At 43.4% G+C, this 72,089-nt stretch overlaps 2 protein-coding genes and 3 long non-coding RNA genes across 5 annotated transcripts; all 5 read left to right on the forward strand.

The window, feature by feature from the left end:
• The first annotated feature begins 25,751 nt into the window (after positions 1 to 25,751).
• On the forward strand, positions 25,752 to 27,092 carry LOC111257699 (ATP-dependent DNA helicase PIF1-like). Its single transcript, XM_022827739.1, has one exon. It carries the CDS (start codon positions 25,752 to 25,754, stop codon positions 27,090 to 27,092), a length of 1,341 nt encoding a protein of 446 aa, XP_022683474.1.
• Positions 27,093 to 27,726: 634 nt separating this feature from the next.
• LOC111257675 lies at positions 27,727 to 28,040 on the forward strand. The gene is made up of 2 exons (XR_002678290.1): positions 27,727 to 27,781; positions 27,909 to 28,040. It is a non-coding gene; the product is annotated as an uncharacterized LOC111257675 (long non-coding RNA).
• Positions 28,041 to 28,325: 285 nt separating this feature from the next.
• On the forward strand, positions 28,326 to 28,926 carry LOC101780188. Its single transcript, XR_215396.3, has 4 exons — positions 28,326 to 28,388; positions 28,528 to 28,605; positions 28,768 to 28,827; positions 28,905 to 28,926. It is a non-coding gene; the product is annotated as an uncharacterized LOC101780188 (long non-coding RNA).
• Positions 28,927 to 30,167: 1,241 nt separating this feature from the next.
• On the forward strand, positions 30,168 to 31,462 carry LOC101780444. The gene is made up of 3 exons (XR_215397.2): positions 30,168 to 30,240; positions 31,279 to 31,338; positions 31,423 to 31,462. It is a non-coding gene; the product is annotated as an uncharacterized LOC101780444 (long non-coding RNA).
• A 1,817-nt stretch (positions 31,463 to 33,279) lies between these two features.
• On the forward strand, positions 33,280 to 39,507 carry LOC101780728 (protein ENHANCED DOWNY MILDEW 2). The gene is made up of 10 exons (XM_012846971.2): positions 33,280 to 33,340; positions 34,541 to 34,978; positions 35,060 to 35,156; positions 35,406 to 35,450; positions 36,223 to 36,392; positions 37,371 to 37,467; positions 37,552 to 37,647; positions 38,316 to 38,563; positions 38,653 to 38,733; positions 38,855 to 39,507. Exons 2-10 carry the CDS (start codon positions 34,563 to 34,565, stop codon positions 39,006 to 39,008), a joined length of 1,404 nt encoding a protein of 467 aa, XP_012702425.1. The 5' UTR covers positions 33,280 to 33,340; positions 34,541 to 34,562; the 3' UTR covers positions 39,009 to 39,507.
• Positions 39,508 to 72,089: the final 32,582 nt, after the last annotated feature.

The following is a 72,089-nucleotide window of genomic DNA, read 5'->3' on the forward strand; positions in this document are numbered from 1 at the left end:
TTTGCGTGGTCAGCAAAGTAAACCTAAATTGGCAGCTGACCGAGGCCAAACTGCCGTGCTGCAACCGATGGATTATAAAACTCATAAGTTGGAGAATCCTTCCCGTGCTGCAACCATCGTCGTACTATTGGGTTTTCCTGTGACTCAATATTGGGAAATGTTTTGGTCTCTATTTGCTGCCGGAAAACCTTACTCATGTATAAGTTGAGCCAGAGAGTAATGAACCAACAGGGGCCACCAGGATTACCAATCAGCTCTCCGGTTGACAGTTTGACGGCGATCTGATGCATCATATGGTAAGCCAATCCTAGCAGGTGTTTTCCTAGAGGGACAGTGGATCCTCTTGCCAGGGCTTCGGCCAAAGCTTGTGTGTTAGAAGAGGGACTGACTGCTTTGCTGCAAAAGAAGTGCTTCTCTAACCACATTGTTAAGAAGGTTGTATATTCTCTGTCTCCAATCGGCCCAATCTTCATGTTTTTATTGATATATCCTTTCCACCCGCCGATTCCTTTTGTCTCTAGCCGATGGGTCGGCTTGATCAGAAAATTAAAAGGTGTATCGGGGGAGGAGATGTCGAGGCCAGTCAGCATCAGAATGTTTGCCAGAGTCGGGGTCATGGGTCCGTGTCCAAAAAGAAACGCATTGAGCGCGTCGGACCAAAAATAAGAAGTCGCCATCACCAGAGGCTCATTCTTCTCCATCTGGGACAAGGACACGTTTATGCATTGGCCGATTTTCAGTTCGTCCCAGAGAACTCTTTTGGAGTTGGACATTCTTTGAAACCATTCTTTCCAGCCGATAGTTTCGTTCGGCCAAGATCTAAATGTGCCTGTCCACTGGTTCAAATCCATGGGCGACTGCTTAAAGGGAATCCTATGGGTTTCTAGATTGATCAGATCAGTGGGGTTTGGATTTCCCATAGGACCTAGGCCGATGAGGCTGGGTGCATCAGAAATGCAAATGGTGATTTGCTGTCTGACCGCCTAAGGAAGATAAAAAGGGAGAACTAAGAATAGATCTAAAAGATGCATGAACAGTAAAAAGTAAAGGGGAAGGCTTCGGGTGTTTACCTCTAGAATGAAACTCATGGTCGCCGATGGAGCCGCCATTGAATAAAATGAAGCGGGGTGAAGAAGAGAGAAAGATCGCCGGAGAGATGCGACCAGGAGGCAAAGGGGCGTTGGGATGTGATGGAAGATGATTCACCAGGGAAAGGAGAGTTACTGAGCTCGTGGAGAAGAAGCGGCAGAGAATGCTGGTATTTAAAGACAGTTCGAGAGAAGGGGTAAATGCGGAATTTTTTACCGCGCTGTCTACACGAATTTCGGAGGAGCGGTTGTCTCAGGCGCCCAGTTCAAAAAGATTGCAATCATCAGGTAGAAGACTGCAAAAACTGAAAGGAGTTTTTGCCGCGCTTGTCTCGGAGAGAAAGTTAAAAAGAATTTCGAAGTAAAAGTTATGTTTTACTCCAAAACTGGGGGGCATGTGTTGATGCCGGATTTTGACACGTGTTTTGAATCGGCGTCAAGGGAGGAAAAGATTGGCCGACGCGGCAGGCTAAAAGCTACAATAGGGAATCGGCCGATTGGCGCTACAGTGTTTTGGTCGATTGGCGAACGGAGTTGATGAAGGTCGGCCGATTGGAAGTTAGAGTAGCTTGGCCAGTATCGGCCTAAAGTGGGCTGGAGAAAAGATTAAGCTAGAGAAGAAGGTTGGCCCGTGGGATATGCTAACCAACTCCGATATGAGTTGTGTTTGTAAATGTTTATTGTTATTTTAAATTAGAGATAGATCCTAGTCGGTTAGGAGATTAGTTGTAACAGGCTATAAATAGCCACCTCTTGAGGTTTGTAAAATATAAATCAATCAATACAACAAATCTATTTATTCCTCGTACTTTACTTTCAAGTCGGCAACTTCGCCAAAAACCCTTTCTTTTCACGAGTTCATACGGGTTGGCAGGGCTACATCGACACGATCTCCGGCCGATTTGTAAGTTCCGTTTATCGAGTAATATCTAAGCTTTACCTTCGGGCGCATCGCTGTTGTTTTGTTTAGATTTATTCAACAGTTATCGATATTTACTAGAATTATAGGTTTTATCTATTGTTCTAGTTTTATCACCAGTTATCCAGCTTGAGATTCGAACTATCGGCTTCATCATTGTTACTCATATTTATCGCCATAAAGCCAATTAGATCTGTTTCAAGTATTGCATTTGTAGCGTTATTTAGTTTGCTCCAGTAACTTCCTTGCAATCGCTACGTGATCATCGTCTGCTCTATAGCCGGTCATCTTTATAGTAAATCGGCCGATTTGTTGATACGCTTTTCGAGACAAATCGGAACTTTAGCCGATTGAAACCCCTGGAATTTAATACGTTCTTTCCTTTTCAATCAACAGGTCAGATTGACTGGCACGCCGCACGAACTGCACCAGGGCGATATCCCGAACAGGAGTTAAGCAGATTCTCCCGGGTCGTGTGTCCGACGCTGAAGATCATCGACCGATTTTTAGTGCCAACACTTCCCAAAATATCTGGAGAACGTATTTGAGTTGTTCACCTTTTGGAGAAATCAAGAGTACTCCTGCGTCGGCGCCTTCAAGCTTTAGGGAACTGTCGAAGTACATAACCCAATATTCTGGCCTGTCAACTGGTGTTGGTACTTGGTTTTCCCTCCACTTCGCCATGAAGTTGACCAGAGCTTGGGATTTGATGGCTGTTCTGGGTTTGAAGTCTAGAGATAGAGCTCTGAGTTCTACCGCCCACTTGGAGATTCTGCCTGTTGCATCCCTATTATGAAGTATTTCACCGAGCGGGAAGTCGGTGATGACGAATATGCTGTGTTCTTGAAAGTAGTGTAGCAGCTTCCGTGAGGTAAACAGGATTGCGTAGAGTAGCTTCTGCACTGGTGGGTACCGAGTTTTGGAGTCCGAGAGTACTTCACTAACGAAGTAGACAGGTTTCTGGACTTTGAAGACGTGGCCTGGTTCAGATCTTTTGACTACTATTGCTGTGCTGACAACATGAGTAGTAGCAGCTATGTATAGGAGCAAGTCCTTATTTGGAGATGGAGCCATGAGGATTGGTGGTTTTGACAGGAAGTCCTTGAGCTGTGTCAAGTCTTTGTCTGCCTCCTCCGTCCATTGAAACTTGTCTTGTCGTTTGAGTAGCTTGAAGAAGGGTAATCTGCATTCTCCAAATCTTTAGATGAATCTATTAAGGGCTACCATGCAGCCTGTGAGCTTCTGCACATCCTTGATGCTAACTGGAGCTTGAATATTTGTGATGGCAGAGATTTTCTCCGGGTTGGCCTTAATGCCACGGTGGCTAATGATGAATCCGAGTAATTTTCCCAAAGGTACACCAAAAACACATTTTGTAGGATTGAGTTTCCACTGGGACGCTCGTAGACTTGCAAAAGGTTTCTTCTAAGTCTGCGACTAAATCATCTGGATTTCTTGTTTTGACGACTACGTCGTCTACATAAGCTTCTATGTTGCGGTGTAGTTGCTTCTCAAAACACATCTGGATGGCGCGTTGATAGGTCGCACCTGCATTTTTTAGCCCAAAGGACATTGTTTTGTAGCAAAATGCTCCAAACGGGGTGATGAAAGCTGTTTTGGCTTGATCTTCTTCTTTGAGGGCTATTTTTATGATACCCTGAGTAGCAGTTGAGAAAGTAGAGCAAAGCACACGCAGCTGTGGAGTTGACTACTTGGTCAATCCTGGGTAGTCCAAAGGGGTCCTTTGGGACATGCTTGTTGAGGTCTGCGTAGTCGACGCACATCCTCCACTCATTGTTCTTCTTGCGAATGAGTAGTTTGGCTAGCTCTTTTTTGGTTGAATCTTTTCTGTCTTGGATGAACCTTCGTAGTCGTTGTCTTTTTGGGGTAGCTTTTGGGTCGACGTTTAATGAATGCTCAATCAGCTCCTTGGGCACACCGGGCATGTCAGCTGGCTTCCAAGCAAAGATGCCATGGTTAGCCCGAAGAAAATTGACGAGCGCGCTTTCCTATTTAGGATCTAGCTCTGTTCCAATCAGGGTTGTCTTGGATGAGTCACCAGTCTGGAGATCAACGATTTTGAAGTCCTTCTCGCTTGCTGGTTTCACTTTAGTCGATCCCGACTTGTTTTCTGGGATCTTGAGTTCAGTGGGGCTGAGTTTCTTTGAAGCTGTGAAGACTTGTTGCATGGGATTGGGTGCTTAAGAAGTTGCTGCGATTTCGACAACTTTCGTGTCGCACTCGTATGATCATCTCAAGTCTCCACGTAGTGTCTTAGGTCCCGGCATCTTGAGTACTAGGTAGATGTAGTGTGGTATAGCCATGAATTTGGCCAGGGCTGGTCTTCCGAGTATGGCGTGGTAAGAAGTTTCGAAGTCGGCAACCTCAAACCTGATGTACTCAGTTCGGTAATGTTCCTTGGTGCTGAAAGTGACTGGTAGGACAACTTGTCCTAAAGGTATGGCAGCATTTCCTGGGACAATTCCGTAAAATGGTGAGTTCATTGGAGTAAGTATGTATGTGATGTCAAGGTACATTTTTCCTTAATGTCTTGGCGAAAATGACATTGAGTCGGCTTCAGCCATCGATGAGTACTTTGGTAAGTCTTGAGCCTGCGACGACAGGTTCGAGTACTAGAGGGAATCGGCCTGGTTCTGAGAAACTTGTCCATTGGTCCTTTTTCTGAAAGTTATGGGTACTTCAAACCATTTGAGCTGTGTAGGAACTGCTGGCTCGATAGCCATAATCTCTCTAAGTACTAGCTTATTGGACCGCTTGGATGCAGTACCTGGAATTCCACCAAAAATGACATTGACTGTCTTAGAGGTAGTTTGGAACTCACCTTCCTCCTTCGTCAGCTTCATTGACCTTGCCTTTACCCTTGTCCTTCTTCTGACCAATGTCTTCGGAAGGAGGTCGGGTAATTCTTGCATTACTCGGCGCATGCTGTAGCAATCAATCGCCGAGTGTTTGCTATTTGGATGCCATGGGCATTGTTTCTTGAGTAACTCGGTGAAGCTGGGCCTGTCATTGCATTTGTGTGACCCTTTCTTACCTGAGTTGGACGTAGCCGCGACAGTGTTGTCAGTTTGCACTTGCGGTTCTGATTACCCGAGTAGTTGTTTCAAGTATCATTGTTGCGGTTTGTCTTGTTCATGATTATTGTTATTGTTGTCGCGACTGCGGTTGTGATGAGAGCCGAATCTCTCACGCTCTTTGTGTTCTTCATCTGTCCATTGTTGCACCATGATTTTGAGATCTTTGATGGTGGCTGGACGATGTCTGCCAAAGTCTTGGATCTTCGACGATCATAGAGGCCATTTTGAAAACACTCGATGACGTCTGCTTCTGAAATGTCAACTATTGTAGCCTTCTTTTCAAAGAAACGGCGTAGGTAGTCGCGAAGTGTCTCGCTTTCCTTCTGTTTGACTTGGCTCAGGTCAATTTTGTTGCCTGGGCGAGACATGGAGCCCGCGTAATTATTAGTGAAAGCCTTCGTCAAGTCTTCCCAGGAATCAACCGACTTGGGCTTCAGTGACTCGAGCCATGTTAACGGTGCGAGTTCCATGCATATGGGGAAGTGAATGACCTTTGTGTCATCATTACCCCCAGCTGCTTGAATTGCTAGTGAGTAGCATTGTAGCCATTGGACTGGATCTTGCTTGCCATCGTACTTGGTGATCCCCGTCAGCTTGAACTTCTCGGGTAGTTTAGTCTTCATTACCCATGTAGTGAAGGGGGGAAGTGGTCATAGTCATTGGCTTCGCGTTTGTGTTTGCGGTGATAGTTGTTATTGATTACCTCTCTTAGATCGCTGAAGATTGAGGCTTCGTGATCAGCTCTGTGGTGGCGAGGGCTCTTTGCTGAATTAGTGCAGCAAGCCTCTTCTGCATCTCCGTTTCACCTTGGGGCCTCGTGTTCATCTCTACTTTGCCTTTGGCTATGTTGTCTTGGCTTGTTGACTACTTCGTTACTGTTTCTTGGAGCCTCACGATTGCCACGGTGGACTGCAACGTCTCTGCTGCCATCCTGGTGGGCCGAGTTGTGAGGGATAGATGGTATTGGTGATTTCTTGTTGAGTAGTTTGTAAGCTTGTTCTGCGAGTTGTGCTATTAACTCGTTGCCCCTTTCTGCGAGTTGTGCTGTTAACTTGTTATCTCTATCATGAGGTATGAGAGTTGATATGAGATTGATCGAGGCAATTGCTGTGAGTAGAGTGTTGTGGTCTCGAGCTTGCACTACGTCGAATGCTCTTTCGAGGTTCACGATAGGAATGTTTGCAGCTAGTAGTCGGTGACGATCTGCTCGAGCAGCATTGTGTGCCCTTATTTGATGTCTCTGTTCAGAGGTTTCATCTTGTGGGGCGTTATCTGACAACTCATCTTGTGAGACATCGTCGAGCTGTCCAACCCGTCGAGGAGTTCTTTGGTGGCTGGCACCTGCGTCATTGTTTCGTGACATGATGACGGAGATTTCTCTGTCTGGGTAGTAGCTTCCAAAGCTTGATGTTGCAATCTCCGCAATGCTTCCTTCTTTGCAAGTTGAAGTAAGCGGGATACCCTCTTGATACGGAAGGTTGTTTATGTGAGCGACAAGGCGCAACTCATAATCTTGGACCAGGAATGATGGCTTCATCCCAGCCAATAAACGAGATGCCTTGCGGAGTAGAAGTAATTACCAAGCCTTAAGCTAGGCCTGATAAAGGGATCTCTTGGACGGAGTCCGAATCGTAGTCGCAGTCCTTAGCTGTGTCTAGTCCGGATTGGACTCGAGTAAGGAATTCTTGGTGGACCGCGGCTGCGTTGCGGAGTCCGTGCGGGAATCGACTTCTAGTTGAAGTCGACTTGCAGGATGACTTGGATGTCAGCTTGTGCGGGCTATTTCGAATTGAGGTCGAGTCCGAGCCGTAGTCGAACTCAATGTTGTTGACATTGAAATTTTGGATTTTCTCGACGAGATTCTCTGCTTCTTGATGAAGAAAGTTTTCGTCGAGATGCTTCTTTTCGTGGTTGCCGATGATGTAGCGTTGAAAGGATCCAGTGTCATCAGCGATGAAGAGCCAGGAGCCGAAGATGAAGGTTGTGCCCGCCTCAAAGGCAAATGTAGGCTTGATGATGACTGGTGCCATCGATCTCACGCAGAGAAACTTGGCGACTTCCCCTACCTAGCACACCAGCTGTCGGTGTTTTAGACCGGCAACCCGCCTATGGAGTACCCAAGGTGGTCTTTTGTGCGATGGGTGTCGTCGAGAATGAAGGAGTCGATGGTGACGCAAGGAACACGATTTAGACAGGTTCGGGCCACTAGATCGCGTAATACCTTACGTCCTATGTGTAGATTGTATTGATCTTGTTTTTTGGTCTTTGGAGGGAGTCCCTTCCCACCCTTATACAGTTGGGGGAGTAGGGTTATAGGGCGGTTTGTATATAGGAGTCCTACTCGAGTATGTTACAGAGTTCTATTCTAACTCGGTAGAGTAGTTTCCTTTTGACCCGACTAGTCTTCGGGAAGTCCATGAAGCCTATGCGCCTTGCAGAGTAGTCTTCATATCCGAGTAGGTTTTGGGTACGTTCCCTTGAGTGGGTCCGTACAAGTCTTCTGGTGGGCCCAGGGGTGCCTAGCCGACAACAGGAGAAGGTTCGTTCGGTTCAGTCTCTCCAAACAGTGCTCAAGTCCCTCTATCTTGCCCTCCAGCATGGCGTTGGTACCAATGCAGTTGTCCCAACCCTTGCAAAGTACCTCCACCTCTTTGTCATTCCAGAGCAGTGCCAAGTTCTGAGCATGAATGCAGTGGGAGGCCATTCTGAACTTCTCATCACGTTCTGCATAGGCATCCTTGTAGTACTCATGGGTCAAACTCTCGAAGTCCCTCGGTCCGCGGCACGCCCTAGGTAGGTAGTGGTAGTGAGTCTGAGCCAACCTGTCACATTGCTGCGTGTGCACCTCTCGCATGGCCCTCCTGGTGGCAGGCTAGTGAGCCTCTAACACTGAAAGCTCAAACGCAAACACCACAACCTCCTCGAACTCGAGCACCTTGGGGTTTGCGCGTACCGTCAGCTTCACCTTGGTGGGTACGAAGTCCACTCTGCCCCTCATGCGGCCCTCGTAGAGCACGCCCTCAATGCAAACTCTAGGTCTCTCCAAGCACTCGTTGAGGAGAGTGCAAAAGCCTCCGTAGCACACTCCATCTCCAGCAAACATGCGCCACTCCTCGGTCATCTGTAACATGTTGTTAAGTTTGTTAGTAAGTCATATAAGTCAGAGAAAACAAGGTAGTAATAGAAATGATTCAAGGAGTTGTATAACAGTCAAGGCGGTATATACTCAATTCAAGGATAATTTAAGCTTCATAAACTAACATCCATTGATTGGGATCGTTCTACAGTCAAGTATGGCTCTGATACTAGCTGAAACGGACCCGAATTCCCATTTCTGAGAATTCAAGCCTTCGCACTTCGGTGATAATTCTAGAAAGGCTATGACATGCGTATCCTTGTCTCATGCAGTACAAATCCATACCAACACAAAAATATAAAGCAACAACAGTGTACGATATCATAAATAACATGACTAACGAGTATATCTCTATGGCACATGCTGGTACAAGTCCATCTGGACTGAATCAAGAAAGGTAAAACATTATGCAGCATGAATGGAAGCTATGGAGAACTCCATCTCCAGAGGTGACTCGAGCGTAGAACAGTCCATAGTCTTCCCAACTGTCATTGTTCAAATTGTAGTCGGGCTCTGACCCTGAAAAGCCACCATCTATCTGACAAGCGGGTAAGCCATGTCAACTCCTAAAACAGCAAGCCAGAGAAATGAGGGAATTATACTATATGCATGAGTAAAACCTATATATGGCTATAGGGGTTTATACAACAGTAGCAGCAGCAGCAACAATCAAGGAAGCAGCAAAGCAACATCATCTCCAAGGAATGTGGGCCACGGTAGCAGCATGATGCAGCGTGAGCGCGCGATGATCGCGCCCTCAACGTTGCGGTGCGGTGCGCGGCAGTGGCAATTGCGAGTGGGAGGGAGAGCGTGCGGGGCGTGGTGCGTGGGCGCGTGCGGCGGGGCAATGCTCGACGCAGGCGTAACCCTACAAGGCACATGCACGCACACGCGGCAGCCGGCCGGGCACTTGACCGCTGCCCTTAACATCTACGGCATGCACGGCTAGAAAACAAGGGGGCGAGGGAGAGAAAGAGGGTGGTGAGCTCACAGTGAGAGCTTGGCGAAGACAACGGTGGTGCTCGGGCGGCTTCAGACTTCCCCGCGGGTAGCTTTCTTCGCTTCCCCTCCTTCCCTTCCCCTTCCCTCCTTCCTTCTTTCTCCACCTCCTTCCCTCTCTCTCTTCCTCTTTTTCCCCCTCCGGCGGCAGCGTTGGGGAGGACCTCAATGGTTGGATGGCGAGGGAGGTGCCCAGGGTCCCTATTTATAGTGCAGAGTGGCTAGGGTTAGCGGCAGAAGGCTCTGGAATGGGGCGGTGGCGCCCTAGGGTTGGTGGCGTGGCGGCTCGAAAGTGGCGGTGTGGCACCCATCTGGGGCCTCCAACGCAAAAGCGAGGGCGCGGAGCGGGTCACGGACATGCGCAAAGGGCGGTAGTACGCTCTAGCTCAGGCTCGGGCGCGGCGTGTGTACCTACTGGAGGTTGAAGATGAACAGGAGGAGTGCTGACAAGTAGGGCCAGGTGGAAGCGAGAGAAAGAGGGAGGCAAGCGTGTGCGAGCGAGTGAGCGAGCGAGCGCGCTGCTGGGCCGATCAGCGGCCTGCTGGCCAGGAGCGGGGCGGCAGCGGTGCGAGTTGGGCTGGCCTGTGGCCAAGCGGCCGGTTGGGCTAGGCGCGAGTGGAGGTGAGGTGGTGGTTGGCGGCCTGCTGGGCTGGGGTGAGCTGGGCCGGCTTGTTGGCCAGGCAGAAGGCGAGGCAGGTCGGGCCAGATGTTAGCGGGCCAATTGGGTTAGGAGGTGTTAAGTTAGTTTGTTTATTATTTGATATAGGTTCAGATTTCCTTTCGAATTCACACAAAACGCAAACCTAAAATCCAAATAAAATCCAAAAAGTCCAACTCAATCCACACAAACTTTAAAATGGGATTTTCAGGATGAGGAAAGAATTGGCTACATTTTTAAATGAGCACACGATGCAAACAAAAAGTTTTAAAATTTTGCAAATTTCACTGAAATAAATATCACAAATTTTGGATTATTACACCGGCGGTCCCCTCTCTCCTTTCTGGGCGGCGCGGCGCTCTTCAACCTCGACTTGGCCCTGCCCATGCCCCCCGCCGCCACCGACCCCTCCCTCTCTCCTCGCGCTGCCCGCCGCTCCTCCTTTGCACCGGCCTTGGCCTGGCCCTGCCCTCCATGCCACTGGCCTCTCCCTCTCTCCCCGTGACGCTTAGCTCCTCGCCGGTCGCCATCACCCAAGCTCGGGCCGATTCACGCCACAGGCTCACTCGCACACGGCGAAGGTCTTGTCTGTCCGGACGAAGAAGAAGGGGCTGACGAGCGGGGTCCGCTCGTTAGTGGGAGAGGGAGAGGGTTGAGTGGGGTGGACTATGAATGACATGTGGGGTTTGCTCGTAAGTGTTTCCCAAAAGTCACAGCTGTTCTACCAAACGCCTTTTCCAAACCTCACAGCTCACAGCTACTTTTTTTACATGTCACAGCTACTCTTTCAAAAGCTAAGTCATGTTTAATATGAATGTGATACATCACACATGCATCTGCAATCCATCTTGGCATTAGGAAAGATACCAGAAGTCGATGTTGGTGTTATTAACGCCATGCTTGGGTCTGGGGACCTTTTCCACGGTAGATGCACCACTGCAGAGGTTGCTGGCACGAGGAAGTGTAGGGAATAGCTCTAGTTTGGTTTTCTAATTTTGATTACTGAATGAAAACATGATCATAGTATTATGTGAAGATCACACAGTCTTTAATTCGAGAAAGTAATAGCATCTGCGATCTCCCAATGAATTTATGCAAAGACATGAGTTGCAAGGAATAGTGGCCGTGTCTTGATCGATGTGCATTGTGTGAAGGTGCTTCGTCTTGCACTTTGCTAGAAGAAATGTTTTCTTTTGTGTTTAGTACAAGGTGTATGTCAAAAAAGCATCAAATAGAACATGAACAAGAAACGTATTATGCTTTTATTAACCGTCTGATGTTTATGTTCGGAGCTGGCAAATAACTCAAAGTTGCTCAATGGTTTAAAGGTGTTTGGATCTTTAGTCTGGACTGAAGTTCATGTCACATCGAATATTCGAAGACTAATTAGGAGGACTAAACATGAGCTAATTATAAAACTAATTACACAGATGGAGGTTAATTCGCGAGACGAATCTATTAAACCTAATTAATCCATCATTAGCACATGTTTACTGTAGCATCACATTGTCAAATCATGGACTAATTAGGCTTAATAGATTCGTTTCGCAAATTAGCCTCCAGTGTAATTGGTTTTGTAATTAGTCTATACTTAATACTTATAAGAGTATTAATTAATATCTAAATATTCGATGTGACCGGAATTTTAGGAGGACTAAATAACCAAACGGACCTTATTTTTTATTTATTTTGGAATCCAAGGAGTACATGTATTAGAGCTAATTTATGCCACCTGTCAAGTCAGGCTTCTATTAATATGTGCCACGGGCCCACGTAGGCTTCTATGAACCAAAAGCACCATCCAATCAAAATGACCGGAAATAAAAGCAGCCGGGACAATAAGGAGCACGAATTTTATTTTTTATTTATATCTGAGAATTGCTACAAATAAAGTCGGCAATGGCAAAAAAAAAACACCAAGTGATAATCTTTACCTATTATTAAAGCAAGTAACGCCTCTGCCCAGATTTTCGTACGTCGTGGTAATTTTGTAGAAAAACCCCTGATGTTTTGTGTAATCAACCCGCAGTCCATTGTTATGAATATCTGGGTGTCGGATTGAAAAAGGAGGAAAGAGAGGGGGTTTCAATGGAAAGTTCTTCTAAAAATTACGCCGCCGCCCCCCCCACCCCCCCCACCCACACACACACACACACGGGGCCTGCGCCACCCACGGATCTGCGCCGTCGCCGATCTGAGGGCCCCATCACTCCTCCCTCCTCCCCCCTACCCCTCACCCCCCGGTGAGTTGCGCACGTGGTGGGAGATGTATGGCGGCATGGGGCAGCTGGCACAGCTGGAGGAGCGTCTCCTCCTCCTCCACTTGCAGGAGGAGGCTCCCTCCCGTGGAGGATGGCCACTGCCATGACGGCGCCGCCGTCGCCTCCATGCGGTACTCTGCCTCCATCTCCGGCAAGCCTGCGCGGCTTCCGAATCGGATCGGATTCGAGGGTGACTCGGGGCCATACTTCCAGTAGAGTTCGTTGCCGAACCGGATCGAAATCGAGGCGTACCTGGATTGGAATCGAGGTTGGTTTCTTGCCTCTATATATAGCTGCGTGTTTGGGTATCTTTGACGTTTTTGTGCCATACTGCTAGGAGACCAGGTCCTGCTCGCCGTCGAGAATCTGCTCAGCAACACACGCTTAGATCCCCTCCATCGACGCCAACAACTCGTGTGGTCTAGCGTGTTCAGCTTCTTACTCTCCTTCGACAAAAGGTACATAAGCATTTACTTATTACGAAGCTATTTGTCCTCTAAATTGTGTCAATCTATTTGACCATAGAAGCTGGCTTGGCCGCTGTGGTGGACCATATACTCCCTTCCTTCTAAATTACTATAAGTCCATCCATCCATGTAAATATTGTGTACTGCCTGTTGTAATTCCATCAGTTGTTCTTAACAAAAAGATTATTTATGGGGATCCCTTATTTATGTTCCAGTAGAGCATGGGCAAATCTGGATGATGTTGTTTGATTGTACAGCGATAGAGTAATATTTGTTAAAATCTCTCCTATGTGTATAAATTGTCCTGTTGAGAAACAATATCCATCCAACTCATATAGCCAGTATACAAAATGTGAATTCTTGCAGTTCTGAGCCTTGTGTAAGGTGTTCATGTAGTTGGAGGTATATAGAAAAGTTTCAAATTTTCTTGCTCCAGTAGCATTCTACTTGTACTATTCATTTTCAGATATACACTACAAGTTTCAAATTTTGGCATAAATCATCAACTGCTACATAATAGATGAAGTTTCTAGGATCATCCCATATTGTTACTGAATAGATATTTTTCAATTTTGCCGCTTTTGCAGAAAATGGATTCTTATAACATTGAATCAAGCAATGCTGATTGTTTAGATTCTCGACCTTTAAAGAAACCAAAATGTGAACAGTTGAATGATTGTGATCTCTCACCATCGCCTCGATCATCCACCTCCCTGGCATCATCATGTAATAACATTGAATCAAGCCATGTTTATGATTTAGATGCTCGGCCCTTGAAGGAAGTAAAATGTGAACAGATGAATGATCTTGACATATCACTGTCGCCTCCCTCAGCAACCACCCTGCCATCATCATCTCCGGTTAGTGTTTTTCTTGTTCATTTAATTTAGTGGTTTGGTTAATGATTTGACATTTTTATGTTTTTTTTCAGGAAAAAGATCCTTATATTATTGATTCAATTGTAGCCGAGAAAGTGTCATGTTCTGATTGGATTCACTTTGAATCAGATAATGACAGAAGAATTCTATTAGATGACGAGAAACATCAAAATCATCATGAACAATTCAAAGTTGATCAAACATATGACTATCTCCCACAAGGTATGTTTGTATGATTTTTTTTTCACTGTGTTGTTGTTTTGAACTCTTAACATCACCATAAATTTTTTGATTACTTGCAGATTATGAAATGACGGACCTGGACTACTGTGCTCTAATAACAATTGAAATATCTTTGGAATCTGATATACTTGTGAAGATAGATGATATCTTTGTCACACAATCTCAATTGTCATGCTTGCTAGATCCAAAAAAATTCCTAAATGATGATGTAAGTACTTAAAGTGAATGCTCTTCGATTAACATTTTTTTCTTTTGTAATAAATGTTTTTTATTTGAATCTTTGTAGGTCATCAGCGCGTATATATGTTGCATAAAGTATCAAGCCCATTTAGAAAGTAGGAATGATGTTAAATTTTATTTTGAGAATCCCTTTATTTCTGTAATGCTAAAAAGGGATGGCAAGCTTGGTGTAGGTCAAGATGGTAACCATATCACAAAGATTGTGAGAAACTATCTAAAGCATGAAATGGTAATTTCTATCTCTATAATTGACATGTTTTAAGGTTTTTAGATTTTAATTTCTAACTGTTCATGTCTTGTACTAATTCAATTTTTCATTTTAGGTTCTAATTCCAATAAATATCAAAGAAACACATTGGTATTTGGCTATTATTAACACACAGAAGTGTGAAATACAAGTACTTGACTCGTTGTGTTGGGACTCCAACCGAGGTGATCTTGCCGATACGGTCAGTTTCTACAGCATTCATACTTCTTTGATATTATAAATTGATCCTACATTTAAATGTATTTTTTCTGTTATTAATAATTTAACAACTGCAAGGACTTCAATTTCATTTGGACATAATTGGAAGGCAACAAAACTTGATTAGCCATAACTGGAAAGACCTCCAGGTTATTTCATGGATAATCACAGAACAAGTACAAGAGCCAATGCAGAAAGATGGGTATGTTGCTAAAATATATGCTAACAAATATAAGATTATTTATTTTCTTGTTTGGAGTACTCATTGTTTTTTAACCATGCAGCTCATCTTGTGGACTGTTCATGCTCAAGTTTATGGAATACTGGACTGGAGATTCACTATCTCATCCTATTACACAGGTTTTTGTTTTTTATCTTATGGAATAATATAAAGTCAATGACATGCTAATTTTTTACAAGTTCTAATAATGATTGCTACCATGCAGGAAGATATTAATTGTTTTAGGTATAAGTTAGCAGGCATTCTATTATGTTGGAAAACAAACACAGCACAAACAACTCCTCAAAATATGTCATTGTTGGGAAGTTCAGATGACCAAAAAGAAACCAAGGCAACAGATTCATTATTAGAGGAAACAAAATACCAATCATTAATGTCTATTCTTTCTAAGATCAGTGAAAATGAGTTAGTTGGCGGCCTTTGTGACTACATCAAATCAATTAATTGTCCAGAGACCTTGGAGTAAGAACCTTCTTATTACTACTGTGTATTTTTTATTAATAGAATAATACAATGTACAACATAAGTATTCCATTTTGTTATTCTATTGAACTTATGATGATCAGATGTTGCATGCTGCATTGCCCCTTATTATGAACTGAATGGATATAAACTTTGTAGAGGTACTGTGGGTCTTGCTTGTACATATCAGGGACCTTTTAGCCAAAATTTTGTGCAAGTTAACTGTTTCATGGTAATTTGGCTGGCTGTGTGTTCCCATATACCATGTTGCAAGTTTCTGGTGTACTGTTCCTCCTGTCATATTCTGTTAATAAGACAATTTTTTCTTTGTCTGGACTATGTGAAGCCATCTTTTTGTCTTAATGCAGAAAAGTATGGGTGAGAAACTCCAAGCCATATTCCATTAGCTTGACTGTCAGGAAGCTGCAAGAAATTTTGAAGGAAGATCTGCCCATGGACCGTGATTGTTTAAATTTGGTTATTCGAAAATTCATGTTTGACGAGATCCAAATGATGAAGAAAACGAAAGGAACAATATCAAAGCATTATCTAGACACGAGGTTTTGGGTATGTTCTTATAATCATAATATAAATATATTCTTTTTTTCCTCAGGTTTTTAACCACTATTTTATTTCATAGATGATTACTGATTTTGGACGACACCCAAACTTCCGTAAAAAGTTAGATGTGGAACAACTCGCAGAAACCGTTTGTAGCTGGCCTGGTGTTAATTATAGTGTTTCAAGATGCAAATTGGTAAGACATCACTTCCCTATACCTATAAGCACAACCTATAAGCACAGTTCTTGCGATTATAGCTACTAGCCTTCTTGTACATTTTAATGCTCTTGCTCTTGTTCTAACAAATAGCATTTTGCAGATTCTTATACCAATAGTACAATTCAATAAAACCTTTATTCTGTTTATACTAAACCAAGATACAAGAACCGTCTATATTTTAGACCCTACTCCACTTGACCTTGTTTACAAATACAACCCAAATGCAAGATATGTGAAGAAACTTTTATGTATTGCTGAATTCTTGCCAAAAGCCATGTCAAAAGTATCCCCTGGCTCTAGATGGAGTGAGGATGTTTTCCTATGGCGTCAAATAATTTTATCTGATGTTCCTATCGAAAATAGGTAAGCATTCTTATAAGCACTGTTCAGATGTGGTAGCTCAGGATTGAGTTGAAGTTTGATTTATAAGCACCTGGGTAACACTGCATGTAGATTCTTGAATTTTGACAGCCAGTTCAGTTTAGCTTTCAGCTTGTAGGTTTAAGTTACCTTTGTTAGTTTGGTTGAACACAAATTCACTGGATGCACTACTTAGTTATATTTTTTTCGCAAGGCACACCAAAGAATCAGTTATGTTAAATTATCATTGGCATGCATTCTGGACCATATCTGAAATCTCAGGATACTTTTAATTAACTTTAAATGCAATATCATTTTTCAGTAGTAATAAATGAATATGTGGATAAGAGAAGTTGGAGTCTGTTTCACAGTGTAACTTCTAACTGCTTTATTCACGATTAACAGTTCCATTGGCACTTCATTTCATATTTATGTACATGCTATAACTGCAAATCTCTGTTTTTCAACATAAATGCATCACTGCAGTTTTTTATATTTTCATTGCTTTATCCTGAATTTGCTTATCAGTTATGTTAACTTATCATTTGCGTGCATTCTGGACCTTATCTGAAATCTCAGGATACTTTTAATTAACTTTAAATGCAATATCATTTTTCAGTAGTAATAAATGATTATGTGGATAAGAGAAGTTGGAGTCTGTTTCACACACTTTTGTCAATTCCTAAACATTCTATTGCACAGGCCATATTGCCAGTGCATGCGGATGCTTCACATTGGACAGTTGCACTTTAACTTCACAAAGGTCATTGAAGATTTAGAGTTTTCAATGATCTACACTGACGTATTCAATACTTTATCTTATCTTTAGATTTTTCACAGTGCACATTTTATCTTAACTTTTCTGTATCATCAAACATGTGGAATTTCACAGATACTAATTTCGCTGTAGGAAGACAGAAAGTAAAGGTCCTATTAGTTGTCTTTGTTTGGGTCATGTTAAATTCCTGCAGGATGCCTATGCTAGCTAATTTAATAAGAAGTAAAAGCAAGGTCTATCTGGTAGAGGAAGTATGCAGCATACCTTGCAAATGGCTCTGCAAAGTAAAGGTCTATCTGTAAGAAGTAAAAAATAACCAGAAGCTTGCAAAGTAATGAACAACCAAACCAAAAAAGGATCTGCATTGAAGTCTGAAAGCTTCTTACAAATAAGAATTACCAGAAATTAACAGCTGTAGTAATTCAGGTGTTCTTCTATAAATTTCTGGTTTTCTCCCATGGCCAGGCTGATACCTGAATACTGGCCAGACTGTAGCATTTGTACATGTGGATAACTTGTAGCTTTTCTGTAAGTTGTCATGTGAGTTCTACCAACAATCGAGTCTTTGCACATCTTGCTTGTATGCCAGAAACAAGTTGTAAAGATGTAGGACTAAAAGGCGCAACACAAACTGTACAGTGAAGACTATGTCTTCAAATTCTTTCTTTTAGTAAAACATGCACATCTGTTTAAGCAAAAGTAGTTCAACCTTCAGTGTTGAATATATTATGAAAATATATGTATTATAATACTCACTGATGTTCTTGATGTTCTTATCTTATCAGGGAACTATCCGGTTATCTTGTTTCTCTCTTCATGTGCATATGGAAAGATGAAGAACTACGGTTGCCAATTTTAAAGGTTAGTTTCATAAGAACTTCAAATATTACTATTTATTATTTACACACTTATATGACGCTAATTATTAATTGTTTGCATACATATATGCATGTACAGGATGGCTATGAACTAAGAAAGCAATTTATGGCACAACTATTAACTTACAAGGAGAATGAATGTGAAGACAATATGCCTGCCGGTGTTCGAGACTTTCTTAGCTGTATCAATGCTACTCAAAGTTAGAAATAGTTATGCAAGCACAGAGAATGTATGAGATCATGTTGAAATGGTCTATTATTACCGTTGGACCTTTTTGTTTATAGGAATATTTATTATTCACTCATTTCTAATATGTATCATCAGCTCAGTGAGATGTTGAATTTGTTGAACTGCTATGTATACCGTACTGGTCCTTACATGCAAAGTACCAAACAGCACCCATATATCCACTCTCATAGACAGATTCATGACTCCAAACTAAACAACATTACAACTTGGGTGTGGAGCTAGCAGTTAATTCTTCATAGGTTAAGCTCCCTACAATGTCCTTTTTTCAAACCCCCGGCGTGCAAGAATTTGAGCGACACTCCACATGTTGATGCTTCACTTCTGTGCAGTCTCTTTCTAGAATGCCAAGTTACCGACCATCCACTGCTGCCTGTGTGCGTGTCCCGCACAAGAACTATACAAGTTAGTATAACGCAATGCTGTATGCAAGCCTCCGCTTGTGCTGCTTCTCGAATCCAGTAATCAGGTCATCGATAATTTCCTCCCAGTCACCATCAATTGCTTCAAGCTGAAAAGGGGAAAAAAAATAAATTAACTCCTTGTCGTTCACCAAAAAACAAGCACAGCTGATTCCGTACACTCTAATTTGTAGGCAGTAACTTTGCAAAACTGAGTATTTGGCATAGACAAACTAAGGTCAGTTGGTCAGAAATAAGGGGCACAACAATTTGAGCAAAAGATTGACAACAAAAGCGGCCCAAAACAGCCCAAAAGCCCAACAGCCGAACCATTTCTCCGCGTCGATCTGCGCCAGATCGGACGGACCCTAGATCATTTTCCCCTCCGGGCTTCTCGCGTGAGGGAGGAGAGAGCCGCCGGCGGGCGATGGCGTGTGATCGCCGAGTATTGTCGCGTCGCCGTGGGCCCTCTCGCCGGGACTTGCTTGCGGCTTTAGCTGCGCGCAGCTCCGTCGAGGGGCTCCTCGGTGGCACGAGCACGAGTTTGTGTCTATCCGGAGCAGCCGACGAGGCCGGCGCTGCCACCGGGGATTTCCGGTCCGCTCACGTCGCCGCGATGGAGCCCTCCGAATCCCACCTTCACCCTACACCCCATGTCCAGCAACGACATCCCGTCGCCGATCTGAGGGCCCCATCGCTTCTCCCTCCTCCCCCCCTACCCCTCACCCCCCGGTGAGTTGCGCGCGGGGTGTTAAATGTATGGCGGCATGGGGCAGCTGGCACGGCTGGAGGAACGTCTCCTGCTCCTCCACTTGCAGGAGGAGGCTCCCTCCCGTGGAGGATGGCCACGGCCACGACGGCGCCGCCGTCGCCTCCATGCGGTACTCTGCCTCCATCTCCGGCAAGCCTGCGCGGCTTCCGAATCGGATCGGATTCGAGGGTGACACGGGGCCATACTTCCAGTAGAGTTCATTGCCGAACCGGATCGAAATCGAGGCGTACCTGGATTGGAATCGAGGTTGGTTTCTTGCCTGTATACATAGCTGCGTGTTTGGGTATCTTTGACATGTTTGTGCCATACTGCCAGGAGACCAGGTCCTGCTCGCTGTCGAGAATCTGCTCAGCAACACACGCTTAGATCCACTCCATCGACGCCAACAACTCGTGTGGTCTAGCGTGTTCAGCTTCTTACTCTCCTTCGAGCTTCTTACTCTCCTTCGACAAAAGGTACATAAGCATTTACTTATTACAAAGCTATTTGGCCTCTAAATTGTGTCAATCTATTTGACCGTAGAAGCTGGCTTGGCCGCTGTGGTGGACCATTTTATGTCATGTGTGCTTTTCTGATTGTATTTCGAGGACAAGTAATCTGGCAGAAATATATTTGCAGTAATGCTTTTATAAGATTCATTTCTGACTATACATTTCAGAAATAGTATGTTACAATATGTTGGCCTGATATTGTTTATGGTTGTATCCTTGCCAGATTATGAGAATAGGATATTTAATGGTAGTATTGACTTCAAAATTTCTACTGGTTGATTCAAATCTGCTGCTGTTAATTTTGTTATACTGACAATAATTTTCACCAGGCATATCCGATTTTTGGACATTGTTGTTGTTGTGTTGTTGCGAAGCTTTGCTTTTAATGATATATGGGAAAATTTCTGAAAACTAATGAGAGTTGCATGTCTACTCATTGAAAAATACGAAACTCATTCTCGGTCATCATTCTTTATTAAATATGCTTTAATAGTTTAACACTTTTGTCAATTCCTAAACATTCTATTGCACAGGCCATATAGCCAGTGCATGCGGATGCTTCACATTGGACAGTTGCACTTTAACTTCAAAAAGGTAATTCAAGAAAGTTGATTTTGTTTTGGCCTGTGCACTCTATCGCATAAAATCCTGAGTGTAGAAGCCCATGTATAACACTGCAATCCTAGGACAATTCAATTTAGCACTTCAGCTCTTCATAGTTGGAAGCAAGGTTCTCAGACAAAAGTACTTAACCCTGTTAACCCTGAAACGGTTCCTACATCTATCACCATGATACCTCCTTCCTGAGGCTGTTCATTAACTTATTATAAAGTATAAATAACAAATGTGTACTGCTGTTTGATATTTAGCTAATCTCTGCACCCCCCCCCCCCCTCCCTTCTGAATTTCTTGTTTTTTTTTCTTGCTGATAGTGCATATATTTCATTCTGAGAAATATAAATTATTATCATGGGATTTTGTCTACCACATATGGCATACCAAGTTCTGCATCCTGCAGGGCACTGGAACTTAATACTTGTAAGTTGTACGACATAAGAACAGGACAGCTAGCTTTGTCTATGTGACTGACATTGATAATTCTGTATCTTTCAAGTCAGTCTTCTGCATTGCAAGTAGAACTGTATGCACATTTCTTAAATGATTTGCGGTAGGACTAAAAGCACACTCGCAATATATAGATTGAAAGTCTCTTTTTTTGCTAAGAATAGATTTAATCAGTGAACCTTGAAAATCACAGAATCCTACTGTCAAAATTTGTAGAAACAAACTCTAGAGGTTTTCAAATATTGCCTATCCTGAAAACTTGAAGGTTAGATTCATAGAAGACAACCTGTTGTTTCCAAAATTTCTTACAATGATAGAACAGCACCTGAAAACTTGAAGGTTAGATTCATAGAAGACAACCTGTTGTTTCCAAAATTTCTTACAATGATAGAACAGCATGCCATGGTTTTCCTTACTGATTTAATCGATGCACCTAGGCTAATTCGTTTGTTTGAATCAAGTTTATGTTACAGATTGCATAATAGATCTCCTCTCTGAATTTAAGCAAACCCCTTTCATGCTACTTGCAGACAACTCAAAAGAAAAGACTTTAAAGCTGCAATCCTCACTTCCTAGGCTAATTCGTTTGTTTGAATCAAGTTTATGTTACAGATTGCATAATAGATCTCCTTTCTGAATTTAAGCAAACCCCTTTCATGCTACTTGCAGACAACTCAAAAGAAAAGACTTTAAAGCTGCAATCCTCACTTGTTATTGGAGTTATAAGTGGGTCACCTTCTCAACATAGCACACACATATAGTTGTCTCCATCGAGCACTGTATGATCAATGTCAACTCCTGGTATGTTGAATATGATTCAAATCTTCGTCAAACCATTAAACACAGAATTAATGTTTGACTGTCTCATATAACTTCATAATATAATGTATAACTCTTTGCAGACAAACCATTTGAATCACCAACGCAACTCTTGGATCCCAAAGAGCAGAGAAGAAAAAGAGATAGAGAAAGGTATGCACGGATGAGTTATGAAGAAAAGCAGGAAAAACTCAAAAAACGTCGTGAAGCCTATCATCAACAAAAAAGAGAAAAATGCTCACAGATGACTGATCAAGAAAAGCAGCAAAAAATACAGAGAAAATGCATGCATGAGAGGGAAAGATATGCAAACATGCAACCAAACCAAAAGAAAGCAAAGTTAGAACAAGATTACGCTAACCGTGCACGACGACGTGACACTCTAAGCAAGAATTCAATTGCAATGGAGAACCCTGCAAATATCGCAACAGATAATTCACAAAATGTTACTCAATTTGCCACAAGCATAAGACAAAGGAAACACGTAACACCAGGAGAAAGAGAAGCATTGCTAGCCTATCGTGATGAAAAGTTGACAGATAAAACAATGGAAAAAACACCTGCCACATCAGATGAAGACTGTTCTACGAACACCAAAGTCATAGATGATCTAGAATCTATAAAACAGCCAACAAACATGAAGAAAGGTAATACTCCCAATTGCATATATGACTCTCACAATCAAATTATACATGCATCAATTTTTAAAATGATAACAATCTTTCATGGACAGATATCCCCTATCCAATGTGTCCAGCCACCAAGGATGGAGAAGAACCAAATGAATCAATCATTGATGATGAACCATATGGTAAGGATATATACTAAATTTATATTCTCATGCAATAGAAAACAACATATAATTCACATATTTCTATGCAGATGACGATGGAGTTGTATATGAAGAAGACACCGATGAGGAGGATAACATAATTTCTGGTCAAGGTATGATAAACACGTTAAAATATTTTCACATCACAATGTGAGTACTTCTCTAATTTCTTTAATCCTACGAATCATAGCAGAATGGGAAGATATGGAGGTACAAATAAATGAAAATGAGTCAACCGTTCCCGAGCATACCGATGAGGAGGATAACATAATTTCTGGTCAAGGTATGATAAACACGTTAAAATATTTTCACATCACAATGTGAGTACTTCTCTAATTTCTTTAATCCTACAAATCATAGCAGAATGGGAAGATATGGAGGTACAAATAAATGAAAATGAGTCAACCGTTCCCGAGCATTCAAACATCAATGATCCATATGACCTCGTCTATAGTAACATACCAGACAACACACACAAGCTGAAACCTGTTGAAAATTGCAAATATTGCGATGCAAAGAAATTTCACCATGAACCTGAAGGCCTATGCTGTCGAAAAGGACAAATAAAACTTGCAAATCTTGAGACACCACATCAGCTCATGAGACTATGGACGAGCAATGACTCTGATGCAATACATTTTCAAAAGAATATAAGGTTTTTCAATGGCCACTTCTCATTTACTTCTCTATACTGTCGCCTCGATAGAGATACAACTACCATGAGAAATAGCGGTATTTACACCTTCCGAGCACATGGTCAAATATATCACAACATACGCTCATTTGGAAAAGATGGTTCAGATCCTAAGCATCTAGAACTTTACTTCTATGATGATGATCCAACCCTAGAGCATCGTTACCGCTATTGCCGCAAGGAAATGTATGAGCAAGACAAACATGTATTACTCATTATAACCAATACTCTACGCAACAATCCATACTCTGAACAATTTAGGACTTTGGGACAAGAAGAAAACCTTGAGGAGTACAGAGTGATGTTGAACCTTGACCAAAGATTGGACCAAAGGACATACAACGCACCAATCACATCAGAGGTAGCTGCAATTTGGGTTGAAGGAAATGAACGGAGGAATACTTTTGACAGAAATGTAATACTACATGGGAACAACAACGAAATACAAGGAATCCGATCATACGCTGGATGCTACGATCCATTGTCTTATCCTCTGTTCTTTCCAAGAGGTGAATTGGGATGGCATGCCGATATCCCAAAGGTTGGAATTACTACGAAAGATGTAAAGAAAGCTCGTGCTAATCAAAATAACAAAAACAATGACCCAGGTAACTCATTCAAATATTAGCCTTCATAGTTACATATACTAATTAAATAATTGCCTATGCCGTTAACAATCAATTCTATTTGTCCAACACAGATTCAAGTGGTAGATTGTGGGTAACCATGAGAGAATACTACTGCTATAAATTTCATGTGCGACCAAACATATTTAACCCAATACTATACGGCGGACGACTTTTCCAACAATTCGCCGTGGATACATACATCAAAATTGAGAGCTCACGACTGGACTTCATATGGAATCATCAGAAAGAGATAAGGGCGGATCTATACCAAGGCCTTTTAGATAGCATTCATGCAGGACAAGACAGGGGAGATGCAGTCGGAAAACGGACAGTGCTTTCATCATCATTTATGGGGGTCCTCGAGACAAGATGCGTCGGTACCTAGACGCCATGGCTTTAGTTAGAAAATATGGGAAACCGGACATATTCCTCACGATGACATGCAATCCCAACTGGGAAGAGATCACGAATGAACTTGAGTTCGGTCAAACACCACAAGATCGCCCTGATCTTGTTGTTCGTGTTTTCAGAGCAAAACTAGAAGAAATGAAAAAGGAGTTGTTAGAAGAGCACATCCTAGGCAAGGTGAAGGCCTATACCTATGTTGTAGAGTTCCAAAAGAGAGGTCTACCGCACGCTCATTTCTTGCTTATAATGACCGGAAAATATAAGCTTACTTGTCCAGAGCAATATGATAGACTAATCTCAGCGGAGCTCCCAAACAAACAAAAGTACCCAGAGTTATACAAGATGGTTATCAAACATATGATGCATGGACCTTGCGGTACATTGAATAAGAACTGTGCATGCACGAAGAATCGAAAATCATGCAAGAACTATTATCCAAGGCCATTTAACGCTACTACCATTCAAGGCAAGGATTCTTACCCATTATACAGGCGACGCGATGACGGCCACAATGAAATAGTCCGAGGGCACAAACTAGATAACAGGTGGGTAGTCCCATACAACCCTTACCTCCTACAAATGTTCAATTGCCATATAAATGTCGAGGTATGCTCAAGCATAAAAGCTGTCAAATACCTATACAAATACATCTACAAGGGGCATGACCGTGCATCTGTATGTGTAAATGGGACAAGCGAAAAAGAAGACATCGATGAGATTAGACAATACAGAGACGCGAGATGGGTGACACCACCAGAGGCACTATGGAGGATATATGGCTTCGAACTAAGCAAGACAAATCCTCCAGTCATGCAATTGCAGCTTCATCTTCCAAACATGCACATGGTTTCATACCATGGAAAAAAAGAAATAACGAAAGTTATCAACCGCGAAGGTGTTGAGAAGTCAATGCTAACGGCATACTTCGAAGCAAACAAAATACACGAAAAAGCACGAGGCATTCTGTACCGTGATTTTCCAGAACATTATACTTGGCAAACCCAAGGGAAGTTTTGGCAGCAGAGGAAAAGGAAAATGTTGTACCAGGTTGGGAGAATCGTCTCAGCACATCCAGCCGAAGGAGAAAGATACTATCTTCGAGTTCTCCTGAACCATGTGAAAGGCGCAACCTGCTACGAAGACCTACGAACAGTTGATGGAAAAATATTGCCATCATTTCGTGAAGCTGCAGAGAGAAGGGGCCTCATTGAGGCAGACAACACGTTAGATGATTGCCTGACGAAAGCAGAGTTATTTCGGATGCCATCCTCACTGCGAAGGCTATTTGCGACGATTCTTGTGTTTTGTGAGCCCCACGACATCCGTGCACTATGGAACAATCACATCGAGGCAATGTCGGAAGACTATCGACGAAACTGCAAAAATGCAAGAACGGTCGAACAGATGGTATTAATCAACATTAGAGAAATGTTGCAATCGATGGGAAAAGACATACGATCATTTCCTCTTCCAGAGATCGACGAGCAAAATGACACAAAAGACAATACACCTAGGGAGATCACCGAGGAAGCCAACATCGAGGTGGACCCTGAGGACATGGAATTGCCTAAACACCTAAATGACGAGCAAAAGGCCGCCTACAATGAAATTCTAACAGCAATTGATAGAGATGAAGGAGGGCTATTCTTCGTAGATGGACCGGGAGGAATGGGGAAAACTTTTCTATACAGGGCATTGCTTGCAACAGTCCGTGGACAAGGAAAAATAGCTTTAGCAACAGCAACCTCTGGTGTCGCTGCTTCCATAATGCCCGGAGGAAGGACAGTGCACTCAAGGTTTAAAATACCACTAAGGATAGATGATGGGGCTATTTGTTCATTCACAAAACAAAGTGGGACAGCCAAGCTACTTCAGGCAGCATCGCTAATCATTTGGGACGAAGCATCGATGACTAAGAGGCAGGCAATAGAGGCACTGGACAAAAGCATGCGTGACATAATGGATGTACCAAATCTTCCATTTGGTGGGAAAACAGTGGTATTTGGGGGAGATTTTAGACAAGTTCTGCCGGTTGTACGAAAGGGTACAAGATCACAAATAGTAGATGCCTCACTACGCAGATCTGAACTCTGGAATTGCATGCGTCACATGAAGCTTGTGCGCAACATGAGGGCTCAAAATGACCCATGGTTTGCAGAATACCTATTGCGCATCGGCAATGGCACTGAGGAGACAAACGATAAAGGCGAGATACGTCTGCCCAAAAATATATGTATTCCACGCACAATGGATGATTCCGAACTTGATAGACTCATCGACAGCGTCTACCAAATGAACAACGCTTGCCTGGAGGATCCAAATTACATCACATCAAGAGCCATTTTATCCACGCGTAATGACTGTGTAGACCGCATAAATCTGAAAATGATTGAACGATTCCAAGGAGAAGAGATGGTCTATCACAGCTTCGATAGTGTAGAAGATGACCCACATAACTACTATCCCCCGGAATTCCTAAACACACTAACCCCAAATGGACTACCACCACATATGCTGAAGCTCAAGATTAACTGTCCAATAATACTACTCAGAAATATCGACCCAGCTAATGGACTATGCAATGGCACAAGATTGGTGGTACGAGGATTCCAGAAAAATGCAATCGATGCAGAGATTGTACTAGGACAACATTATGGGACACGAGTTTTCTTGCCCCGAATCCCGCTGTGCCCCTCTGATGATGAGATGTTCCCATTCCGTTTCAAGAGGAAACAATTTCCTGTAAGACTAAGTTTCGCAATGACAATAAACAAAGCATAAGGACAAACAATACCAAATGTAGGCATCTACCTGCCTGAACCGGTTTTCTCTCACGGTCAATTATATGTCGCGCTTTCTAGAGCAACAACAGCCAAGAACATAAAGATACTAACAGCTGAAAATGATGATGAAGATGAGGACAACAAGCAGCCATCAGAGAAAAATAAAAAAAGGAAAAAAAGGAAGACAAAAAGCGACATGTCAGATAAGAAAGAGGTCAATCAAAAAGACACAACAGATAGATACACGAAGAATATAGTGTATTCAGAGGTCCTCACCAAATAGGTACTGAGCTTTTTGTAAGTTCTATGAGAAATTACTCATGACGGTTTTATGCATGTGTGGACTAACTAAAGTTGATATTTATTATTTCTGTTACAAATAGGTGATTCTCCTGCAAGCAACAACAACACAACAAACTTTTTGAAAGGTATGCCATGATTGCTGTACTCGGATTCCTATGGATTTCCTTGCTGTCAAAAAAAGAAATGAAATTGCTATGGATTTGCTTGCTGTCCAGGAAAAAGACAATTGGTGGGAACTATGTAAAGATGCACAAAAACATAGGAATATACTTTCCCTGTCCAATTAACATGTTCATTTTCTGTATTCAATAAAGCTGACAAAGCATAGGCAAGCAAAAGAGATACTGTCGTTGGATGGTGTATGAATTAGAGACTTTTGCAGAGGTATGTAATCTACAGTTATTTTGATATAATCTAACTGTGACAGTGATGGTAGTGAGCTTAGAAATGTTTTGTTTTATTTTATATGACTAGCAGAGAACTGATTATTCTATATACTGAATTCATTCAGGTTCTAAAGACTTCCTAGAACTCATCAAAAGTGCATTTGTGGTGGGGCCCTGGAAGATTAGAAGTATATCAGTTTGAACTCTAATTTGTGTTCATGTATCATGCAACCTTTATTTTGTGAAGTTTTGCTGAAGACAGGAGTATGTGTCCATCATAGAAATCGAACTACGTTTCCTATGCTTAGGATTGTATAAAAAACTATGGTGTCAGGCCAAGGCTTCGGTGCATTACTATGAAGCTTGGTGGGCAAATGGGTTGGGTTAACATGAGTAATGCTCATGTGCACCCATTTCTATTGTCGGGTACACATTTTATTGTTCTGTGAATGTACCTTAACCATCAGTAATTCTTTCATGCACGTCACAAAAATCCCTGATTATGTAATTACTATAAACTGTACTAATTTCAGGGATACAAGCTTCAACAAGTTGACAGGCCAAGTTCCAGCAAATTTTGGAGAAATGATGGCACTGCAATATTTGTGAGATAATCGTTCTGTGAGATTATTATTTTAACTTCCAACTTTTTTCTTGATGTTTTTAACAAATGGCTTCCTATCCTGTGTTAAGTGTCACCTTTAATTTTCCAATGGAACCTCATTTCAATTTGAAAACTATTAGGTACCTGACTGACAATATGCTGACTGGAGATTTGCCTGCTTGGATGTTGAAAAACAAGGCAAGCAATAAAGTAAACATGTGCGTATTCTGCAACTTAGTGATTTCTATGGACAGACCATATGCATTCATATGTTGCTTCTGTACATGACACTTCGTAACTATTTAAAACATGACAAGCATTCCAATTCCCCTTTCATCTTGTTCGATTTCTTATTCCATGACAATTATTAATCTTTACAGGGATATATCATATAATAACTTCACGGGTAACCCTCCTTCTGAGTGTCAGCAAGCAAATGTGTATGTAAATTTCAAAGATCCTCGCATACAATTACTTTATGTTTCACGGTGATGCTTACATGCTCTTGTGATTACAGAAATATGGTGTCAAGTTTTTCACCTTCAAATGACAATTCGTAAGATCCTGCTCAGAAATATGCAGAAAACATTTTCAATTTCTATCATCAAAATGTCCAGGAAAGAAAAGAAAGTCTGAAATGGTTTACGTTTATTTGTTTTTTGCAAGATTGCAGTCAGGTTTAAGAAAGAATCTTCCTTGCATGGGCAAATCACACTGTAAGTTTACTTACACAGAACAGATTGATCAGTCCTCATGTTGATAACAGAATTCAGACATCTAACAGTACTCAATATTTCGACTATCATTATTTTGGTTTTAAGACACTTCAGAGGTCTTATCTGTTGAAACCTGGTGGAAAGGTCGAGGAAAGGCCGCAGGATATGTTGATGAGAGTTTCTGTGGGCATACATAAGGATGATATTGAATCGGCTGTCAGAACATACCACATGATGTCTCAGCGCTGGTTCACTCATGCTTCCCCGACCCTTTTCAATGCTGGCACTCCAAGGCCCCAGGTACTGCAATGCCACCTTCAATCAAAAATGTTTTCAGTGTGGAGTGTGGGCTGTTGACTTATGCATTTAATCTCATCCTTCTATTTAATGTTGCGCAGCTAAGTAGCTGCTTCCTTATCTGCATGAAAGATGATAGTATTGAGGGAATTTATGATACTCTCTCAGAATGCGCTACGATAAGCAAATGCACTGGAGGAATTGGTGTCTCAATTCACAACATTCAAGCTACTGGGAGCTACATTCGAGGAACAAATGGTACATCTAATGGAATTGTTTTCAATGATACTGCCTGTTATGTTGATCAAGGTGGAGGCAAGAGAAAAGGTAGGTACCATCAGTAAGTCAGCCTGGTCCTATTTACATGATTGCTGAGGATTTCTTACAAATATCTTTCGTTAGGTGCATTTGCTGTTTATTTGGAGCCCAACATATTGAGATCTTTGAGTTATGCCTTGATTGCTGTACTCAGATTCCTATGGATTTCATTGCTGTCCAAAAAGAACTCGAATTCCTATGGATTTGCTTGCTGTCCAGAAAGAAGACCATTGATGGGAACTATGTAAAGATGGACAAGAAAAGTGTCCCTGATGGTAATTAAAGTGCTCATCCCACTGTATGTCTGTACATAATATGGAATCATCAATTATTTTTGCAGACGGTTAATGCTCATTGGTGATGTTAAATTGTTACTTTCCCTGTAGATATGGTTTATATGCAGAAGTTATCAGGGACAGTGAAAACTACCGGTAGATAGGTCCTGCACCTACAAAGGTTGTTGTTACCCTTTGCAAAGCTTCTAAAGGCAACAGGTTAGACCTGTATTTCAAGGAAGACAAGGTACGGACTGTGTTGTGCTAATTTAATCTTCTTTGTGATATTCCAGTTCCATATTTAATCTGTCTGATATTGAATTTCCCTGAATGACTGAAAAATGGTACGTAGGACACTACTTTTTATATTGATTTTGTCTATAGGAAACTTAAATTTCATAGTTAGACATTAGCAAATGCCTAATGGGAATCAATGGATGGGTAGTCCAGTCGATTCATTCAACTGTGCTTTCTTCCATTACTGAATTGAGTATCCTGTTCTCTTTGAGGAACTTAGAGAAAAAAAACTACTGACTGATTGCTCTAACTTGTCAGTGGATTAAGTTATCAAGAGCTCAGTGCCCTTATTCATCATAAGGGAATGATAAACTTTTGAGTGTTTTTGTGTGAACTTGATTGACTACCTGTTAAAGTACAATTTACCGTCATTATTGGATCACTGTGCTGTCTTCTTCTATTTCAGTATTCTCTTTGCTTGCAACTTAGGTGAAAATAGCTCAAATTTTGGGGCGAAAAACATAGTTAGAACCTTTTAAAAAAATTGAAACATTTTAAGTTTTAATAGCTCTAGGTAAGGTTATGTTCTGTGTTAATGTAAATTCATAAGTTTCAATTTGATATGTTTTAAAGATAAAAAGACGAAATTTGTGGAACATAACCCTACATAGAGCTGTGAAAAGTTTTTCCTTCCTTGAAGACTTTAAGGAATGTTTTTCTTTTTTAATTTGCACCATTCCCAACAGTTGTGACATTTTCATTTGAGATGCAATTGTACCATGTTTCCTTTGTTGTCTGGCCTCTTAAAAGTTCCTTTTCTGTTTTCCACACGGTCAAAGTTGTTCTTTCTCTTTTCTCTGCTACTAGCAAAAAAATAACTGGTGCTTTTGCTCACTACTGTTGGTTCAATGTGTGAACTGGGTAACAACATGTGCAAATCCTAAAACATAGACAGATTAGTTTGTTATAGCACCTGTCTGAATAGTGATAGGCTGGTCACAGGACACTTGAGTTAGTTTACTGACTAAACTTCTGTTTTTGTTGACAGTTCAAGCCAAGCATGGACAAGGAGAAGGACCCAATGTCTGGAATTATGGACTTAATGAAGGTAAGTGTTTCCCCCCTCTCATGGCTTAGATCAAGAAGTTTTTGTGATCATTCTGTGACTTGTTATATGCATTCTCGTGTGCAGAACATGTATGAGGAAGGCGACGAGGATATGAAGCGCACAAGTGACTGACAAATTCAAGCTTCAGGCAGAAACTCTTTACCTTGCGGTTTCATATGTTGACTGCTTCCACACAATGAATGTTGTTACTCCAGACAAGCTGCAACTGCTAGGTGTCACTGCATTGCTATCTCGCACATTCCCAACTTTGTAAATAGTTGCTACTGATCTTACCGTTCCCGTCATATTGGTAGCAATTGAAGCGCTTTTGTACAGAGGACACTACAACAAAATCAGTAGCATTGTCTGCACACTAAATTAATGCTCTGAAGGCACTGACGAACCGTGTGGCATAAGTTATCTAAAAGGCAATGAACGTAGAGAAGCGTATTGCATAATGTAATTATGGGCCCACCCGAAGATACAATTGGACTAACAAGTCAAGAAGATTGTGTCGTATCATGCTGCAAGAAGGGTACCTGATATAAAATTCATGAATTTTTCTTCTTGTGATAGCTTATCTACTTCTTATAATTTTTACCGTGTGCAAAATTCCGGGAAGGAGAAGAAGAAAAGTGGTTATAGCATTATGAAATATGAATCGGGAATAAGAAGATAATTATTTTAGAGAGGGTAAAGACCCGTAGCAACGCACGGGCATTTCTGCTAGTAAGTTATAAAAGGCTTGTGAACTCAGGGCTCCTAGCACGTTGCCAACGAACGGTAGGCTCTACCCTTCCCTTCCCTTCCCTATCTTTTTCTTTCATCTTCCTTCTCCTCCACCATTCTTTCTTCCTTCAAACCGGACAGTGAAACGTCCGAACCACCCTGCCACCGTTAGCCTCAACCACTCCTCGTTATCGGTGACCTTGCCACTCCACCAGCCTCCCACCGCCACCGCCTCAACCCCGCCCTTCCTAACCAATTGTCTTCTTCACCCCACCGCCAGCTCTTCCCACCGAATATCGACCACCACTCAATCGGTGCCACCATCACGCCCAGCCTTGCCACCTGCAACCCGCCTCCTCCACCGGACCTGCCACACTCACGGCATCTCTCTAAGGCGTCAGCCATGGAGCTCCTCCCACATCAACCCCAAATCCCTAACCCTAACCCCCTCCTACCCCGCCGATGCTAGCCTTGACCTCCGCTCGTGGCCTGCAGTAGCAGCTATGGCACACAAGTTCGAGTGAGAAGAAGAAATGGAAGGACAAAAAGAGTCAAACAAGATTCTATTGTACTGCCTTACTTGAGAAGGACTTACTCAAAATTTATCCTATAAAGAGTTTATTTGGAATCATTATCTTATTACTACTAGCGGGGAGAACCAAAAGCCACCATTCAATCAAAATGACCGGAAATAAAAGGAAATAAAAGCAGCCGTGACAATAAGGAACACAAATTATTTCTATTAATATGTCTAAGAATTGCTGCAAATGAAGTCGGCGGTGGCACAAAAGAAAAACCAAGTGATAAGGCCTAAATCATAACCTCTTGATTAGAGAACAAATAAGAAAATAAAATGGACGTGCCATGTATGGAGAAAACCTTATGACCAGATGATAATGCAAAAGTATTCGGTATTCCTGCTCATCAGAGAGGGTAAATCATCCGTAAATGTCGAAAAATTGATTGATTTTTTGATAAAGTTTCTTCCTACCATAACCGGCTTTCCCGATTTTAGCGTCATTGATAGAGCGGATATTTGCTGGTCCATCATGTTTCCTTTTCCCGTCAGCTTTCCCCTGCTTATCCCGCAAACCGTCCGATCGATTAATCTGATGGCTCGTATGATGCCACGTCATCACAAGTCCAAGGACGCCCCGCCAACGTGCTATTGCGATTTGCCTCCACCTTTCTTGCGGTTTTGCGCTCGGGGAAGGGGAGGAAAGGATCAGCAACCTCTCGGCCTGCCGCTACTGCCACAAGCTTGAGCCTTCAGGTAAGACCCTTGCGGTGCATTCCCAGTCCTCCAACACGAACTACCCCTGCAAATCTGCAATGTCGCGACTCCTCCTCGCGCGCCGTTCTTGGCGAGTTCTTGGAGGGTTTTGTTCCGTGCGATTTTTGTGCGGTTTTGGTTCAATGGCGGCGCGAATGTTGGTGGAGCGTGTTCTTTGCGCGGTCACTGAGATTCTTGCGGGGTGTTTTCCTATTGGCCTTAATTAAGGAATTCTTTGGGCGGGAACTTGCTGGGCGCCGACCTGTTCCCCGCCTCCATTGCAATCAGTGCGGAGCACATTTGTTTTCCTCGAGGTCGTTTTCTCGTAATTTTTTTTGTAGGGGTCGAGAAGTTCTTGATCATGGGTCGGCGCCCAGTTCCTTACTGTTTCTATTCTCAGAAAAAGAAAGTTCTTGACTTAGGCGTTGGTGCTCTTTTACATAACATACTCTAGAATCAAGAAATTGGAACGCGTTATTGGAGTTCTTCAGGGTTTGTAAGCGATTACCTCTCGTGAATGTTTTTCTTACATTTTCTTTGGGGGCAATTTCCTGTGGTGCTCCACTTTAATTTTTATCTGCAAATGCTGGCCACTAGTTAGACAGTTGGGTAATTCTGAATTCTCCAAAGCCTTTTTTCCCCTCCTTGCTAGTAGTTTGATTGGGATTGGTGTAGCAATTTAATTGGAACACCAGGATCTTCTAGCATGGCGGTTTGTCTTAATTGCTTAAATCCTTGACTGTAATCAGCTGACGTGTTAAATATTCATCTTGTGTTCTGTAATCTCAGATTATTGGGGTAATGTATGTTGACTTGTGAGTAATTGCTGCTCTGTAAATAACACTATCAGCCCGTTTGCCTCAGGTTGCTGAATCAGTGATAGTTCAATTTTTGTTCTTATATTCATGGTTAATCACCAGATAACGACAAAACATGTTTCTGTTTTTAGTAGATTATTTCAGTTTGTAAGCTATAGTGTTTCCGTGGTTCGATAGTTAACTGCAGTTAGTCTTAATGTTTGTTTTGCTCTAAACAGAAGAAATATCTATTTCTTTTCTTGCAATTTTCTGCAATGTATCATATTGTTTGGTCTTCGGGATGGCAAGTAGTTCTTAGTGTTCATTTGCTGTTCCAACTTTGGTAAAGTTATGCTTCCTCATGCACTAAATGGTTTGTCAGATTTCTTTTCATCCTTGCTAGAATCAAGCAGTTGTTGCCCATAATGTTTGATGATGACGATGGAGTGGAGCCACACTTCGAGGATGTGAACGAGTACTATTTTGAGGATGGTGAAAAGAAACCTGTTTGTTTCAGTATCTTGCCTTTCCAGTTTGATGAGAATGATAAAGTGACATATTGCAATATCGAGAAGAATGTATTTTTACGTGGAATTGCGGATAAAAGCCTTCATGTATACAAGAAGGTCATAGCTTGGAAGATAGGACTTGACAGTGAGAAGCCCAACATCTGTATGCTTTCTATTGAGAACAAGTGGATAAAACTGTTGAAACCACGAAAATGCTATGGAGAGTTTGTTCGATCAGTTTTGATCACAGTCCAAATGCTCCACTTTGTTCGGAAGAGGGACCAGAGAAGTTGTTTGGATCACGTTTGGGATCACCTTGATGAAGTTTTTGGGTAATCCATCGACATGCTCTTTTTTTGTCTTTGTCCCTGCAGAGTATATGCCCATAAGGTTTATCCATTTGCCTTTTGTAGTAAATATGATACGAAACCTATGGAGGATGACTTGATGAAGCACCATCGCCTAATCAAGTTGTTTGTAGAGAATGATGTAACATTGATGAAGTCAAAGGTACAAATTACTGCACCATACCCCCTATTCCCTACTCCCATGTCTTAGCTTTGAAAGAATGGGGTAATCTGGTGTCAATTTGACACTAAACATAATAAACTAGCCTTGCCACCCTCCAGTCTTTTGCATGGAAGTAATTTGTAAAATTTTGTTAATACTTGAATCGTGCACCTTATTAATTTTCAGAGTCATGAGACTAATTAGATAGGTGGTTTTGCATTGATTTTCCCCCTTCTTTTGTAAATGCAGATTCTGCGAAGGCTTATTGAGAATGGCTTTAAAAGGACCAAAACGGTATGCTAAGACACGATTTTTTTTATTAGGTTTACATTGAGAAGGTCCATGGAAGATAGTCAAATTTTAATTCTATCTGACAATTATTGTCATGTGATGATGTGAAATTGTGAATTGTTGTTGAGCGCCTAATGGTGCAACAATAGCTTTAGAACAACAACGAGGATCATGATGTAGGCACATTTGGGAAGAGAGACAGGGAGGAGAGGTGTTGTGGGACACTCCCATTTTTATTTACTAACTTAGTTGCTGTTTGTTGGGGTGTGAAACTTTGATGATATCAAAAACTAGTATGGCGAAACAGCTGCTGGGGGGTTATTCAAAGAAAAGCTTCCATAGCTTATGCGTTAAAGTTAGAGGTTTACTTAATTACGTGAAATTAGATGGGTTTGGAGGTTCCAAATTAAATTGATGACTTTGATATGTGTGATGTGCACTTCTCTTGTTACTAAATGTTCCCTTTCATTCTACTACTCCTTGTCATAAGTGTAGTTTTGCACATCAACATGGTTTCCAAAATTAAAAAAAATGACAATTCTTTTCGTTGTGATTTTTTAATAAATATAGCAAAAGTATATTGTTATGGAAACTACTTTTCGAGACAAATCTACTCATACTATTTTTCAAATACCCAAAATAAACACATAAAAGGTAAATTTTGCAATGGTTCACTGCATGCCACCCAAAATGCTAATTTGACTTGAGCACTCCAAAAACATATTGATCAGGATTTCCTATGTTCTACTTTCCTTTGGTTGAGCCTGTTTTAAAGGCCTTAGGTCCGGAAGCACAATTCATTGTCGATGATGAGCAACATGTGACAAAAAACCATGGTAACCATTATCATAACAACGATGACAATGGATATGCTAGCGATGATGATGATGATGATGGCACTGATCAAATATGCGCTTTATGTGACGATGGGGGAGAATTGCTTAGGTAAGCGCACAAAAATGACTTGCCTTTTAATCCATTTCTTTACCCGTGCCCCATATCTTTGTATGTGCCATGATCAAAGTTATTGAGGTGGTAAGATGAAGCAAGGCACCTATAAACAACTTGGACGCGTGAGCAACACCTTGAACATTTGACACTGTGCATAGTGATTATGAACAAAAGTATTAGATGGTTAATGCTTAAGGGAACTAAGGTTAACAGAAAGAGAAGAAAAGGATAGCAGACAAATGGGAAAGGGGAAGATGGATGATGAAGCCCACCAAGTCAGCCTAGTTGTACCTAGATCCCCCTTACTTAATCATTTTAAGTCTCGTTTTCTAACCACAGCTCTCAATTTGGCATAGATGCGCTATGCACAAAGATGCAATGAAGAGTATATCCTACACTGTAGTAAGGGTTTGCTTCTGGGGTAAATTAGGAAATTTACTGATGGAATGCTACTTGTAGGATAAGTGGCTGGATCGGAAAGTAATGATTAGGGTAAATTAGCTGATCTCTGGATGCTTGCAGGCGCCAAGGACCTGGTTGGTCTGGTTGCTGCTCGATCTGGTGGTTAGCAGCGTCCTATGTTTAGGTGTGGTCGCCTCATAATAAGAACGGGCGCGAATGTAATGTATAGAAGTAAGTGGTGTGTGGTGTGTGTTTGTTTGGCCTTTTCTCCTATCTTAATGCAATGATACGCAGCTCTCCTGCGTATTCGAGAAAAAGAAAGTAATGATGGACTATAAGAGGTGAATCTTAAGTTTTAACAATGGGGTTGACAACATATAATCATACATAATCTTCCTTTTTAATATTTATATTACTTTATTAATGCTCTACAAGTAACAAATGAGATGTCTTTTCTCTTTTAGAGTGTTTGTTCTGTGTTGTACTATATAAAAGTTCCTGTGTGTAAGCTCTTGTTGGCCTACTGAATCGGTTTGATTATATACTCTGATTTTTACAATGATTTTGCAGCTGTGAAGGTCCATGCAAGAGGTCTTTCCATCCCACAAAGGAAGATGGAAGAGAATCTAAATGCAGAACTCTTGGTTACACTTTGGCAGAAGTAGAGGTAGGTTCTAAAAGTTTTTACCCATTGTGCTGCAGCTATCATTTCCCTTGCTCTCATTGGTGACATGTCATTTTTCATTTGCAGAGAATGTGTCCATTTTTATGTGAAAACTGCAAAAATAGGCAACACCAATGCTTCAGATGTGGACAGCTTGAGCCATCCCATGGGCCAAATGCTAAGGTATGGACGGCCTATGGTATGCTGAGACTACTAAGTTTAGTAAATTACACTTCTTTCATTTGAAGACAATGCTTTTCTGCCTGCAAAGGATGATGTTGCTTATTTCCTATTTATGATAATCCTAGTTTCCTATTTTATGTTTTTTATTTCTTCGTCACCTTTTTAAATTTAGCACCCTTTCTCACTAACCTAGCAGCAAGAGTGTGTGCACCGTAAGGCAGTAGCAGCATGGCACATGCATTAGTTAGTGGGATATGGTTAGCTACTTAAATCAATTGGTTAGCTATGGGGTGTTAGGCTTAGGGGCATGCCACTTGGCTGTTAGCATGAATTAGTTGCTTAGAGATATAGTTTAGTTGTCACAGGTGCAGCATATTTACCGGTCTGGGTAAGCAATCTAAGCCCACAGATACTAAGCTATCATCTCCTTCCAAGCCCCCTTTCCCTAGAGCGCTCTCTTCCAATAGCCATATTTACCGTCAGGTTCCCCTCTGACAGATATTTACCCTTTAGGAACTAATATATATCAGTGGACGACCAAACTTTGTGAAACACTGGTCTCTAAAATTGTTGTGCCGTTAAGAGTATATTACTTTTTCAAAAGTGGAATGAGTATATTACTTGCTAATACTACTTGTAGTCCTAATTGGTAGCATACATTCTGTTAGGTGTTTCAATGCAATAAAGAATCTTGCGGATATTTTTACCACCCTAAGTGCATTGCACAATTACTGGATCCTAATGCCACTGATGGAGCTTGTGAGTTGGAGAGAAGGATTATGGAAGGCATGCCATTTTCGTGCCCCATACATTGGTGTTTCAAATGTGGAATCATGGAGAACAAAACTCAAAGAGGACTTAAGATTGCGGCGTGTAGACGCTGTCCAAGGGCATATCACTTGCAATGTCTTCCAAGGTACTGTGTAGCATCCAGATTGATTGCTTGCAGTTGGATTATATAGTTTCTGTAGTTCTGTTCTCATGCCATCTAATGGTATATTTTAGAGAAATATCCTTCAAAACAAAAGACAAGGATATCATCAAACGTGCTTGGAAGCTTTCCGAAACAATTTTGATTTACTGCCTGTAAGTTACTCCTTTATTCCTGGTTTGTTTCCTCATGTCTCTCTTCATTTTTGGTAAAAAAAAAAAACTGCTTCTCTTCCGTTGCTGCTTGAGCATTTAACTGATGTTAAAAATCTTGCAGAGATCATGAGATAGACAAGGCTACTAGAACAGCTAGAAGGAACCATATAAAATTCCCAGCTATGCCTGAAGGAAGCACAGACAAGGTGACTGGCAAAAGGGAAAATAACACTGACCAATCAACAAAATCTATAGAATCGCCGAACATGTTGTGAAGATAAGAAAGAGAACAAGCCCATTGTAGCTGTGAAAAACACATCGCCCCTGATTGTTCTAGAAGCTCAGTGTGCAGCAAAGCGCTTGAAGGGTTATCCACAATTTGAAGAGCTTATGGTTGGTGGTGCTAGTCAAAATGGTGCAGAAACTGTGGAAGGGCACAAAAAGAAATTTGGCATTTCATCTTCATATGCTATTGGAGAAATACCAATGAGCTCATCCTGTGCTGTGAGTACTGAAACAGAGAAGAGATAGCTCTCAATGTCCCTGTTTTCACCTGTTTTATACTTTTGCCCACGGAATATACGGATAGGATTAAATTTCGCTGTTGATGACTTCAAAAGGCATTACTTTTTAAGCTATTTTCCATGGCCATGATGTACAGCTACTAATGATCACTGGCGGAGCCACATTGTGGTCAAAGTGGGCCGTGGCCCCCCCTTGCTCCATGAAAAACTTGCATGGCTACATGCTGTATTCACCATCCTCAAGATTGGTCGAAGGTGTATGCCTTCTACTGGTACCAAATTAAGCTGGAGAAAATGATGACTGACGACTGTGCTGCCTCCAAACATCATGATCGTTCATGGAGGATTTAAGATGGCATGGCCGTTCATATCTGTGTCCATTGTTGATTCCAGAATAACTGTCACGGCAGCCCATCAATTGCCTTTCTGGTGAATGCTTCCTTGATCTCCTTTGAGAGTTGCTCTCAACTGGCTCTCTTCTATCTGATCCCGTCCTCCCTCTGCGCTTGTATTTAGATGTGTCTGCTTCTGTATTCGTATCAGTTCTCCCATCTTCATAAGGGGGTGTTTGGATCCCCGGGCTAAATTTTAGCCCGGTCACATCGAATGTTTGGACACTATTAGGAGTATTAAACATAGGCTAATTACAAAACCAATTTCACAACCCCTAGGCTAAATCGCGAGACGAATCTATTAAACCTAATTAGTCCATGATTTGACAATATGGTGCTACAGTAAACATTCGTTAATGATGGATTAATTAGGCTTAATAGATTCGTCTCGCGATTTAGCCTAGGGGTTCTGCAATTAGTTTTGTAATTAGCTCATGTTTAGTCCTCCTAATTAGTATCCGAATATCCGATGTGACACGGACTAAACTTTAGCTCCAGGATCCAAACACCCCCTAAGAATTCCACCTATCATCATGATCGTTTCTTGAGGAATTATCATGGCTCCATGATTCATATCTGTGTCTATTGTTGGTTCCAGGATGACTGTCACGGTGGTCCGTCCATCGCCTCTTCGGTGAATGGCTCCTTGATCTCTTTCGATCATTTCTCCCCACAGACTCCTCTGTTCTATCTAACTGGGTCCTCCCTCTGTGCTTGTATTTAGATGTGTATGCTGCTGCTATATTCCTGAAGTTCTTTCATCTTCATAACGGACATCTCTTCCATCTTCTATGAGAATGTGCTTGTTGTTCTTATTAAAGTCCACTTTGTTATCAGTTACCTTTTCTACAGGTTCTCTTCTCTTTCTTGACTTGTCACCTGAAGTATGCATGTCTATTGCTTGAGAACAATCACCACACTTACAACAATTCGGTTCATAATGGCGTGAACATCCCTCTTTGACTTCTTTATCTTCACCTGGTCTGCATCCTCTATTAGTAACTACTCTGGTTGTAGTGGTCACCTTATGCACATTTGTAGCATGAACTCTCTTTACTGCAGAACGGTTAACATGGTCTAGTGCGAACTCACTGCTCCTGGAATCAAATTTACTGCTGTCATCCCTGGGGATCAATTCTCTTTCTGATCTTGAATTCTCTCTCATGGAGGTTCCTTTCTTTTGTCCTGATATTGATTCAAGTGCATACACATTTTTTTGCCACTCCATGTCTCTCTCTTTTCCTGATTCTAATTGACTTCCATCAGCATGTTTGTCCATGTAGAGGTTGGCTAGCACATCGTTCTGCTTTTGACTTTTATGGAATTCCATGTTGGCACCCCTTTCTTTTCCAGGACAATCCTCTCGTGCCTTTTCTCCTTCATTGTCATATTTACCCTCTCTAATTCTGAAGATCACATTATCCAGTTCAACGTCCTTGTCCACAGGGGGGTTCTGCAATGAGATAGATGAGCCAAGTTACAATTTAGAGTTTTAATAGGCTACTCACCATACTACTGAAGTACCTGAACAGACGGCACAGCGCACTTGCTAGAATCATCATAGGGTGTCCCTAAACATGTTCCCTTTTCTGCCGTACATGTTGCCCTGAAATGGAAAAAATCAAAAGATCCCTGTCATCTGTGAGAAATATTTTCGTGCTATATTGTCACTTGAAGTATACCACAGAAAAAATGAGTAGAAAGAGTACATCAGCCAAGTGATGTACAAAAGAAATCATTAGCAGTGGGGGGGGGGGAGGGGGGGGTGCGGCGGGCGGGTGGGCGGCTCAACTCAATAGCTACACAAACTCAAGTGCTATATTACGTAGAGCGAAACAAGCTGGCTGCATTGAAAAAGTATAACTAGCATAAGAAATCAAATGAATTGTTGAAAAAGTATAACTAGCAGTCTAAGCACGACAACTCCGATGAGCTAGCACAGCAAAATGGAGAACAGGCATGAGACGTTAAAGTTTCTTGACCGCTACCGGTTAGAAGAGATGCCATGGAAGAATATATGAAGTTTATGTGCTTCAAGCCGTAAAATGCTTGTTGTTGGATATGGGTTAGTATACATGTATTTCAAACTCTCAAGTTGTAAAACACTAAAATATATCTTTAATAGTTTAATTACACAAGGGTGTAAATTGCAACCAACTAATGGTGTGGAGTTTAGACTTGCATGCATCAAAAGCATGTTTCTCCTTCCTACACGAGAAGACTTAGCTTGAACACAGTACCAGCAAAAGGCGTAGCTCCCATCCCTATCCAAGAAGTTCAGAAGATGTAGACTACACAATGTACCACAACACTTCACGGGATCTCTGGTATGATAAGTAAAACTCTATATATGCTGGATACCACACAGTCGACATTGATCATGTTTCCAGATATTCTTCTGAACACAGGAATGCTGGCGCACATGGGCCTCGCAGGGATTTCCCCGTGGGAGAACATGCAGCAGCGTAGGCTTGGTCTGCCGGTGTTTACGGAGAGAGATCAAAGTAGCAGACAACTCACCTTCCATACGTCCCATTTTATCCTGATTTAAAGTTGGTCCAGGACAAAAGGTTCACCAACCGGGACTAAAGCTCGGTCACTGGTGGGGGCCTCACCAACCGGAACCTTTTATCCCGGTTGCAAAGGCTAGTGAAAAAAAAAGATCCTGAGAGACTTTTTTATCTCGATTTGAAACATCAACCGGGATAAAGCCTTTTATCCCGGTTGGTGTTTCAAACCGGGATCAGGATAAAAGGCTCCCCCACGAGTTAATACAAAAGAATTGCATCCCCTATATAGTCAGATGTACTGTGTAGGTGGGATGGCAAGGAAGCTACGCGCGAGGCTGGAGGTTGTGGGTTCGAATCCCACGCGACGTGCACGTGCATATTTCATGTGAAAAATTACTGTAGTTTCATAATGGCATACCAGCAAAATCCATTCGTGGGAGGGTAGAGATCACGTCGGAGGAATCAAATTCGAGCACCGGCGCACGGAGCACGTCGACTGACATAGGTCATCAACAACGAGCTCTGTTTCTTGAGCCGTTCCAATTGGATAGTCTCATCCTTTTTCTTTGTTCTCCAATTTAATCTTTGAGCGAAGGTTTGTTCAGCTCTGCGCTCCAACTAGATTCTTTATCACGAGTCTGATGCACTGATATGAGTTTGAGCCCCAATTTTGGTTTTGCTATGTTGCTTGAGAGGCTAATCAATGTGTCAGTTACTGGCACAATTCATAAAACAGAGAGCAATGCTCTTGAGAAACCATAATTTCTCGCGAAGAACAAGCTCCTGCTACAGTGTTCTTGTAAATAGAAGGTGACGTGATGCTTTGCAGTCTACGCAGTGATTAATTTGCTAATCAAGTGGATATGGAGTTGTTTCTGCAAGCTTGATTATACTTGTCCATTTCACCTTACCCGGACAACAATCTTCCAAATGGACAGAATAGCTAACACCCAAGAATCGGCGCGTCTAGTTAAGTGTTAAACCAAAAGAAGGCCGATCGACCAAATATTGTACATGACCAAAGCAGAGCTATGCCACAATGGGGTTAAAAGAGTAGTGAGGTTTGTAGCCTGGCCAAAGTAATGGTGATGACAAAATTAGATTTATGTCCTACCTATTTTTCTTAGAAGTATGAGTATGGCATGTGGGACCCCATGTTGTAAAATGGCACATTAATATATATTTAAATGGGTCTTGTTTGGTAGATTTGACTGTAAGGAGGACAATGCTTTTAAAATACCAGTGGTACTTAATACCAGTGGTACTTGTAGATACTTTCCTTCCTTATTCTTCAAAAAAAGAATTAAATAGATTTACACATAATTAAAAGGGTATAGTAGTAATTCCTTACTATTTTTTACTTGGTCCCACCAAATTAGTACTTCTCTTTAGGTACTTCATAATACTTCCTTTGTTTTTACCGTTAGATTTCGCCGGATCCGGCTCTCATTTTTTTAAGCTGGTACTTCATTTTAGGTAATTCATGGTACTTTCTTTATTTTTACCGTTAGATTTTGCTGGATGGATGGCTCTTATTTTTTTCCGTTAGATTTTGCTGGATGGATGGCTCTTATTTTTTTCAAGCAGCTGGCCGCCTACATGAATGCATGTGAATCTCCTATAGCGGTTTCCATTAGAATAGTTGTGGGGCCTAGCTGTCGTAGAGAGCTGCATAAGTTAAATAATTTTCCAGCGGTGAACAAGATAAGATTGGAGAAAAGGAGCTGAAGCTAGTCGCAATTGATTTTATAGGAGTTTCATAAGTATTAAATTGTATACTACATTAACAATTTTGATGACTTGCCAAGGTTATTATGAGGAGAGAGAAGGGGGAGTTTCATCAGATGTGGGAGGTGTTTCGTGCCCATGACACCCAGCAAGCACGGTTACCAAGTTCTCACTCCTTAATAACTGTGCAGTGAAACTATGCACAGAGATTGGTCTAAGGCCAGTCTTAATGGGGAGTGTCATTTCACTATTACCAAGACTGGATACATGGTAACCAAGTCAGATGGATTTCATGGGGATGATGAAACTCCCCCCTCTCTTCTCATAATGATCATATTTAATGCTCATGAAACTGACTCTAAGGGCGCAGCTGCCATGTGCATTAAAAAAATTATCAAACGAAAGAACGCACTACTGTATATTAAATCTCCTGAACTCCGTAAATTCTCAGAGGCCCCGCTAGTGTTCATAGGCCCCTCGGTTGCTTAGTTCATCTAGACAGTGGATCTATTTCTCCCCCGTTCAATCTTTCTTCCCACGCCCAATTTGTCCGGTTGTCGTACAATGCTAGCATGTGCATAGAGGCCTAGATCTCTTCCTCCTAGCCTAATGTCGTCTTCGTCCAATTTATTTGCAAGAAGCCAGCATGTCAAGCATAATGAAAAGTTTCATCAATGAGTCATCCGGATTAGCGCACTGTGTTGTTGTACCATTTGTTTATGTGGCATCCTGGTTTATTCAATGCACATATCCTATAGGGAATTTTACACTTTTTCCAACGAATTATAGATAACCCAACGTGGTAAACGTAGTGGAAACCACCTGCTCGGTGGAAACCTGAAAACTGCCGCCTGTTGGTGCTAATTATTGCCACCTTTTTAGTGCTATTCAAATAGTGTTTTTGACTAATTCTTACACTAACCCGCCACTTAGCACGTGAAATAACCCCATTATTGCATATGTTTTGTGTTTTGGAGCATATTGTGTTTTAACAGGAAATACAACATATTCACAGGGTTTTTGTACAAAGCTCAACTCATAACAAGACATGGATCATTGAGCCGACACGTAAAAGAAGAGGACCGGATGGGCCAAAAAGAGCCCAGGTCTGACCTGTTTCAAGCCCCCATCATGCTCCCATTTCTTCAGCACGAAGTCTACAGAGATCCTAGGATTTTTCCAGCGTCCATCGTCTAGAGCCAGCTCCAAACTGACTGGGAGAGGAGTATAAATACCCCCTGAAGGACCACAGGAAAGGAGAGAGGAGAACCACCAAGAAACCACACTCACACCATTCCACCGCCACCATAAGGTCAGGAATAGAGAAGATATCAGATATACAGAAGGTCAGCCAAGGTGGAGCTCGAGAGGAGGGGAAACACCCCAAGCCTTGGTGGTGCTCATGCCGATCAGCCTGGGGCCTTCCTTTCCCTATTCGTCGCCCCCCTCCCCCTCGATGTGGTTGATCTCTAGAGCCATCATTATCCCTTTGTGCGTCAACATGTGTAAGGTCATGGTATGAAATCTATATTTGTCCTTGGGGTTGAAAGGAGATCTTGATTTGTAATTGCTGAACCTCTTATTGAAATCAGCCTTTTATCATTTATTTGTTGATGATGCTTTGACATGAAATAGCTGGTTAGCATTACTTGGGTTGCATTGTTTTGATAATTGCATGCCTAGAACTATCAACATACCGTGTTCCTATTGTTCACTAGCTGATTATCATTGTGTAGTGACAGTATGTAGGAGGGAAAGTGTTGAAAATGATTCGCATCTACCTTGGATGACATTTAGATCAGATTTGTTCACTCTTGGTGATTGCATCTGCAAGTGATCCTAGATCGCTTGACAAGCATTCCACCTACCTTATTTACATCCATATCCCCATCTGCTTTGACCTAGATTGATTAGCTCTTTCATACATTTAATCGTACTCATGCACATAGAGTTTTCTAGTTATCTTAATTAGTACTTAGTTAAGCATTGCATTCCACTTGTTCCAGAATTGATAAACCTCCGGGAATACTGTACGAAAAAAGCTACAACTGGTCTGTGCGTTCGTGGTTCACCAACTTGGCGCGCTAACAGCCGCCAACAAGCTTTTCTGGCGCAGTTGCAGGGGAACAAGTCAGTTTGCTATGTTTAACTTTGTATTAATTTTGCTAACCTCTAACATCTAACTTTTGTCTAGAAAACCTTTTTTTGCTTTTGTTTTTGTTGTCTAGATGGCTCTAGACAATCGACCCATGTAGGAAGGATAAAAATCACTAAGGGATTACGCGAGCCCGCAAATGGATCATTGCAACATGCAGAAATTGGATTTGGTGCTTTGCAGCCACAAAGTATGAACTGAAGCAAGGAATAATTGAGATATCAGCTACAAATCCTTTCAGAGGGGTGGAGACTGACAATCCATATAGACACGTTGAGCGATTCCCAATGCTATGCAACACAGTATAGCAAGAGGGAGTGCCACTAGCTTGGTTCAAGTGGACTCTGTTCCCCTTCTCACTTGCAGATGAGGCAAAAAGATGGTATGTGCTCGTTTCTTCGATGCAAAAGGAAAATTGGGAAACATAAATATGAAGGTTTTGTAGGAGATTCTTCCCGATAAGAAAAATCCAAGACATTTAGAAGCAAGTGATCAGTTTTACACAAGGAAAAGAAGAGAGAATAGATCAAGCTTGGGATATATTTAAGTAATTACTTGAACAAGAATCTAAGCTGGGATTCTCAGATGATGTACTATTGCATGCATTTTATTTTTCACTAACCCCAGAATGCATGCAGTACGAGCGAATGTGTGCAGGAGGCAATCTCATGGAGAAAACGCACACAGAAGCTGCCCAAATCCTACATAGGATAAGCTGAGGGGCAGCGGTGCAAAGAGATTGGGAAAGATGTCTATTGGACAAGCAAGAAAAGGGAATCCAAGTGGGGGTACTTGCAGGAATTTTTAGGAAAGAGCTCCAGATGGACACACAAAAGAAGAACATGGGGAGTTGAAGGGAGAAGGACCAGCCCACGAGGAAAGTGAACCATCTAGGGCGACAAGAATCGCAAGCCCGAGTGAACTAGTGGGTGAAGCCTAGCAAATGCAAAGCCGCTGAGCGAGTTTGAGCAACTAGATGGGATACCAATAGATTTTGGACAAATATTTGACAAGATAAGGTCATTCCCAAATAAAAAGGATCTGCTAGGGCTGTGGAAATGGATTTCCCACCAGAAAGGCATACGGGATACGTGTTCAACAACGAGACAACCGGAGAGATAATTCGAAAACTCTTAATGAAGAAGATGAAATAGACCCAGATCATGTTGCTGAAGTAAAAAGAATCATGGGAGTAAAGCCAAAGTCATCACCATTTTCTAGTCTGCCAAAGATATATACAGTAGGAGTAGATCAGGTTGAAGGAACAACACTACCCACGCCACACATCAGTTGCAAATTAATGGTGAGATCATCTACAAGGAACTTTGCGACATTGGAGCCCACATAAGTAAGAGGTCTTCGAAGATTTATGATGAGCTTTACACTAAAACCTTGAAACTTGCTCCAACCTTGATCAAATTAATCATGAGAGATGGTAGAACAATCAAACCTTTGGGTGTGCTTAGATATTTAGATATTGCTATTTCTGGTAAAGCTATTCATCTGATTTTTTTGTAATTGACACTTGTCATGATGATATAATCCTTGGTAGACCTTTTCTTAAGTTGTTTAATGTTGTTCTTAATGCTGGGAAAGGGAAAGTCACTATAAATCTTGATGGAACTAAATACACTTATGACTTTCTACCTGCTTCCACCATGTTTTGTCTCTACCTCCTGATGATGAGGAAGTGGAGAGTGTTCATTTTGCTGATACTTTCAGGGATCCTCTTCTAAGAGCAATGGAAAATAGCACGATTGAGGACAACCAAGACGAAGAACTGGCAGAAGCAATAGAAGCATTGATAGCATAAGATGGAAGCTTGGAGGAAGAAAATTTTGAGGACATAGGGGATCTCCAACAAGAAGAACTTAAAGCCCTAAATGTTGAGAAAAAGCCACTATCGAAGGAACTGAGATACAAATATTTGGGAAACAACAAGACATATCCAGCCATTGTTAGTGATGAATAAGTGTGGAAGAAATAAAGAAGTTGTTGAATTTATTGCGAATGCACAAGAAAGTGATTTGATATACCATAAATAACCTAAAATTGATCAATCCAGCCTTTTGCACTCACCAGATGTGACATCTCAAGTAGTTAAGAGCCAAATCAAGAGAAATTAAGAAATAATAAAAAAATCAAAATGGTTAAGTGTTAAACACCCTTGGAATGATGCACTTGGGAAGTAAATAAAAATAAATTTTATATAAGAACTCAATTTTTGGCCAATATAAAGTGATAGATCTCTTCAAATGGAGCAACTTTCATAATTAGCACTTTTCTTGATTTCGAGTGGAACGTGTTCAAAAAATGAGTAGAAGTTCGGCAAAAAATCAAATCATGTTCAAATCTAGTTTTGGCCGGTGTTCCACCAAACTTCTCCCAAGATTATCTCCAAATCCATCGAGTTTTTCTATGTCGGCCTTTATTAAAGTTGTAGCCTATACTTTGAACTCCAACTTTTATATTTGGAGATTCAAACGTGTAGGTCAAAATTTGTGAGAAAATTCGCAGTGAAGAAAGGCCCCCTCACACGCCCCGCGCACGCGACGCGCCCTGGGCGCGGTCACCGCGCTCGCGATGCGCTCGCCATTGCCATGCAGTGTAGGATTCTTGTTGCCGGGCCGTGCCAAGCCAATGGCTGGTGGCAAGGCGACAGCACAGGCGTGCGCAACAGCTTGCCCATTCCGCGCGCGTGATCCCCTTCCCCTGCATGGAAAAATCCCCGGCGGCCAACCGCTGCCGCAGCACACCATGGAGCACCGGCGCATGCCATAGCCACCCAGCCACTCCCCGCACGCCCGGTCACCGCCCCGTCATGCTAATGAGCTGAGAGGCTTTGCCCTGACGCCTCGCCCCTCCCCTTCCCCTTTGCCGCCTGTAAAAGGGTCCCGTGCTCATACCTCGCCAACCGCACGCACCCCCGCAACTCCGCCATTGCCGCCGCACGATGAGCACCTACTCTCGGCCATCCCCGTCGCCACCCAAGCACACGCGTGCCTTCCCGTACCACCACTTCACCTCCCCAGCCCCACAAAACTCCACCACCGCCGCCACCGTCGTTGGAGCCGAACTCGAAGCGGCCGCGCTACCACGGCTCCGCTGCGAGCTGTCACCAGCCTTCCTCCAACCCCGAATCCTACACCAAACTAGTCGCTGGTGAGTCCCTCGACGCCCTCGTGGCCCTAGCCTAGGACCTAGTGGCCCCACATCGCCGGAATCGCGCTCCCCGAGCCCCCGGTCGGCCAAGGACCCAAATTGCAGTCTAGATTTTAGTTTTGGGGTCCTTAGTGCAAAATGCACCTTGAAAAGTTCTAACGGTCCTTCTGTAATAGAGAAAATTCAAGTTTGAATAAAATGCATAGAAATAGCTGCAAATTTGGAAAATGCATAGAAATGTGTAGGAAAATGATAAAAATATGAATATTTTTTTATTGAGTTCCTGATGATATCTATTTTATCTAAAAAATATTTATGTGCATGTTACTATTTTGTATATAGTGCTATGATTTATTTTGTCAAAGAGTCATTAAATGCTTTATACATCATGTGGTGGTCCAAAAATTGTGAAACCAATTTTGTTAGCTTCCATTTACCATGTATGTTCCAGATCTGCAACATGTGTTAGTGGAATCTATGGTTTTCATGCTGTTTTAAATGTAAATGCTTGCTTGCTGTCTTAATAGTGTTATTTGCATGATAATTAGTGGAAAATTGATAAAATGTTGAAACCACTTCTGTCAACCTTTGCTTTCCACATAGAATCCAGGAAAAATGGTGTTGATGCTTGTATGGTTGATTTGCAAGCCTTTTTGGATTTAATATGCTGAATGGTAGTTTATATTGTTTATTTCATATCTCCACATTAGAAATTGATTTTGAAGTGAATCCACTTCTCATGATATTTGCTTAATAGTACCAAAATAGCACAACTTGTTGTCTTTTGAATAATAAATTTCTAAGAATTTTATATGTGTACACAATCACCATCAAAATAAAATCTATGTTTTCTTTCCAACCAAGCATGTTTTGTGAAGAAAATAAATGTTTATAAACTTGTCTAGGTGAATGTGGCCAAAAGAAAAGAAATATTTATAAACTTGTCTAAGTGAATGTGGCCAAAATAGACCCCATATTTTTGTAATGGTTAACAGAATAAAACCTTACGTCATGAAAGATTATCAAAAAATCTTATGCATATGCATCTCGTGTAGAAGCTAACCTCACCGACAGAACATACGAGCTCGTCCCGGAACGTGAAGAAGGACAGCAGGAGGGTGAGCTGAACGTGATCTAGGCAAACCAAGGCCAGAACTAAAGTTCAGAAGAGCCCAAAGCTGATTCAGGGCAGGAAGGCAAGCCCCGGAGCATAACTCTGGTTTTCAAATTTATACAATATTCTTGTTACTTATGTGTGTGCATTAAGTCCATAGGAGTTGTATTAAAACCCTAGTTTCATGCTCCTAGTACCCATGTTTTGATTACTAGCATGATAGGTCTCTTAATTGCAATGCTAAATAGGGACACGGTAACAGTTGAGTGATTTCCTACCACTCGCGAGATATAGGAGTTGCTTGTTTACTTCTGATGGAATCATAAGTTCGAAGGGTGGGGCTTTGTGCAATGTTCTTGAATTGGTTGATGCCCCGTCTGTGTAGAGGAAATTGCTAAGGTTGAAACGTGTCGGTGTTCGTGGTCAAGTTTTTGAACGTACTAAACACATGATGAGAATATGGTAATCGGTAAGCCTAGTACCCGATTGAACCGGGGCATGGACTTTTTCCCCGCTCTCTCTGGAAACGGTTCTCTTGGTGCATCATGTGGGTACAAGTGCGCCCACGGCACGGCGTCGTTCTAGGGACCGGTGGGGCCTTGTATCCAAGGGAAGTGGGCCTTGGACACGCATCGGGGATCGATGGGAACCGTTGATAACGTGTGGACCCGTTGCGGTATGCGCATGTTGAGTGTTTAGGTCCACCTTGCAAGGTTAAGAAATTCGATTCGAATCTTCTGTTTCTCGCAGTTATTGAGACTGCTTGACCACTATGCTGCATTGAGTAAGAAGATGAACAATGATGATGCTAAATATTGAGGCTTGATTAAATTGCTTGTTCTACCATGCTTGCTTAGAATAGATGCTTATCTAGAATGGTTAACCAACTAGAATTTGATGCTAAAACTTGAAAGCAAGGACTCACTTAAGAAGTTTTTGGCAAAAACAACCCCTCAACCAAAAAGCCTTGCATGTCTAGGAGTCGGTGGATTAGATACCACCTGACGGGTAAACCTTGCAGAGTATTAGTATACTCAACCTTGCTTGTGGCTTTGTTTTTTAGGTAATGAAATTGATGAAATGGTTACTAGTGTGACTTGGCCGTACCAGCTCCCTCCGGGATGAATGGTTGAGTGGGACACGTCTGTCGGGCATGCACCCAGGCCCACGAGTAGACCTTGTACGGCCCACTAAGGGGCGTACTCGGACATGATCAAGACAAGGGGATAGGCGTATCCCACTCGGACTAGTCAAGTATGTATATGGAAAACTACTCGGGCCATACCGAGTAGAACTCTATAATTGTGCTCGACTAGGACTCGAACTTGTAACCCTACCCTCCCGTGTATATAAGGGCAGGCAGGGACCCCCCTCAAACAGGACAACTCCAAGTGCATCTAAGATCAATACAAACAAACACACAGGACATAGGGTATTACGCGATCTAGCGGCCCGAACCTATCTAAATCGTGTTCCTTGCGTCACCATTGATTCCTTGATTCTTGACAGCCCTTACCATACAAAAGACCACCTAGGGTACCCCCTAGGTGGGTTGCCGGTCTAAAACACTGACAGATGGTGCGCTAGGTAGGGGAACTCGTCGAGTTTCTCAGCGCGAACTCAATGGTCACAGTCATCATCAAGCCCGTCTTTGCTATCGAAGCGGGCGCAACCTTCATTTTTGGATCCTGGCTCTGCATCGTCGACAGCGCTGGATCGTTCCGGCACCAAATCATCAACGCCCAGGAGAAGAAATTGGAGGATCTGATAAGAAAAAACCAAGATTTCAAAGTCAACAACCTCGAGTTCGACTACGCGTCAGACTCGACCTCGGTTCGGACTAGTCGGTCCCAATCGCTCCTCAAATTGACTTCGACTCCAAAACGGTTTCCAAACGGACTCTGCAATGCAGCCGAAGCCCACTAGAGTTTCCTCACTCGAATTCAACTCGAACTCGGGAACGACGAAGACGACGACTCCAACTTGGTCTATCTCCCAGAGATACCATTATCAGGACCAGCCCAGGGCCTGGTAATAACTACAACATCACAAGGCAGATTCGCTCACTGGTCAGAAATGAGACCATCCCTTGCCCGCGACTACGAGTCACGCCTCATCACTCATATAGACAACCTCCCGTACCAAGAAGGAGTCCCACTTACTTCAAGCCGTGAGGAAAGTTCCACAGAAATTGCAACATCAAGCTCCGGAAGCTACTACCCAGACAGGGAAGTCTTTGTTTTTACTCAAAATAACAACCCGGGTACTAGCCAGAACAGAACCCCCAGGCGATTAGCACAACTCGACAACATCTCAGAAGACGAGTCTACAGCTGATGCCCCACAAGATGAAACCTTCGATCAAAGGAACCAAAGAAGGATGCGCAATGCTACTCGGGCTGAGCGACGACAGACGATGGCTACAAATATTCCCATCACAAACCTTGAAAGAGCATTTGACGCAGTTCAGGCTCAAGAACATACCACTCCACTCGCAGCAATCGCTTCTATCAATCTTTTAACAATGTTAATACCTCAAGACAGGGACAATGAAGCCACAGCTCAGCTCATACAGCGCGACAACGGACTAATTGCACAACTCGCAGAGCAAGCTTACAAGCTACTTGACAAAGAATCACCAATCCCATCTGTTCCCCGCATCACAGCTCATTAGGAAGGCAATAGAGGTGCTGCAGCCAACAACAACGATGCTCAAAGAAACGACAACGAAGTCGTCAACCAACCTCGGCAACACAGCCAAGGCCCAAGTAAACACAATGCCCCAATACGACATAAGGATGTTGGAGAAGTCAGCTGCACTAACTCCGTAAAAAGTATTTGCCCTACTCGGAAAAATCACGAAGTATCAAATTTCAGTGATCTGTGAGAAATATTCAACAGTCGGCGTGAGCGAGAAGTCGACAACTACAACCACTTTCCTGCTTTCACAAATCTGGTAATAAAGACAAGACTACCTGAGAAGTTTAAGCCAACAGGAATCACCAAGTATGACGGCAAACAAGACCTAATTCAATGGCTCCGATGCTACTCTTTGGCAGTCCAAGCAGCTGGGGGTAATAACTACACCAAAGTCATTCACTTTCCCATATGCATGGAACCCGCACCACTGACATGGCTCGAGTCCCTCAAACCCAAATCAATCGACTCTTGGGCCGATTTGACAAAGGCTTTCACCAACAACTATGCCGGCTCCATGGCTAGACCAGGCAACAAGATCAACTTGAGTCAAATAAAGCAGAAAGAAGGTGAAACCTTATGCGACTACTTGCGATGATTCTTTGAAAAGAAGGCAACCATAGTTGACATTTCAGAAACAGACATCATCGAGTGCTTCCAGAACGAACTCTACGATCGACGAAAAAACCAAGACTTCGGTCGGCAACGACCAGCTAACGTCAAAGACCTCAAAGTCATGGTGCAACAGTGGGCGGACGAAGAAGACAAAGAGCGAGAACGGTTCGGCTCTCATCGCAACCGAGGACGCGACAACAACAATGACCAGGATAGAACTCGACACAATGATACTCGAAACAACTTTTAGAGTAATCAGAATCGCAAAAGAAAGCCCCACAACACCGTTGCTGCCATGACCAACTCCGGGAAAAAGGGATCCCTTAAAAACGACGAAGGGCCAACCTTCACCAAGCTACTCAAAAGCAGTGCCCATGGCACCCGACTAGCAAGCACTCGGCAATAGATTGCTACAGCATGCGTTGGGTCATGCAAGACTTACCCTCACCACCACCTCCTGAAGAATATATCAAAAAAAAAAGATAAGGGCAAGAACAAAGTCCACAATGATGAAGAAAAAGAGGGCGATTTCCAAACCGCCTCCAAGACAGTCAACGTCATCTTTGGCAGAATTTCTGGCACCGCATCCAAGCAAGCCAGCAAACTCGTACTCAGGGAGATTATGGCCATCGAACCAATAGATCCAACACCGCTAAAATGGTCAGAAGTGCCCATAACCTTCACCAGGAAGGGCCAATGGACCAAATTCTCAGAACCAGGCCGGTTCCCCCTAGTACTCGATCCCATTGTGGCAGGCTCAGAACTGACAAAAGTACTCATTGATGGTGGAAGTAGCCTCAATGTCATTTTTGCCAAGGCTTTGAGGAAGATGTGCGTCGACATCACAAAAATGCTCACCCTAGTAGATTCACCCTTCTACGGCATCGTACTAGGAAACGCAGCTATATCACTAGGATAAGTCATCCTTCCAGTTACCTTTGGAACTAAGAAACACTACCGCACCGAGTATATCAGATTTGAAGTCGCCGACTTCAAAACATTTTACCACGCCATACTCGGAAGGCCAGCACTCGCCAAGTTCATGGCCATACCACATTACGTTTACTTGGTACTCAAAGTGCCAGGGCCCAAGGGAGAACTAATGCTACGGGAAGATCTACGGCGATCCTACGAATGCGACACTGAAGCTGTGGAGATCGCCGCGACTTCTCAAGCACCAAACCCCATGCAACAAGTTTTCACAGCGTCAAAGAAACTCCATCCGACCGAACTCGAGATCCCAAAAAATAAGTCGGGGTCTACAAAGGTGAAACCCGCAAGCGAGCAAGACTTCAAACCATTCAATCTCCAAACGGGTGACTCCTCCAAGACAGCCCTGATTGGAACAAGGCTAGATCCTAAATAGGAATCCGCGCTCGTCAGTTTCCTTCGGGCTAACCATGATATCTTCGCTTGGAAACTAGCTGACATGCCCGGTGTGCCCAAGGAACTAATCGAGCACTCTCTAAATGTTGATCCTAAAGCTACTCCAAAATGGCAGCGACTCCACAGGTTCACTCAAGACAGACGAGAAGCAATCAAAAAAGAACTAGCCAAGCTACTCGTGGCAGGATTCATCAAAGAAGTTTTTCACCCTGATTAACTTGCCAACCCTGTACTCGTTCGCAAGAAAAATAACGAGTGGAGAATGTGCGTCGACTACACCGACCTCAACAAGCACTATCCTAAAGACCCTTTCGGGCTACCAAAGATCGACCAAGTGGTCGACTCAACTGCTGGGTGCGCTTTACTATGTTTTCTCGACTGCTACTCAGGCTATCATCAGATAAGCCTCAAAGAAGAAGATCAAGCTAAAACAGCCTTCATCACACCATTCGGAGCTTTCTACTACAAAACAATGTCCTTCGGACTAAAAAACGCAGGAGCAACTTATCAACGGGCTATACAGATGTGCTTCGAAAAGCAACTCCACCGCAATGTCGAAGCCTACGTAGACGACGTAGTCATCAAAACAAGAAACCAGGAGGAACTCATCGCCGATCTGGAGGAAACCTTCTTTAGTCTACGAGCTTTCCGATGGAAACTCAACCCTACTAAATGCGTCTTCGGAGTACCTTCTGGCAAGTTACTCAGGTTCATCATTAGCCATCGCGGCATTGAGGCCAACCTGGAGAAAATATCTGCCATCACAAACATGCAAGCACCAGCTAGCATCAAGGATGTGCAGAAACTCACAGACTGCATGGCAGCTCTCAATCGGTTCATCTCGAGACTTGTAGAGCGGGGACTACCCTTCTTCAAGCTTCTCAAACTACAGGACAAGTTCAAATGGACAGAAGAGGCAGACAAGGCACAGACACAACTCAAAGACTTTCTGTCAAAGCCTCCTGTACTCAATGCTCCATCTCCAAACGAAGACTTGCTCCTATACATAGCAGCTACTACTCATGTCGTCAGCACGACGATAGTAGTTGAACGGTCTAAACCAGGCCACGTTTACAAAGTCCAAATACCTGTGTACTTCATCAGTGAAGTACTCTCGGACTCCAAAACTCGGTACTCACCGATACAGGAACTCCTATATGCAATTCTGCTCACCTCCCGAAAACTGTGCCATTATTTCCAAGAACATAGCATCACAGTCATTTCTGACTTTCCGCTCGGCAAAATTCTCCACAATAGACATACCACAGGTAGAATCTCCAAATGGGCAGTTGAACTCGGAGCTCTAACCTTGGACTTTAAACCAAGGACAACTATCAGATCCCACGCTTTGGTCGACTTCGTGGCTGAAAGGATTGAGAATCAGGTGCCAACACCAGTCGAGAGGCAAGAGCACTGGGTAATGTACTTCGACGGATCCCTCAAACTCGAAGGGGCCGGTGCAAGCGTACTCCTCATTTCCCCAAAGGGAGACCAGCTCAAATACGTACTGCAAATCTTCTGGGAAGCCTCAAACAATGAAGCCGAGTACGAAGCACTGCTACACGACCTTCGTCTTGCAATATCCCTCGGCATCAAAAGACTACTGGTATACGGCGACTCACTAGTTGTTATAAACCAAGTCAATGACGAGTGGGATCAAAACAAAGACAACATGGACGCTTACTGCAAAGAAGTCCGCAAACTAGAAAACAAGTTCTCAGGCTTGGAATTTCATCACATCGTCCGCGACAACAACGTAGCCGCCGACGTATTATCAAAAATGGGCTCAACTCGTGCAGAGGTTCCAGCAGGAATTTTCATACACGAACTGCACAAACCGTCCATACCTGAACAAGTTACACCTCCAGTAGTCGAGACTACTGACGTTACTCGAGAAATCATGATGATAGAAGTCGATTGGAGGACACCCTTCATCGACTACATCAAGGATCATAAGTTACCTTCTGACAAAAATCAAGCTGAGCAAATCTCTCGACGAGGCAAAAATTACATTATAGTCGGAGATAAGCTCTATAGAAAAAGTGCATCATCAGGGGTACTCATGAAGTGTGTTACCCGTGAAGATGGCCAAGAAATCCTAGAAGAAATTCACAAAGGGATCTGCGGCAACCATGCATCCTCACGAACAACAGTCGGCAAGGCTTTCAGAGCACCTTCTACTTGCCAATGGCTCTGGCTGACGCTAAACAGTTAGTTCGGAAGTGCAAGGGTTGTCAATTCTTCACTAAACAGCAACATGTCCCCGCCTACAAGCTAGTCACAATACCTCCAACATGGTTGTTTGCCTGCTGGGGGCTCGACATGATAGGACCATTACCAACTGCGCTAGGAGGATTCAACCGAGTACTTGTGGCAATCGACAAATTCACAAAGTAGATCGAGGTCAAACCAGTCACTTGCCCCAAGGCAGACTGAGTCCTCGACTTCTTGGATGAAATCGTACACTGTTACAGTTTTCCAAACAAGATCATTACAGACCCAGGGTCTAACTTCAACAATCATGACTTCTGGGAGTACTGCGAGAATAGCAGCATTGACGTCCACTACGTCTCTGTTGCTCATCCACGAGCCAATGGACAAGTCGAGCGTGCCAACGGCATGATACTCGACGCTCTTAAGAAACGACTACATGACATCGGCAACACAAAAGGAGGCAAATGGCTTAAGGAATTACCCAAAGCTCTATGGGGATTACGAACCCAACCATGCAAGACTACTGGACTCTCTCCATATTTTCTTGTATATGGCTCAGAAGCCATATTACTCGCAGACATCATGTGGCAATCTCCCTCAGTCGAACAATACGATGAAGAAATAGCAGAAGAAACAAGGCGCACTAATCTAGACAGTCTTGAAGAAGCAAGGTGCGCAGCGCTAGTACAATCCGTCAGATACCTTGACGGGTTAAGGCGTTACCACGACCGCAATGTCAAAGAATGATCTTTCAACTTAGGCGACATGGTCCTCAAACAAATCCAAGACACATCAGGGTTACATAAACTCAATTCACCATGGGAAGGCCCTTACATTGTATCCAAGGTTACGGGGCTCGGATCTTACAGACTACAAGAGCTCTCGGGAGAACAAGTACCAAACTCTTGGAACATAGAACACCTCTGTCTCAGCCTGGGCGTTTGGGTTCCCCGAATAATTTGGGTCGGGTAGTTCGGGTTTTGGGAAATTCGGGTAATGAACAGTATTACCCGATAACAGCTCAAAAAAAACAGTACTCGCGTTTTTGGGTACTCGCAATTTCGGGTTCGGGTTCGGGTATACCCAATATACCCGAAAGTATAAAATCACACACAGCAAGTCAGCAAACACCACAAAATTTGAACTAGACAGAATCACAGAATAAATGATAAGTTCAAGTTTTAACCCGCTACGGCGCTACCTACCAACACACCACACAAGAACAAAGACAGTAAGACACAATTCAAGGCAAACCACGAATCCACGATGACGATATAGTCACACATGACAGTATGACACAACATAGTCAGTCAGTCACAACTCACAACTCACAAAGACAAGGTCACACAGTTGAAGACATCAAGGCCTCAAGCCTGCTGCTTGCCAACGGCCAATGCATCACACAAGAACAGAAGTTCAAACTTCAAACAAAATAGTGAAACACAGTACATCAGGTAGTCGAGGCCTGATTGTTACTGCTTGGTGTTTGTGACTTGGATGTGCATGTGCCGACAGAAGGCTGCTCAAGCTTTTTCCCTTTGCCGCCAAATTCTTTTATCCACTCTGTAAATGCACAATTGCACAGCAGTACAACACATAGTTAGAAATTTCATATTACATACAGTAAATACACAAATGCATACTAAAGCCTCAAGCAGAAATTATGATTATATGGTACCTTTTTCTATAATGGCTAATTCCTCCGTACTCTCCCTCATGTCAACAGTAGGCCTTCGAAGCCAATCCTGCGTGCATACTAAAGCCTCTAGCATGAATGGAGTAAGAGAGGTATGGAAGTCATCCAAGATACGTCCACCTGTGCTAAAAGCGGACTCTGACGCTACTGTTGTGATGGGTATAGCAAGCACATCACGTGCCATGTGACTCAAAACTGGAAACCTATTTGAATTGACTTTCCACCAACTAAGAATGTCCATTTTCTTTTCTATGTCTTCAGTTTCTTCAGCAAGATATTTCTCAAGTTCAGATTTATTGGTGCTGGTAGAACAATTGCTCAGTTTCATCCTCTTGGCAATTTTTTCTTTAAGCATTCCTCCTGCACCTCCCTTAGATTGATTAGCATCAATTACTTGAGTTATTTCTTCACTTGGAGGAGCATACATGTTCCTGTATTCTTCAAACAGCTCTCTCACACAAGTATTTATCGCTGCCCAAACCAATTGACATCTTTCTTCACCAAATATCTCTTCAACGCTAATCTTTGTGTACAAAGATAACTTGTACCTTGGATCAAGGAATGCTGCCACAAATAATAATAAATTTGTTGGGATACGAGGTAGGATACACTAGCGCAAATCAAAAATTTCTACCGCGTAAACCAGGAAAACTGCCGTATAAGGATCATGGGATTACCACTCGACGCACTGGTGCGGAAGTTGTAGATTCGCGTCGATGTAGCGAAATCGATCAGCGTAGTCGTACGTAGTCGATCACATCGACGTCCAGCAGCTGCTCAGCAGGTCGTCCACGTGCAGCAAGATCACCCTCGTGCCGTGGCTCGTCGTTGGCTCGTCGTGGCTCGTCGGCGGCTCATCATGGCTCGTCGGCGGCTCGTCGGTGGCTCGTCCAAGTGCTGCAGGCGCAACACCTCCAAGGTATCCACACGTGCAGGGAGGAAGCATCACAAGCCGGACTGCTAGGTCCGCGAGTTGCAACAGGCGAGGGCGTGGGAGGCGCAGCAGATGTGTTTCGCCAAAAAGGTGTGAACCCTAGGGCGCCCCCACCCCTCTATTTATAGAGGTTCCTAACGGGCCTCTGGGTCCGAGGCCCATTAGTACTTCTAAACCTAATCCAACTCGGATCACATCCGAATTCGGCTTCCAGCCCCTTAAGTGTGTGACCCTATGGGTTCAAATACGTATAGACATGGCCCAAGTACTCCTACTCAGCCCAACAGTCGGTAGCGGCCTCTAGCAAGACGTGCCAACTCCTATATGCACACGAAGATCATATCAGACGAACCATCACAACATTATATACATGCTATTCCCTTTGCCTCATGATATTTGGTCTAGCTTCAAGCCGACCGCTCTTTCTCGATCCTGTGATTCGGAATCCCTTTGTAGGTTAACTCTTAACCGTACGTAACATGGCCATGCATTTTCGGATCCGATCACTCGAGGGGCCCAGAGATATCACTCTCAATCAGAGAGGGGCAAATCCCATCTTGATTGACCATGTCTCATAGCATGCTTCTTGACAAACCCGAAAGCTACCTTTATAACTACCCTGTTACGGCGTAGCGTTTGATAGCCCCTAAGTAGGTCGATCCACATCTTGAATACATGCGACAATCTCAGGTCTAAGGACAAAGCGTATATGTTGTTTCAAGAGAGAACTACTTCTCGTGTTGGGTCAGTCCTAGCACATGTCTCCACATGTGCCCACATTATTAGTTCAACATCTCCATGTCCATGACTTGTGAAACATAGTCATCAACTAATACATGTGCTAGTCTAATATTCATGTGTGTCCTCACATGAACTCCGACTAGGGACAACTTTAGAATAACCATACAAGTAAAGAGTTTCACACACAATTCACATAATTGCAACTCAATTCAAGTAGCCTTTAATGGATATTCAAGGAACACAATATAAATCATGGATACAAATGGGATATCATCATCTCTATGATTGCCTCTAGGGCATACCTCCAACAAAATTGATGTTCTCCCTATCCTTCTCTTTCCCCCTGCCCTTTATCCCTATCTTGCTCTTGTTGCTGCCTGTCATTGTCCTTGCTGTTGGTGTGCCAAAGTCCCCAGTATTTATCAAATTTCTCTTTCATTCTCATCCCCATTGATACTTGTAAATTATCTTCACTGTTCAGCCATTCCTGAATCAACAGATGGACTTCTCCAATCTCATGAAAGAAAGTGTTGCAAGTGACTTGTAGAGAAGAAGAGATACGAAGAGTAAGGTCATGGAAATGCTGTAGAAATTATGCCATCTTCTTTGCATTATCCCAATCATCTTCATCAGGATGCCCAAAACCATCCCTTTCTTTAGACAGATCAATACCATAATTAGTGTCATCTTCAGCTAACTTTAAGAACACTTTCTCATACACAATTGCAGCCTTCAGCATCAAATATGTCGAATTCCATCTTGTTGGAACATCAAGTTTGAGAAAAGCTTTGGTGTCCACTTTCTCTTCCTCAGCAATTTCTTTAAACTTGACCAATCTTGAAGTTCCATTTTTAATATATCTAACAGCAGCCCTAACACGTTTAATAGAGAGATCCACTTCTTGCAATCCATCTCTTACAATAAGATTCACAATGTGGGCTACACACCTCATATGCAAAAACTTGCCCTTGGCAATGTTGGTTTTCTGCATCTGCCTCCTCAAGTAATCAACACCACTGTCATTGGCACTTGCATTATCCACTGTTACAGTCATTACTCTATCCAAACCCCAATCAGCTAAGCATCTCGTCAAGTTCTTCCCAATATCCTCCCCCTTATGACCCTCTACCATAAAAAAACTAATCACTTTCTTATGCAGATTCCAGTTTTCATCAATGAAAGTTGTTGTAATAGTCATATATCCATCTTGAACCTGAGAAGTCCAACAATCTGTTGTGAGGCACACTCTCTGACAAGAATCTTTGAAGAACTTCTTCAGTTTGGCTTTCTCTTTAAAGTAATGTTGTACAATATCCCTTGTGCAAATTCTTCTAGATGGTAATTGGAAGGCTTCTCTAAGTGCTTCTCGATCAAACCTCCAAGTGGCCGGTGCTTCCCCCCAACATGCTTGCAAGGTGCCTTGCTTTGGTTCCTTGTTGAAAACATGAGGATTGCGTTTGTATGTACCAAAGTGTTTCTTCAATGCAGATGTTCCATGTCCCCTTGTGTCAGCCTTGATCTCACGGTGGCAATATTTGCACCTTCCAGCCTTCAAAATTCCTTTGTCATCCTTGATCTTGATAAAATATTGCCACATCTCAGACCTTGATGCCAACTCCTTTCTTTGAGTTTTTTCAATTTCCTTCTCATCCACATCAATGACCACTTTTTTAGTTCCTTCGGTTTTGCCTTGCTCCTGAGTCTCAAGTGATTGTTGTTCATCTACTGACATTGGCACCATTACCATTGCCTGAGCCTCCTGACTGTCAAATTGAATGCCAATGCCCACTGAATCCATATAATCCTCTGGTTCAGGAATCTACAGAAATAAAAAGAGCACAAAAAAGAGGTCCATCTTGCACTTGCAGCAATGGGGTCCATCTTGCAATGAAAATGAATAAATGAGGATGAAATGGTGCCTCACAAAAAAGTAGCATTATCATCAGGTGCCTAGTTTCTTACTTTCTTTCATTGAATTAATGAAATTGGCAATATTAGTTCACAACCACTATCATTAGTTCATTACTACTTTTACTTATGAGTCGAAAAGAGAGCCCCTCATATTTTTAATAAGCTAAGCAGACTTGGTTCTGTAAATTTACAGGGGATAAACTGATAAAGAAAAATAGTATATGCTCGTTCACCACTCACCAGAACATGCAACTTGTCTAAATTAGCACCAGTAACAACTTGTCTAAGTTAATTTAATAATTTGTATTGCAAACATGCATCTGTTAGAACGACAGTCGACAACATCACAAGGAAAAGTATTTAAGTATCAAACTAAATCACAGATTCACAGAGCCACAGCCCATAAATGACAGATTCCTACATCTGAGGGGATACCGGATACATACATTGCACGAGGATTCTGATGTGGCAGTCGTCCTTCACTCTTCAAGTAGCCGGGCGCCGGTGTCCCTCTCCAGTCTCCGACGAGGTCGACACGCGGGGATGGAGTGCCGGGCTGCCGGCGTCGATGAGGTCGCTCCGCGTCACACCGTCGAGCATCAACCGTCGACGCCCCTTCGGCCTTCGCGGCTTCACCCGCGCCCCTTCTCCGCTTCGGCCTCCTGTGCTTCCGCCTCCGCCCTCCGGGCTCCGTCACTCCGGCCTCCAGCGCTCCGACTCCAACAAGGTTGCGGCCTGCCGACCTGGCACCTTAGCGGCGGAGATGCGAAGTGGCGGACTGCCGGAGTGGGCGAGACGGCGAGTGGAGGCTAGGTTTTGGACGAGTCATGGAGGTGGAGCAGCGGGTAAACGAATGACGGAATGAGGATCGGCTGGATCGCTGGATTGAGCAGTTGCGCTTGCGCCTACGGGCTGCGGCCTGCCACTGTTGCTTTGCCTGTTGGGCCAGGCCGGGGGGATGTTCGGAGTTTTGGATAGTTCGGGTACTGGGTACATTTACCCGAATTACCCAAATTAACATCGGGTAATACGAGTCACTATCCGAACTAAACATCGGGCAGTGCGGGTTCGGGTTGTTCGGGTCCGGGTCCGGGTAGTTTGGGGTCGGGTAACGGGTAGCGGGTAATTTGCCCAGATTGACCTCTGTCGCTACTACCCGTAGCAGAACTCGAGTAATTGCTTCAAGCAAAAACTCGTCTACTACTCGAGCCAATAGCTCGACTACCAACTGCAAGACACACTACTCTTGATACAATACTACCAACTCAACAAGCATTCCAGCTCTGGTACAAAGCCTCAGCGGTAGAGTAATTCTTTACTCAAGAACGAAGATACATCAAGATTACATACGAGTACAGGTACTCGAAATACAATACAAGAGGACTGCAAGCAACTGCCTACTGGCAGGCTGCATTTAAGCATCAGGCTTTTACAATATCACAAGGCCACTCAGGTCTGCCGACTACAATGGGAGGGACCTACACGCAAGGAAGCTGCGCAAAACGCAGCCATATCCAGGTCCTCTACCCAAGGCAACGCCAGGTACTTCTGCACCGCCGCTGCCTTGACAGCGACAATGATAAATCCCGCGCGCCGCGCAAAGAAGGAACCAAGGCTGCTCTTTTGCTAGCCTTGCCGAGCCAACCCACTCTACGGCCACACCTCCACCTCTAAGTGAGCGGGATAAAGACCGCGGCACTCATCACCCATCACCCGCGAGTTCCAGCGTGTACTCCGCTGGATCACGAGCTGCAAGATGAGGCGCGCGATGAAACCTCCTACGAGGATTCTTCTAGCATCGCGGCTATCCCTACGAGCGCTAGAGTCTGTGAAGGGAAGGTGGCCTCAACCTACGAGGAATCTTCTAGCACCGGTGCACTCTTTGACAGCTCTCTACACTCAAATAACAGTAACCGAAGGCAATCCATCGCTACTCAAAGTCTGATCCAGGTCGCTCTCCATGGCGGTCTATTTATAGCCAAGTGCTATAACTGCCAACCACCCAGGAGTTACTATGCGCCCGTGATCGATGAGTCTAGATGACCTCTGACTGCCCACGTGAAAGCATCCATGCCACAAAGGACAAAAGAGTACAGTACACCCGTGCACCCCCTATTCAAAGAGTAACAAGGCAGGGTACTTGACTACATCGCGACTACTTAAACTTAGTCCTCATAACCAATTCCGCCAAGCCTGGTTTGTGCCCGAGGCGATTCCTTGTCTTGGGGGCCCGGATTGAGTCCAACCCCCTACGCCCAGGGTCGGGCGATGCGGAGCCTTGCGGCCAGGGGTCGGGCGCATCCGACCCTAGGGCCAAGGGTCGGGTGAGGCGGAGTTTCGTCAGCAAAGGGTCAGGCGTGTCTGACCCCGAGACCTTGGGTCGGGCAAGACGAAGTGAACTACTCCTCTACCCGCACCGGGTTAGCACCACTTCAAACAACAAAGTATGGACAAGTGCGCATCTCTTAGACAAAATATCGTTCAAAGTACTCGGAACTTTACAAGAGCACATAAAAGTTCAAGGCTCCTCTAGAGATACAAATTCCGACATCTTCGACGCCATTGGCTCCGCCTCCTCGAGGTACTGCGCATAGGCTTCCTCTGTGCAGTTGCGAGCAACGCTGTCACCGGCCGCCGACAAATCTGCCCTCGGGTAGTATGACTTGACCACAGCAAGGACTTGTTTACAAACAGCATTGCAGAGGCCAGCCACCTTACCCGGAGCAGCCTTCAAGCGCTCAACTAGTGATTGAGGTCCTGTGTCCTCTTCCAAGGGGGCAATGGCGTTCACCAAGTCTTGAGCGGCATCAGTCACTTCCTGGAGCTCGCCTCAAAGTCTTCCTACGGTTTGGGCATGATCTTTGCATGCCACCATGGCCATGGCAAGCATCACTCCATTCTGGATCTTCCTATCTCGCTGATGCTCACAGGCAGCCTGTGCCTCAATCAGCGCGGCCCGAAGATGTTCAGCTTCATCCAAAACTCGGTCGTGCGTGTTTCTCCAGTCAAGGAGTTGGCTACTCACAGTTGCCTCCTTCCTCTTGAGCCCTGCAAAAATGACCAAGTTCAAAAAAACCGACTACAATCAGATATACTCGGAACATGAAAAGTACTCACCTTGATACTTTTTATTCAAAGATTTGTAGCGGCTCTCCAGTTTCTGCTGCAAGACTTCATGATCTGACCGCTCAACGGCAAAGGATTTCGCTCCGTCTTCATGAACCCTCAGGGATTCCGTAAGCCGGGCACACTCCTGCTCCAATTGTTCGTTTCACCCCTGAAGGGCCCGAGTGTTCCTTTGCATCTGGTCATACAGATCCTGCAAAGCAATGCAATCAGTCAAGTCCCTTAGTTACTAAATCTGTTAGACAAGCAAAGAAAACACACATGGAAGCTTCGAAAAACATCGACAGCTCTCTGAAACTCCGACTCAGATGGAAGTCCAAGTACTGGACCCTGAGTCCTCTTCACGACATGAGGAACTGCACCCAAGGCGGTACCTAAGAGAATAACATTAATCCCTGCAATACTACGACTACAACACCAGAACCACGGCTACATACCTGGAGCAGCTGGTTCCTTGGTTTTCTCTGCATCCATTACAGCCAAAGCTCCGCTAGTAGACGCTGACAGGGATACATTCCCAGAACCTGAAGCAGCGGAGGGATCTTCCACCGAGCGGATCACTTCTTGAAGCATAGACATGGTAGCTCCAAGGTGACTAGCATCAACTCCGGATACTTTTTCAACAGTCAGATCCTCCAAAGGAGTGGCAAGAGTAGTCGGGGGACACGATTCTACTCCTGCCTCCATGGGGATAATCTCCTCTGCATCCCTACATCAAAACATAGAGTCATCTCACGACTTCAAGAAAACTTGAAGATACAGATCAAGGATAAACAAACTCATCGAGTTGAGCGCGGCGGCAATCGCACGCATTTCTTCTCGGCAGCAGGCGGACGAGTACTCAGCGCCACGGGAGTAGCCGCTGGCGCTGTCTTCTCACCAAGCCCTGGGAAAAACAGAGTCAAGACTACAAACTCGGACGAACAAAAATAGTCGGGAAAAAAGCTCACCACTAGCGATCATGTTGGACAATAACGAGCCGGTAGCAACTACTGGAGATACTCCCTTCACGGCACCCGCTACTCCAGCAGGCAAACCCAGGACTGCCTGGTCAGGGACCGGCAGCGCGGTAGCCGACGGCGCCTGGGCTGTCAGCTTGGGGGCGACTCCAGCATCTGCTGGCGGCACCTCCTCTGGCACCTTCTCAATAGACGCAACATCAACACCCTGGGCGGTCGTGACTACTTCATCCGAAGTAGCCTCATCGTCACCAAGCGTCGCGTCGTCAACCTTTTGAGACACACAAAGTGATCACAAAATTACAAGTCAAAATTCATTAGCTACAAGTGAGTACACTGCCACATACCTTGGCACCATGAGACTTCTTAGGAGGAGAAGTCGAGGTAGACCTAGCAGCAGACCTCTTGCGGACTACTCGACGTTTCTTCATGGGAGGAGAGGGCTCGTCCTCTGACTCCTCAACAACAGATTCTTCTTCTGATTGCGCCAGATAGCCAGCAAGAACTCGGGACTACAAAAACAAGTCGTTATTCTCAACAAATATCCCAAAAGTTCAAAAGGTACAAGTCAAGTGAAAGGCCATACCACTTCTGGCTCATACCAAGCATCATACTGACGAAGAGCTAAAGGAATAACTGGTACTCCTTGATAGTTCCTGAAGAACTTGGCCAGCAGCGCCTCAACATCATCATCAGAAATATCAACCGGTGACATACATGACGAGTCATTAAAAACCGAGTACTCCCCACCCAAGTGCGCCCGATTTTGCAAGGGCTGAATTCTTCTCTTGAGGAAGCTGGCTGCCACATTGACTCCAGTCAAACCGAGTGCCTTCAACTCGGCAATCTGGTGCAGCAAGTGGTCGAGTTTTGGGGTATCTTCAGGCTCGCTCACCCAATTCTCTACATGCTTTGGTGCGTGACCAGTAACCACCGGCAAGCGAGGATTATGGTTCCCAATATAGAACCACCTTTTTTTCCACTTCCCATGGGAGTCAGTCAAATTGTAGTCAATATATGCGCCCGAGTTCCTGAGTTGGAACCTAACGCCCCCAAAGACTTCTGTCCTAAGTGCACTAGGCTGAGGCTTGCAGGGAAACAATTTCCTAAACAGTTCAAGGCTAGGCGGAACTCCCAAGTAAACTTCGCAAAGGTGCACAAAAATCGACATATGCAGTATACCATTGGGGTTCAATTGTACAAGTTGAAGCTTGTAGTACTCGAGGATACCTCTGAAGAAGTCGGAGGTGGACACTGACAACCCCCTCTCCAGAAAATGAACAAGCATGACCATCTCATTCGGATGCTTCTTGAATTGCCACACGTCAGCAAAGGCAGGCCTCCACTCGAGTACCAGCTTTGGCTGCAGAAGCTTGGCGTCGACGAGCGCCTGAACGGCCGCCTCTTTCATCACAGAATCCTGCCATGTCGCTCCAGGTGGCGGTGGCGTAGTTTGATTCGTCGGCCCCACCTTCGGCGCCGGCAACACCAGCTCCTTTCCCTTCTTGGACTTTACCTTGCCCGCTGCTGGAGCCTTGCCTTGAGCCTTCTCGGGTTTGTTCCCCATCTTCTTGGTGCGCATCCTCCGGCTTCACCAGCAGCAAAATGCACTCAACCTCAGATCTTTCTCAGAGGAGCACCAACGGCGACAGCGGTGCTAGACAATCGCAATGGAGGAAAATAGGAACGGAAAGGTGGGGGAAGAAGAGAAATAGATCTGCTATAGTGGTGAGTAACATCATGGATGCCTTCACCATGAAGAATGGGTGAGCCCAGTGCATCATGTGCCAAAGAATGGGGGATTGCTCATTGTGAAGAATGAGAAGAATGAGCTGATTCCTCGGAGGACGGTAACTAGATGGAGGATGTGTGTTTATTATAGGAAATTGAACAAGGCAACCAAGAAGAATCGTTTTCCATTGCCATTCATCGATGATATGTTGGAAAGGTTGGCAAAACATTCACATTTTTGCTACCTCAATGGATATTCAGGTTTGTTCCAAATCCCTATACATCCAGATGATCAACACAAGACAAACATTTACGTACCTCTATAGAACTTTTCCTTATAGAAGAATGCTCTTCAGTTTATGCAATGCACCAGCATCCTTTTCAATGTTGCATGATGGCAATATTTCATCAAAGATATTATGGAGGTGTTCATGGATGACTTCTCGGTGCATGGAAAAAGCTTTGACAGTTGCCTGGAGAATCTAGATAAAGTTCTTAAGCGCTGCGGAGAAGTCGACCTGGTTTTGAATTAGGAAAATTGCTAGTTTATGGTGAAGCAAGGAATAGTATTGGGGCATGTCATTTCAGAAAGAGGAATAGAAGTGGATAAAGCAAAGATAGAGACTGTAGAGAAGCTTCCACCTTCAACAGACATTAAATCCTTGAGGTGTTTTCTTGGACATGCCAGATTCTACAGGAGATTTATAAAGACTTCTCAAAGATCACAAAACCATTGGCACAACTTCTGCGAAGATTGCCTGCATGCTTTTAGAACTCTAAAGCAGTCCTTGATCAGCGCACATGTTATTCAGCCATACCCTTTAATATAATATGCGATGCAAGCGATTATGTTGTCGAAGTAGTTTTTGGACAAAGGAAAGAAAGGAAGGTGCATGCAATTTGCTACGCAAGCAAGACTCTAAACGAAGCTCAAGTAAATTATGCAACTACAGAAAAATAATTACTTGTAGTAGTATTTACTTTTGAGAATTCAGATCGTATATCATAAATTCTAAGGTGATAGTGTACACTGATCTGCTGCAATTGAATACCTTTTGTCCAAGAAAGAAGCAAAACCACGACTGATTTGTTGGATCCTACTGTTACAAGAATTTGATGTTGTGATTAGAGATAAAAAAGATCAGAAAATGTGGTTGTCGATCACTTATTAAGGATGAATCACCAAGACGATGGGATGGAACATATTGAGGATGAGATGAGAGACAACCATCTATATAGAATACTGGTATAGTGAGGGCAATACGAAGGGCTCCCTTGAACCACTTGGATAAAAATGCAAAAAGAAGAGTGATCGTCGAGAGCAGGAAATACTAGTGGTCCGCGCTATACCTTTGTAACAACCTAGCCTAATTAAACTATGTTTAATCTTAAATAAATCCATTAGAGCATAAAGAAGAGCATTTGGCAGTTGAGAAGACAAGTAAAAAGACACTTTTTTGCCCTCACAAGCTTAACCGTTGTTTAAAGCGTAACTCAAATTTTTGCTTAAGAACTTAAAAATATGTCCAACTAAGAGTTGTAGAACTTAACTTTCCCAACAACTTTTATTTTTGGTGTTTTATCTTAATCTAAGCAAAATACCTTCAAAAAAACGAAATTTGAATCTACATCAATTTAAGAAAAACAGTTGAAGTCCCAACTTTGGGGCTCTTTATTTCGAAATTTCTAATATGAACTCAAGCTGAGCTCTGTACAAAAAGTTTTAGAGCTTGAAGCCCTTAACAAATTTGACTAAAGGAGTAAGGTCTAAATCCGCACAGAAAGCTTCCAAGACCCAGGTCAAAGTTAGCTAGTTCGGTCAACCCAGTCTCAATCAGCAATCTAGGCCAAGTCTGGAAGCAGCTCAACCAAGCATCGTGGCGTGAGCTTATCTCTCAAAAGTTGAACAGAACATCAGAAAAACCCTTTATAAGAGTTTGAGAACTAAGTTTGTACAACAACTTTATCATTTGGACTCTGGTCAAATTCACATCAGAAGCTTTTCAAATTTTGGGCTCAAATCAGCCAAAGACCCAAAAATCGGCCAAACCGTCATTTTTGCCTAAGTCTGAAATCCGGCATTCCTCCAAACTTTGAAGACTTATATCTTCAAATCTGCCAAGATTTTGAACTCGGTTCAATTATGAAAGTTAAACTTGGATTTGAAGACTACAACTTTTGTAAAGGGAGTTAATGTTGTGCGGTTCAAGAATCGGGAGATCTTGCGCTTGGAAATCAGCCCGATGAGAGATCCCGCAAATCCCTTAGCCCAGAGCGCCAGGGCACGTGCGCTGCATGCTCCAGAGCGCCGCTGCCGCGTGGCACGGCTTCACCGGCGAAGCCGTCTCACCTGGTCTCCGGCCGCGACAGGATGACACTTCGAGTGCCCCACGCCCAGTCGCGCTTCGCGCCCGCCCTGCATGCCCTGCCTGCCACCTCGCCTCGCCTCACCCGAGGGCACACCCTGCTGCGGCTCTGCCCGCTCATGCCCCACGACACCGCTGCCTCCACCACCCGCCGCTCCGGCCATGGCAACTCTTCCCCGCCTCGCTAGTGACGCATCTCGGAAGAGCCGCTATTTCCGCGCACGCTCTCTTCGCCCGCGCTTGCACGCCTCGCCTGCAGTGCCCTTGCCTATCGCACCCCTCTCTCCCTCCTCTGTCCGCCAATGGTGCCGTCACCATTAATGACCGCCGCAGCGCCCCGACACCCTCTGGTCCCGCCCGCTAGTGCTGCTGTTCCGCCTTGCTCACCGCTTCGCCCTATCCATATAAAGGGAAGCCCAGTGCCGCCTATGCCCCTTTCCCCACTCGCCCTTGAACCTCGCCACGCTCTCCTGCTCTCTCTCTCTCTCTCTCTCTCAGCTCCGCCGTACACCCTCTTTGTGGAGCTCCCCCTTCCGCACTGCCCCGCACCTCGCTGACACCACCACCAGCTTCAGCTCCCCCTCGTGCAGCTCTAGAGTCTGTCCGTTGCCCGCGAAGAGTGCCGTCGCCGCTAGAACACCACCGCCCGTAGCCGCCGCCGCAACACACCATCCGCCATCACGTTCCACTCCCGCTGAACCTCCCAGATGCCCGCAACCGCCTCAAATCAGTCGCAGGTGAGCCACCGTTCCTGCCCGGCCTCTTTCCGCCCCAAGCCCGCCGGCGCTTCGCCGGGATTTTGCCCGCCCGCCACCGTGCGCCACCCGAGGACCCGATTGCGATTGAGAAAATCGAATCAAGGGCTTTAGTGCAAAAACCAGGGACCCCTACACAAATAAAGTATAGACGCAAGGGTTAGATCGCAAGCTCACCTCGGTTTTTTCTTTTATAATCGGCAGAAAATGTATTTAACTTTGGAAATTCACCAAAACTCATAGAAAATTCAGAAAAAATGTCAAACCAATTTTGCTAGACTCAGTATAAAGCGTAGTTTCTAATAAAAATACTTTTGGCACATGTCTCTGCTAGGATTAATGTTATATGATTTAATCCTTATTTAAGCTAATTAAATCATAGCAAATCATAGGAAAATGCTACAAAGGTAAATATAACTCTCAAGTGCTTGTTTCAGAGAATGGAAGCTTATAAAAATCATGTGGAGCCTAGCTCACATGTTTAAATCTATTTTTTAGTTTTATCATGGAAATTTAAGATTGCTCTTGTCGTTTTGCACAATAATTAAACCAGAGATGATAAAAAAAATGTGAAACCAATTGGAATAAGTTAGTGGTATAGAGTAGTTTGTAGGAAAAATATGGAACCTGATCAGAAACAG

This window comes from Setaria italica, chromosome VI, assembly GCF_000263155.2.
Source record: "Setaria italica strain Yugu1 chromosome VI, Setaria_italica_v2.0, whole genome shotgun sequence".
NCBI lineage: Eukaryota > Viridiplantae > Streptophyta > Magnoliopsida > Poales > Poaceae > Setaria > Setaria italica.

Coding starts and splice junctions, on each gene's coding strand:
- LOC111257699 (XM_022827739.1), top strand. CDS start 25,752: ATGGGAAAAGACATACGATCATTTCCTCTTCCAGAGATCGACGAGCAA.
- LOC101780728 (XM_012846971.2), top strand. CDS start 34,563: ATGTTTGATGATGACGATGGAGTGGAGCCACACTTCGAGGATGTGAAC. Junction 35,451..36,222: donor GCTTTAAAAGGACCAAAACG/GTATGCTAAGAC, acceptor CCTGTTTTAAAG/GCCTTAGGTCCGGAAGCACA. Junction 36,393..37,370: donor GATGGGGGAGAATTGCTTAG/GTAAGCGCACAA, acceptor ATGATTTTGCAG/CTGTGAAGGTCCATGCAAGA.